The sequence below is a fragment of the Papio anubis genome, chromosome 7 (genome assembly GCF_008728515.1).
Source record: "Papio anubis isolate 15944 chromosome 7, Panubis1.0, whole genome shotgun sequence".
NCBI classification, from domain to species: domain Eukaryota; kingdom Metazoa; phylum Chordata; class Mammalia; order Primates; family Cercopithecidae; genus Papio; species Papio anubis.
The window spans coordinates 20,025,426-20,097,514 of NC_044982.1; the positions used below are offsets into that span (position 1 = coordinate 20,025,426).

The window sequence follows — 72,089 nt, forward strand, 5'->3', positions numbered from 1 at the left end:
TCAACAATGCCTTAAGGAATGAGTTTCTCCACTCCCTGTTTAAATAAAGTCAGTCCTTTTAGCCAGTGTCCTGGAGCTCCTTATTCCTAAAGACAGGGTTTCAACTTGGGGAAAATCCTTGGGCCACTGCTTAAAGCTGGGGCTGGAAACTTTTTTTGAAGTGAAATCCTTGCTCCATGTTGGGCACATAGTGGAAGGAATGTCTGCCTCTCGCATATGGAATCTCTACCCTAAAGGTTGGCCTGAGTGTGGATGATCAGAGACTCAGTATTACTGGCCTGCTGTCCATGGAGTAAAGTTCTCACCCCGTGACTGGAGACTGGGGAGAGAGGGGGGTGATGAGAAACAACAGTCTGCCTCTCCTGGTGTGAAACTATAATCTCAGACTCGAAGCTGGGAGAATGAGGACCTCCATGCCTTCCTGGCTGTACATGCTTTGAGTGGAGCTTCTGTAACACAGAGCTGGGCTGGAGAACAAGTTAGGAAGCAGGTTACCAAGATTTAGTAGATTGTTTTTAAAAGAATATTTCTCCATTTAGACAATTTGTACTTTACAAGATGGTGTATTAGTTAGTTTTCATGCTGTTGATAAAGACATACCAGAGACTGGGCAATTTACAAAAGAAAGAGGTTTATTGAACTGACAGTTCCACATGACTGGGGAGGCCTCACAATCATGAAGGGAAGACAAACAGGAGCAAGTCACATCTTACATGAATGGCAGCAGCAAAGAGAGAGCTTGTGCAGAGAAGCTCCCGTTTTTGAAACCATCAGATCTCATTAGACCCATTCGCTATCAAAAGAACAGCATGGGAAAGACCTGCCCCCATGATTCAATCATCTCTTCATCTGCCATCAAGTTGCTCCCACAACACTGGGAATTATGGGAGCTACAAGATGAGATTTGGGTGGGGACACAGAGCCAAACCATATCAGATTTTTTTTTGAATCTTCGTTATTTGAATTGGCATTTTGGTGGGTAGAGGATATTCCAAGCTCCATACTTACAATTCCTACTTTCTGAATATCTTTTAAAAAAAACTGCATTGAAAAAGACACTCAACTGGTCATTTCAGTTTTCTCTATTGTTATCCCAACTACACCCCCTCAAACCAACACCACCATTTCACTACTGTAAGCCATGTACCACTCTCTCCATAAGCTTCATTGGCAAGCTGAATCTTTACTACACACGCAATATCCAATATAAGGCCTAAGCCCATCACTTATGATCCAGAGCAATATCTGTCCTTTTCCTGGGCTTTAACTGCTGCATGCTTCAATCAACCCAACACCACTGTGTGGCCTGCACAACTTCTACCATTTTCTTGATTAGCCTTTGCTTTAGGAATAGCAATGAAAATCATTACATTAAAGATTCCAATGGCATAACTCTTTAAACAAGTCTACCACTTTCCCCAAATAGTCTAACCTAAAAAAATAAGCATCACTATTCAAAGTCTTTGAGTTCCTCTATCCATCTGCTTCCCTCCCATGCTTAAACTGCCACAATACTATGAATTGCTCACTTAAAATAAACCCTTCACATATTTTTTTCTGTCTTCTATCTGTCAGCATTTAGAAGGTTAATGGCATATTTTTCTTCCTTCAGAAGAGTATTATATACTGATTCTCTCCATGAATCCCTCCAGATACATCTTCATTTGACTATTCTCATTTCAGCAGCCTCTCCTGTGTATGTTCATATCTCTGTAAGTAGTTGAGTACATTTAATATATTTACTATCTTTAATTTTTGTGCTGTAATGAACAAATCTACTTTTTTTCTGTAGGACTTTGACACTCTAGGAATATGATTGTACCTATGCATTTTTGTGTCTAATGCACAATTAGCAGCATTATGATATATCTTAAGTTGATTGTTTAATATTTGAATATCTAGGTAGAACACATTGGAGAAAAGAATAGAAAATTTTGCTGTGCTATTTCTCGGAAGTAATTTGGTTTCTAATCTTTGGAAACATCAGTATATAAAAGAAAGGTGGTATGCTGTTAAACTCTAGTCTCGGCAGAATTTATATCAAGTTCATATTAATGACATTTTATGGATGATTTATACATATATTACATCTAGTTGTCTGACTTTGGGAAAGTTATTTAATAGTATTAGCCTGTATTTTCACATCTGTAAAATAAAATTCTGAACACAGTGTTTCTAAAGGCCCCCTCTGTGCTAAAATTGTCTCCTTTCTGTACTTTAGAAAGTCACCAATTTTGGTTGGCCATAATTAACTTGCTGATGTCAGAACCTGGCATGGTTGATAGTGGGATTTTGTCACCGCCAAGTTCCATCCCTGTGGTTATGTGTCCTCAGGACCAGACCGTATTTGGAGGTTTTCAGTATAGCTTGTTCATAAGTGGCTACCCTATCTCTTAGGGCAGGCAAGACCTCTCTGTCAACAACTCCCACTTCTCTTAATATGTAAACTGGTTTCAGGGTCCAAAAATTCTGGAAAAAATAAATAAAAAATAAAAATAGAAAAATCTAAAGATCAGGCATATTCTACCCTATTCAAAGACAGTTTGTTTCATACATTAAAACTTTTAACACGTAACGATTTTCTTATCTAACCTCACCCACCCCACATACAAATTTTCCACCACATAAAATTTTTTCAGGATATTCAAGGCTGCTATTATCCAGCTTGAAATTAGGAGTGGAGGGGGAGATCAAGAAGACTGAAGCCAAGAGCAACACTGAAACTAATAAGGAATCTCAATTTGTCAAGTCAGTATAACGGTTTGCCAAACAAAGTTTTAAATGATTTAAATACCCCAGTGTGTATTATAGACCAGTTCCTGAGTTATGTTAACCTACACGTTGACAACTTTTGTGGATTTTCACATACTAATTTTCAAATTCATTAAAGAGAACTAAAAATATCTATAGGTATCTTTTCATTCTTTACAGGCAAGTTACAGAATTATTTTCCTGATAACACATATGACTTGGTAACCACATCAAGCCAAAACATATCTACCATATTAGTGTCCCTATTGGGTTACGCTGAAAATGTTCTGCTTATAACACTCAATAAACAATCTCATATGTGTACCATAAACCTTTGTTATATGTGCCAGGCTGAGAAAGAGCAGAGGAGCTCTGTGGAAGGTCTTTGAGTTCCAAGTCATTTGCTCACAGTTCAGTGGGAGGATGAACAAGACTGTTGGGGGGAGGGGATTAATGACTTCAACAATGTTACTTGCCCCAGAGACTCATAGTGCTATGTGCCAGTTTGAGCTACAAGGTGAGAGACTAGAAATTACAGCAGGCAGCCACATTCAAGCAGGTAATGAGTGCGTTGCATATGGTCCATCACTCACTATGATAGCGCATTGTTATGATTTGTAAGCTGCTTTATTAGGTGTCAATCTTATAGTACTTAAAGACACATTTTTTAAAAAGGTCTTTATTTTGATTCATCCTGCACTTATTGATAAATACTGGGAATAACAATTATTTAGCTTTGGAACGAGACCCCTACTCAATGCAGAAAGGGTTTTGCATACTGAGGTTGAATTACTTGGGAGTTAAGAACTTCTAGATCAATTTGGCACATCATGTGGAAGTATGGTGATACTCACAGAACACTTAATCCTTAATCCTTAAGGGTTCTGTGAGTATGACCATTTTGTCATTTTTCCACTTAATAAAGTGGAGAAATGAGATACTTCCAAGGGTTTGTATTGGGATAATAAAATCTGAGACATAGTTTGTTTTCAGTAAATTTGTAAATAGTCAAGGGCATAGTCTACCTCCATTCTACACATATTTGTAAGCACCAATTATCTAGAAGTCATTCCAATTGCTATGAACTACTCATGATTTTGCTATTAAAAAGGAACCACAATTTATTTTAGACTTACTATGAGCAAGAAACCTTTCTTACCAAGTTACAAGTATAATCTCTTACTAACCCTATGAGATAAATGCTATAATATTTTCTCTTTAACAGGTAAGTGAGTTGAGACACAGAGGATTTAATTAATATATTTTTCAACATGCAACTAATATATACTGGAAAATAGCTTTCATATCTCTGAAATATATGGGATTGCATATATGCAATAATACATGATGTATATTATATGGGGGATATAGACCATGATATATTAAATATACATTAGATATATTATATGTGATATAAAATATTTATCATATTTAATGATGTAATTATGTTACATATATTATACATAAAATAATGTATTTATGTTTTTACATATGTAATATACACAGAAATATATAAATATTCGAGTATATACATATACGTGTATGTGTAGGTATATATGTATGTGTATGCATGAATACATGTGTATATGTTTGTGTGTGTATATCCACACACAAACACACACACATATATATATAGAGAGAGAGATATGGAGAGTAAGCAAGAGATAATCACTTCATTTATGGAGACAAAATACTGACATTTGGATGTATAAAATTGGGATGGGCATTAAAAGGAATAACATGGAGGAGACATTAGATAAGCAGAGAAAAATTCAAATGTGGTCAGGTTGTAAGAAAAATAAAATCAACATGGTATGGTAGTGGAAGAGAAAAAGCGCCTCAAGTTAGGCAAAAAAAAGTGATCACCTAAACAGGTTACTGAGTTTTCCAGCCTCCTAGAGGCATACAGTGCCTCTCAAAATCTTCTCTAGTTTACCAACCACCCAGTAAAAGACACTTGATTAAATTTTTATTTGCCAACTTATAATGAAGAAATTTGAGTTTTTACATGTCTCAGAGGCATCCAGTCTGCAATATCTCCAAAGAAATAAATTAATTGATTTATTCAACTGTTTTGTGAGTATCAAAACACAAAATACATATAGGGAATTCTAAAATAAAGACATGCTCTAGTTTTTTATATCTTATGGTAATTATATTTACACAAAGAAAATAACAGTCATAAAAGCTGAGATAATGTTGAGTAAGAGTCCAGAATGTGGCATGGAGGACCTGGCATCTGAGTGAGATGTCAATGACCCTTCAGATACTAGAGCATAGTGAAGAACATAGGAAAAGAAGAGGGCTTGACCCCTGTGGTACGTGTCACACAATAATGGTCATAGCACCGGGCGCGGTTGCTCAAGCCTGTAATCCCAGCATTTTGGGAGGACAAGGTGGGCGGATCACAAGGTCAGGAGTTTGAGACCAGATGGATCAATTTGATGAAACCCCATCTCTCCTAAAAATACAAAAATTAGCCAAGCATGGTGGTGCTCACCTGTAGTCCCAGCTGCTCGGGAGGCTGAGGCAGAAGAATTACTTGAAACCTGGAGGCGGAGGTTGCAGTGAGCTGAGATTGCGCCACTGCATTCCACTCCAGTCTGGCGACAGAGTCAGACTCCATCTAAACAACAAAACAAAACAAAACAAAACAAAACAAAACAAAATTGGTCATAGCAGGGGAGGTGAAAGTACAGTAACAAGGACAAGACATGGCCCAGGGAAGTTTACCTGACATGTAGGCATACAGAATTTCTGGAGGAGAATTCATTGAAATTGCTATAATTAGCAATAATTTCTTCTGGTATTAAATGGGAATCTTCCTCTATGAAATATACCTATGAATCTTTACTATGATCTCTGGAATTATACTGGATAAATAAATGCCCTTTCCAAATATTTATGAAGAGCTATCACAGTGTGTTGCAATCTGAAATCCAGGAAGCTCCCCTTCAATTTCTCATCTCTTTTTTGCTTCTCTCATTCCCTAGTCTAAATGATCTCTTACACTCCGGCAAGCATTCATGTATCCCATTTCTCCTGATTTCTGAATTCATTTTCTCCTCACAATAGAAAAATATTTATTATTAATTATATTCACAACAAAACTCAGTTGCAATTGCACAGGAATTTTAAGGAAATAATAACGCAGGCCCCTATCTTCTTCACATACTTTAGCTTTATGTCACTTCAAGGTGTTAACACAATGTGAAACTCTAAATTTCTTGTAAATATTTCCATTTTGTGAGTTTAACTCTATCTCCAACAGTGGAACATCAGAATTGGATGGGAGTTTATGTTAAAAAAACAAAAACAAAAACAGGAAACTTCATCACAAAAATTGTATTAGTCAGAGTAGGTTAACTATTCAACAAACATTTTCCAAATATTAATAGTGTGAGAAAATAAAAGTTTATTTCTCATTCAAGTCAGAATCCAATATAGTTGGCTGGGGAGACAAGATTCTAGTGGGTATACAGGAACCCAAGATTTTTCAATATTTTGCTCTCTATTATCTTCTAGTGCTTTAGAATTATTTGCATGTTTCTCTGTATCCAAGCTGGAAACAGTTTTTTTGGGTAGCATCCATCATTTCCATTCATATTCCATTACCAAGAACTCAGTCACACATTCTCATTTATCCAGAAAAAAAGAGATCAGGAAACCATTTGGCTGTATGCCCAGGAAAGAGAGAAATAAGTTTGGAATCTTTGTCCCAGAAGCTTAGGTAATACTAGGCAGACATATATAGGTAAAATCAAATAAAGGCTACGTATATAGGGTTCCTGATCCAGAATCAGTGACACATGTATAAGAGTACCATATATGTTACTGACTCTGATAGTGCTGAAATATAAAGAAGTAAGACTTATCATTCATAACATTGTGACAGAAAAGCCGCCTTGTTTAGAACTGCCTCCTTAGCATCTGTGTCTACTTTGGTACATTGTGGAATCTCAATGAGTTTGCCAAATTAACTTGTGTACAATATAGAGCTAACAAAATTAAAACATGGATCTATACGGGCTGGCTATGACACGATAAAATCTTTTGATATTCATGCTTATTATATACCTTTATGGCTAATTATGATATAGGCTATAAAGTTGAAGAAGAATCTTAAATACTGCATAAATTAACATTCTGTAAGGTTTATTTGATTGCAACAATAAACTGTAAAAATGTGCTAAGTCTTTCTAGTTTGATTGCCTGTAGACTACTCTCGGTTGGACAGTGCAGTAGATAAAACCTAGCAAAGTCAACAGACATTTAATTAAGTCCAGTGTACTATACAGAAAGTGCTTTTGAACTGATTGCTTTGCACCTACCAGTCACAGATACTATGTGAGAAGAAACAAAAAGGAAGAAAATTGCTAAACATTTTCAGCTACCCACATTTTGCTTAAGGATGGTCTAGGTGGCTCTTTCTCAGATTCTCTTCATATATTGGTCAAAACTTGATGTCAATATAGTCCCACAAAAATTGGCAAAATTTTGTTTCCATAGAATAAAAAAAATTCTGAAAGGTGAGAGTCCTTCCTATAGGAAAAATATTCTGGAATGTTACCAACTTCATATGTTTCTCTCAAAAATACAACATGTTTTTATTCTGGTTAAATCAAATAGTTTGAATAATGGTTTTGTTTTTCCTTTTCAAGAGAGTTACTGTCACATTTCCTAATGAGGAAATTTGCTATGCATGAGGAAGGTAAATTATGAAATAGTGTATATGTGTCTAATGTTATGTTTTGTGAACATGCAAAATATTCTTTATCACAATACAATATGTCACACAATAGCACATAGAATATTATATTTTATAAATATTCAAATATAAATATGTAATTATGAAGTTGAACCATGTGAAACTGATGACTTTTTTAACCTATGAAATTGATAAGTTCATATGATTCAACGACACACACATGCACATACACACACATACACACAGAAACACACATGCAGATCCAATTTATTATCTCACAACATATCTTTTCATCAGAAATATCCCAGCCAGAGGGATTCATTAAACTCAAATTAGTAGTAAGGAAAGACAGACTCTTAAAATTAGATTAATGTTATGCTGACAGGGCTCTTTTGAAGCAGCTCTTTTTCCACTGAACTTGTGCGAGGGCCAAATTCACCGTCAATAAGCTATTTCTAACCGATTATGTGTTTTTAAAATTTCTTTTAACTTTCTGTGTCATTACTAGCTGACTCAGAAATACCACTAATGGTACAGTAAATTTATCCAAACATTTCCATAATAACTGCTATTTGGTCAGAGATTTGTGACAGATTTTCAGGGGGAAAATCCTTTAGAGTTATTAAGTAATGCCACAATCATTCTGAGTAATTTCAGAGACCTTTTAGTCACACCTACCAGTTAGACTGTGAGATAGGGAAAAAGGAAATTGGCTAAACTAATTCTCAACTACCAGAGACAATGCTGTTTCCCAGACTTGAAGACGCTGATGAATTGCTTCTGAAGGAAAAGTTTTAGAGAAGAGCTTCCTTAACAAAATGTCACACAGGATTTCTAGGGCTGATAGAATACACATTTTAAAACAAGCGATATGTTTAATATCTTCTTTGTTCCCCTGATTTATCATTTGTGAAAAATATTCCTTCAAATTTTATTTACTCTCAGCTGCCTAATCTCATGGGCAGTGAGGGATAATTTGAGCAAACCTAGGACATGAATCATGGAATGGAATCTGCGGATCACTGACTGATCTCTTTCCCTCAGGACTGATTGTGCCGTCCTCATTATGCTCCTTTGTTGTACAGCAAGGTATACTGTGAGTAACGGATTCCATCAAAGGCCCAGACAGAAAAAGAAATCCACACATTCTCAGAATTGCAGTCTAAATGCTTCCTTTTTTAGCTTATTTTCTTTGCTAAATGTCTTTACCAAGACTTTTTTCCCACTGTATTTACTTGCAAAATGTGGAGTTTAGCTGTCCATGCACACTGTGATCTGTGGTTTGACTGCAGTCATTGCCCGTACTTTTGTTTCTATTCTGTATTTTCCTGTTTCAACCCATAGTATATTTTAAAGTTGGATTTTGTAGTAGATCTGGCATCTCAGAGGAATCTTGAAAAACTGAGCATTCCGTAGGATAGATCAACCAGTAGATTCCATGCTCCAGCCCTTTAAATATTTCTTGCATGAACACTTAACTTTCCTATCCCTTTCCCACTTTATCATGTTTTCCAGCCAACATGACTATCCTGATTACATCAAGTCTCTGTTTACTTTGTGCCCACACCTATGTAACTGATAGGAATTGGAGAAAAACTTTATTTTAAAATTATGACTACAACTCTCAACTGGGCCTTCTACAATATCAAACAATCCTACTAACGTTCCCTGATCAAATGGCCCTTCTCGTCACTGAGATAATTATTTTGCATTTTCTCTTATTTCCTCTTCTCAAATATTTTTCTATTTATTTCATTCTTGAGAGAATAGAAGCCCCAGAGAGAAGTATCTCATACCCCCTTCACTAAATCTACTTAGCGGATAGTTATCTATCTTGGGGCAGTCTGTTTATTTTCCATCACAATAGACGAACTTTTTTACTTCTATTAAAACCATTCAGCATTGAAATTCATTACGTATATTCTCTTGCTCTTTCCAGGAATTTGTTACTAAAAGTATATTATTTCTCCATTGTGTCTTAAGTCTTTACTCTTGCTTGGATCATTCTCTCCAGTCTAAAATCTCTTTAAGCAAACAGACAAACAAACAAAAATGATTGTCTCCTTGTTTTTATGTTTTCTGGCGTGTTGACCCTTTCCCTTTTCCTCTTTAGGGTAAAAGTGACTGAAAAATTTGCCTAGCACCACTATTTCTACTTTCCTTTCCGCTTTTGGGCTTTAACATGCCAACATGCTCTCCGACTAAATGCCACCGTGCCAAAACCAATAGGCAAGTTGAAGCCTTTATCCCAGTCTCATCTTCAGTTGCACCAACTCTTACTTACCCAGTTTCTAATTGATACAGCCAGGTAATATAAAATTGATGATGCAGTTTTAATTTAAAAATAATTTTTAAAATTGTACTGTTGTTAAATTTACTTGAAAATACTTTTTATTCCATTGGTGGACCAATAATGAATTTCTTGGCATCAAACAAATTAGACAGTTTAGTCAACAGTGGGTGCTGGATTCCAGTTTTTACCTTGAGTGGGTCTTTTACTTCTGGAAGAAATGCATTTTTAGACAGGAATTAATTACCGTCTACTTATGGATTCTTGATAAGAAGACCTCGAGAATATCTAAACGTTTGGGAAGAAAAGTGTCTTTACTAGTAATGTGAAAGATGAATAATTTCCCTGAAAATGTCACTCATTTTAGGTATAGGAAAGTGCCATTTTACTTGTGTATAATTTCTTAGTCAAAATATTTCTTAGTCAAATAATTTATTTTGGTATTTACAACTACAATTAGCAAAAACTGAACAAACTAGTAACAAAGCTTGGTGTCACAGAATTTTGAACTTAATTCTAGAGTCTCTTGAGTCTTGAACAATGTGAATAAAGTTATTAATGTTAAAGGAATAAAAATTGGAATTCAACATTGCCAATTTAGATTCTAATTCTCAGTTATTTAAATTATGTTGCATATTTGCGTATTTTATTTTGTTTAGAATTTTCTAAATGAACTCATTCTATAACTTACTTTTTTCTTAAATCAACTTAGGGTTTGAGGGTTTTTATTTATTTATTTTTAAATTTTGAAAATACATGCACAACAATTGATATTTTAAACACCCATCTTACCACTACACAAAGTTAAAATGATACTACCATTTTATCATATTAAGGCATTTTTTAAATAAAATGATTATGTGCCCATAAAATGTAAGGTTTTTATCCTCTCAACAAGTGAGAAGCTCATATTCACTATATTTAATACTTAAAAGAAGTTTAGTAATTTACATAAAATGTATATGGTATATCTTACCATATATACATTACAGTGCAACTTTCAGTAAAAAATATTTTTTAGTTCTTATCATGTTACTTCATTTAGTCCTTTTGTAGTACTGCACTATATAAAAATTAATATTTATTGCTCTTGTCATTTACAACTACCTCATTTCCAGTGTTCCACTATCTCAATGTTCTATTCATCTTAGAGACCACAGATTGTACTACAAAGAGGTTATAATAAATAAGAGAAAAAAACCTTGAAACAATAAAAATGATTGAAATAAAATGATAGAAGATGATCCACTAGGCAACTACGGACGAAAAGAACAGTAGGATTGCATTCTGAAAATCTGCCAAAGCAAAATTTGAAGGAAAAATATGACACAGAAGAAAAAGAAAAGTAATATATAATGTTACAAGAAATACTATGACAAGAGGACATATCTATCATTGATAACCTTTTACAATATATCATACAACAGGAAATATATAAGTAGTCAGATTTAGTTGATGAGTCAAGTACACAAATATAAACAGAAATATTGAAGATCTAAAAAGAGAACTGATGAATTCAAGATATCACACATAAAAACCAGAATTGTTCTTTTCAAGTGCACGTGGACTATTAAGGAAACTATGTTTAAGGTGACAAAAACAGCCTCAATGGACATTATAAAATCAATTTCATAGAAATGGCATATATGAAGTATATTACAATAAAAGAGTCAATGTAATTTTAATATATAATGAAACTATATTACAAATGTTTGAAAAGACATGGAAAGCAAAAAAAAATTCAAAATAATAGAGGTCAAAAACAACAAATAAATTTAATAGAATTGAAAGTTGGTTCCTATAAAGTATATACATATGCTTAATCATACCTCTAATAAAACTGATCAAGAAAAAAAGAAGATAATGTATAGATTTTAAATGGATAATAACTGTAAACACAATAAACACTGAGCATTATAAAATACTTAAATGTGCTTCAGAATGTAGTGAAATAGCTAAATTTATAGAAAATATTAAATTTGTCAGAAGAAATAAATAATGTAATAACAAAAGACTATAAAAACTTTTAAATGTGTCAAAAATACCCAGTTCCAAAGGATATTGAAGTTGAGTTCTATTATACTTTTAAAGAACACTTTATTCCTGCAACAAACAAGTTGTTACAATAAAAAAGTTAGAAACAGCAAAAGCCACTCAGTTTATTTTGTGAAGGCAATGGAATGATACCTTCTAAGTTAGAAAACTCCCATTTTACTTTTGAACAAATTAGTTAAATGGCAAAATTCATAAACACAATATTAAATATTCAAATCCAATTATACATCATGATCAAATAGGCTTATGCAAGAAATTCAAGAATGTGCCAAACAGAAGTGCTGTCAATGTAATTCAGTGCATTAACTAATGGAAAAAGGTCATAATTTTCAAAACCAATGAATAAATTCATTCAACCAAATTTAACCATTATTTATTTAAAAAGACCTTAGTACACTAGAAGTAGAAGGGATTTTTAAAATATATATTATAAATTAAAACCTGTAAAATATTTTACATAATGGGGGAACCTTCAGATGCCTAACTTCATTCTCAAGAATGGAGAAGAATGCCCAGCATCAGTGCTGTTAGTTAATACTAGACATGCTAGACAATGCTACTATAAAGAAAAAGAAATGCTAGTAACAGGTATAAGTGCTGAATGGAAAGAGAAAAAATGGCATAATATACAAATATCTTATTATCATCTACTTTTAAAAATGAGTATAATTAAAAATTTATTGTAACTCATAAGATAGTTCAGCAATTTGATCACTCAACTTACAGAGTGTCAATAGTGACATCATCGAATGCCAATGGAGAAATACACAGACAAGATGGCATTTACAATTAGTCCAAACCAATGAAAGTAATTAATGATTAACTAAATATGCATTAATCTCTATAGAGAAAAACTTTAAGTCCCAAATAAAGGGCAAAGTAAATGAATAAATGGAAAGAACCTGCTTGCTCATAGATAAGACAACTCAATTAAAACAGAGGCCAATTCTCCCCATGCTAATGTATAAATATAAACTGATTCAACCAAAATATCAGTTGAAAGTTTAATTAATAGATATAATTATACTAAAATGTAAAATGTAATAAAAGTCAACAAATAATTGAATAAACTCAAAAGAAAAGACATAAATGGAGCTTGCCCTGCCAGATAATGATATTTCAATGTTGTCAAAAATTACATCCAATGACTGGGCGTGATGACTCATGTCCGTAATCCCTGCATTTTGAGAGGCAAAGGCGGGAAGACTGTTTGAAGCCAGGGGTTCAAGAAGTTTAGGTTATGTTAAATTACCAAACCTAAGAATAATGGGTACTCCCAAGGAAGAAGAAAAATCTAAAAGTTTGGAAAACTTGTTTGAGGGAATAATTTCATTAGTAAATCAAATGTGCTCTAAAAGGAGTATCTAGGGATACCTAATTCCTTCAGGACCTAAGTAATTGTGATAGAGATTCCTGTTGGCCACTTAATATACCAGTCAGGAGCACAGGTTCCTGCATGTTGGCTTGTGAGATCCACAAAGCCATCAGGCATTGCTGTTTGGGTCAACAGAACCATGAAAAATTGTAAGTAGGTTGTATATAAAATACATATGTGAAATGAAACCCGACTAATCCCCACCATAGACCATATAAAGAGTAGTCTGCAGGCCTTTCCTGCAGTGGTGGCTTCATTTATTGTAATGCAAACATCAAAAACCACTTTGTAAACCTGTTTGGTAATGCTTTTTAGGCTTTGGAATAAATATTTTAGCAGGAATTAGCTCTAAAAATAACGCTTGTATTTAATTAAAAAAAAATAAGTACTTAATGCTAGCCTCTCAAGAAAGTTAACAGTGAGTATACAGCTTGCACAAATATTTGTTGACATTTATCATTCACCATAGAAACGACTTGCTATGTCACTGATTACATGAAGACTAGTAGGTAGTAATCTGCAGAAGAAACATTAGACTCTATTGCAAAAGCTAGTAGTTGATATAAGAATACTGAACCCAGAGACACATATGAGTACAGAAAGTGCAGGCACTTTTCACTCTATAAAACATGACATTTCGTTTAGATCTAATTGTGTTTTCATTCACAGATTTCATTCACTTTATAATTTAAGTTTATGTGTGAAAAATGAAGAAATAGCTACTATGGTGCTGTGTCCATTGACAGAAAAATATTTTAGAAGATCTAATTTATTCCATATTTACATCTGTGTAATAGATGCTTTAAAGAGAAAGTCAGTTAATTCCAAAAAGTTTTATTTTAATTTTTTTCAGTTAAAGATATCAAAGCAAACCTTTTATAGTTTATTCTGTCAAAACTAAATTAACTGACATTACTTTGAATGTTATAAACTTAGTTCGGAAGTTAAAATATTAAGAAATTTATTTATGAACTTGGAGAAATAAAAAAAGTTAAATACATTCAGATAAAATGAAAACATAAGCATAGCAAAATATTTTATTAAAAATATTTAAAAATTAAGACCAGGCATGGTGGTTCATGCCTGTAATCCCAGTATTTTGGGAGACTGAGACGGGCGGATCACGTGAGATCAGGAGTTCAAGACCAGCCTGGCCAACATGGTGAAACCCCGTCTCAACTAAAAACACAAAAATTAGCTCAGCAGGGTGGTGGAGGCCTGTAATCCCAGCTACTAGGGAGGCTGAGGTAGGAGAATCGCTTGAACCTGGAAGGTGGAGGTTGTAGTGAGCCAAGATAGTGCCATTGCACTACAGCCTGGACAACAAGAGCAAAATTTCATCTAATAAATAAATAAATAAATAATAACAATTGAAAAATAATTTAAAATGTTTAAAGAATACATTTCAAACTGTATCAATGTATTTGGGATGCAAATAACAGAAAAAAACCATAGTATTTGGAGTCCATATAAAATATTTATGGATCTTTAAGATAAAAACACAAAACAAAGTATAACAATGGGCATTTTATAATAAAGGAAAAAGGCATGGCTTATAGAATAGGAAAACACAACCTTGTACACAGTCAATTATTTACAAATTGAATCACAATGAAACTTTATTTTATTCCTACCATATTAAAATAAATGAAAAAGGCTGAAACATCAAGAGTTAGTTAGGCCATGGAGAAATTTTTGACAATATGTACCAGTTGGAATATATAAAAATATTTAGAATTGACATTTTTTTTTTTTTTTTTTGGAGACGGAGTCTGGCTTTGTCACCCAGGCTGGAGTGCAGTGGCGCAATCTCTGCTCACGCAAGCTCCGCCGCCTCCCGGGTTAACGTCATTCACCTGCCTCAGCCTCCCTAGAAGCTGGGACTACAGGTGCCCGCCACCACGCCCGGCTAATTTTTTTGTATTTTCAGTGGAGGCGGGGTTTCACCGTGTTTGCCAGGATGGTCTCCATCTCCTGACCTCGTGATCCGCCCGGCTCGGCCTCCCGAAGTGCTGGGATTACAGGCGTGAGCCACCGCGCCCGGCCAAGAATTGAGTTGTTTTTATGAAAAGGTTCTGTGGTCTATCAATCGAAGAACAGATAAACAAATTGTAGTGAATTAATAAAATACTATAAAGTTTTGAAAATAAATAAATTAAAACCATATATAGCAACATACATTTCACCAGTGTAATGTTTAGCAAAATAAACAAGTCATGGAAGGACACATAAGCAAGTTATAGAAGGATATATTTTAAATATATATAATGAGACATTGTAGTAAATATTTGTACAAAGAAAAAAACAAGCAACAGAATGCAAGCACAAAATTCATAATGGTGGATTCGTCTGCCGTGACTACAAGAGATGACATCAAGGAGATACGTGGATGAAACCTTAATAGATATGGCACCATTCTATATTCAAAATTAGACATATAAGTATTACTATAATACTCTTTATGTATTTTATGAGATATTATACATCATCTCTTTAATATTTTAAATATTTCTTAAAAGTTTTATTGTACAAATAAGAATTTGGGTACATGTACAAATTCAACATAAGTGATAATCCTTGCATTGACATAAAACTATCTCCCAACTGCCAAAGTAAGAAGCATGTCAACATTTTGAGCCTGAAAAAGACAATAAATAAAGAATACAAAAGACCAGAATATATACAGATGAAATGTCAATTCATGTCAATTAGTGAGCAAGAACATTTTGCAGAGGAATTATCTGTGGTCAACCAATGATGAGATATAATGAGAAAAAATAAGATATAGGAAGGGCGTATATAAATAAGTAAAAACATGCACATAATGAGTCTCAAAAAGAAAAAAAAACATATATAATATACATGTGCATATAAAGACATAAAATATTTGAATGAATTATAACTAAATTTCTCTTAAAATCAAATAAAGAATACTTAGCAATTAGCATTTCCCATGTACCAGGCACTGAGACCTTTTCCCAAGTGAATTGATTTGACACTCAGAAATTCATATGAGAAAACTATTATTATTGACTACGTTTTACATAAGAGGCAAGGGAAGAAGACAGAAAGTCATACATTGGGTCGTGATTGCACCACAGTTTGAACTAAGGCAGTCTACTTTGAGCCAGTTCTGTTAACCATGGTAAATTCTCTAAAAATACATCGCCAATCTCCTAAGAAATAAGAATCGATGCATATTTGCATATTTTTTAACTTGATGAACGTTGTTGAACAAAATATACAGCAAATATAAAATTTTCTGTAGAAACTTTAGATGTATTTTCTTTAAGATTAGTGGCAAGACAAGTTGACTTGTATCACCAGTTTTTTAATATTTTACTGGAACTCCCCCAATACAATAACACAAGAAAGAGAAAAAGAAAAGAGGTGTAAAGATTGGAAAGGGAGATATAAAATTATCAATATGGGCAGACAGTGATTCTTTACACAGAAAAAAACACCAGAAATCAGAAATCATTCCAAGTATATGATATTTCAACAAGATCCTCAGATTCATGTACAGCTTTGAAAAAGAGTTATAATTCTCTATAATCACAATAATCATCTTATAAATACATAATATATAATTTAGAGTTGGAACAAAAAACATCAAATGTATCATAATTGACATATAATGCATAGTGTATATGTGGGGAATAAAAATTAACACAAAAATTATGTACAAATGAAGATACACATGTTTATGAATGCAGAAAATTAATTGTGTGAAGCTGTCAATTCCCCCACAATAAATGTATGAATTCACATTGTCAGCAATATTCTGCCTAGTTTTTATAAATTGAATAAAATCATTTTAAATATATACAAAAGAATCAAGATTTTGAATAGCACAGATACATATCATAATATGCCAAAAACACATTATAAAAAATGTAAAGTACTCCTGAAGGAGCTGAAAAATAGAACCAGAAAATGATTAAAGATCTCTTAGGATTATGTATAATGGTAAATTGATACCTGATAAGGCAGCACCACAGTAAAGGGAGATAAAGTATAAACTGTTAGGAAACAAATGTTATTGGGAAAACTGGCTCAAAATATAAAAAATAAAATCAAACTACATACTTATCTTGTTATCTATCATCATGCACTCTATTTGGATTCAACTTAAACATGGATGTTATAGCGACAAAATTAATATAAGTAATATATGTGTATGTATATATATGCATTTTTTAATAGAAGAAAATGTATGTGTATATTGTTGTGACCCTTGGGTATAGAGAATTTCTTCAAAAAATCTAAAAGGCATAAATCATAAAGAAAAAATTTGATGTGTATATGATTCTATCCAAAATAAGAATTTCTATTCACATATGGTTAATATAGACCTTAATGTAGCATGAGACCCCAAATATCCTTTTAACAATAAATATTGTGTAAGGCTCTCCTTTCTATGCTTACAAAAATGGATACTATAACTCCATATCAAATATAATTTTTAAAAGTATATTACTGTAATATAAGGTGAAGTAAAATAATTTAAATTTATCATGTTCTGTTCAGTATTTGAAATGGTAAATTGTTTGTCAAGGCTATATTAGCATCTATATATAGAATTACTATGACTTCAAAGCTACAAATGTTAATTTATGAAGGGAAGTTTCAATGTATATTCAAATACCAAGAGGTTCATCAGTGTCCATGATTTGATTTTCAAAAATGATCAACAATTTTTGGTAAGGTTCCCCACAATGCCTTCATAAATTTGTATTGTAGGTACATTTCTGGGGAAAACAGTATATATGAAAAACTATTCAAATTTACTTTGTGGTATATTTAAAATGGAATTGAGTTTTAGGATCAAATAATTCTAAGTATTTTATAGTCAAATAATTACTTAGTAAGGCATATCAAAGTTTTGTAGAAAATCTAGTTTCCCTGGTTCTAACGCACAACATGCCAAGATAAATCCCCTCAATCACCGAGATAACACAAAATGTCTCCCTATATTTCCAAAATCCCGAGGGGAAAAATCCCCCTCCTTTGGGAATCACTACCTTAGACTGAGTTAACTAACAAACGATAGATTGGAAAATGCCATCTCCCACCTTAAAACTCACATATATTTTATATTTAAGGCTATATGAAACCTTCCTGAAAATGAATAATAAATTTTAAGAAACCAAAAACAATGTGCGAAAATTAAAAACATTCCTTTATACCAATAATAGGCAAGCAGACAGCCAAATCATTAATGGACTCTCATTCACAATCACTAAAACATGACTAAAATACCTAGGAATACAGCTAACAAGGGATGTGAAGGAACTCTTCAAGAACCACATTCCACAGCTCAAGGAAATAAGAGATGACACAAACAAATGGAAAACCATTCCATCCTCGTGGATAGGAAGAATCAATATCATTAAAATGACCATACTACCCGAAGTAATTTATAGATTCAATGCTATTCCCATCAAACTACCATTGACATTCTTCACAGAATTAGAACAAAACTATTTTAAATTTCATATGGAATCAGAAAAGATCCTGTACAACCAACACAATTCTAAGCAAAAAGAATAAAGCTGGATGTGTCACGCTAACTGGCTTCAAACTATACTACAAGGATATAGTAACCAAAACAGCATGGTAATGGTACCAAAACAGACATGACCAATGGAGCAGAACAGAGACCTCAGAAATAACACCACACATCTAAAGCCATCTGATCTTCGACAAATCTGACAAAAGCAAGCAATGGGGAAAGGATCTCCCATCCAGTAAATGGTGCTGGGAAAACTGGCTAGCCATATGCAGAAAACTGAAACTAGACCCCTATCTTATACTTTATACAAAAATTAACTCAAAACGGATTAAAGACTTAAATGTAAAACCCAAAAACGTAATAACCCTAGAAGAAAACCTAGGCAATACCGTTCAGGACATAGGCATAGGCAAAGACTTCATAACTAAAATGCCAAAAGCAATGGGAACAAAAGCCAAAATTGACAAATGGGATCTAAGTAAACAGCTTCTGCACAGCAAAAGAAACTATCATCACAGTGAACAGGCAACCTACAGAATGGGAGAAAATTTTTGCAATCTACCCATCTGACAAAGGTCTAATATCCAGAATTTACAAGGGAGTTAAACGTATTTACAAGAAAAAAACAACCCCATCAAAAAGTGAGCAAAGAATATGAACACACACTTCTCAAAAGAAGACATTTATGAGGCCAACAAACATATGAAAAATGCTCAGCATCACTGATCATCAGAGAAATGCAAATCAAAACCACAATGAGTTACCACCTCATGCCAATCAGAATGGGGATTATCAAACAGTCAGGAAACAATAGATGCTGGTGAGGCTGTGGAGAAATAGGAAAACTTTTACACTGTTGGTGGGAATGTAAATTAGTTCAACCATTATGGAAGACAGTATGGCGATTCCCCATGGATCTAGAAGCAGAAATATCATATGATCCAGCAATCCCATTACTGGGTATATACCCAAAATAATATAAATCATTCTACTCTAAAGACACATGCACACGTATGTTTCTTCCAGCCTATTTACAATAGCAAAAATGTGGAACCAACACAAATGCCCACCAATGATAGACTTGATAAATAAAATGTGGTACATATACACATGTAAAACTATGCAGCCATAAAAAGGAATGAGGTCATGTCCTTTGCATGGACATGGATGAAGCTGGAAGCCATCATTCTTAGCAAACTAACACAAGAACAGAATACCGAACACCACATGTTCTCACTCATAAGTGGGAGTTGAACTTTGAGAACAGATGGACACGGAGAGGGGAACAACACACACCAGAGCCTGTTGCGGTGCAGGGTTGGGGGTGGCGAAGGGAAGGAAGTTAGAGGAGGGGTCAATAGATGCAGCAAACCACCATGGCACACGTATACCTATGTAACAAACCTGCACCTTCTGCACATGTATCCAGTTTTTCTTTTTTTTAAGAAATAAAGAAAACAGTACATATTCTAATTTCTCAGAAGGTGAAAACTGAATGGATAAGAGGATAAGAAATGTCAAACTCATTAGTGATCAGAAAAATGCAAATGAAAGTCAACAACGAAAGCTAGCCTTGCACATCTGATTGGTGTAAAGTAAAAATTAGATTAGCTAACTGTTGAGAAAAGTATACATAAGCAGGGAATATTGAGCTCTGCTAGTTGACTGTAACTTAGTACAGATCTTCTAAAGAGCTATGTGTCAGTAATTAGCCAAATTAACTATGAACTTGCTCTATGATTCAAAAATTATAGTCCCTAAAGGGACAGAAAGAACAAACATGTCACAAGATCCATGTTTCCTGTTTGATGGCATTGGATTTTCCTAGGACATAGGAGGCAAAGACCTTTTCTAAATGGGAGGTGACAATATATTTGAGGCATGTTGAGGAAGTATAAATAATCACAGTCATTGTGGCCAGTGAGAAGGATTTTATTCAGAAAAACAGACAGATTTCTTTCAGAGGAATCATTTTTCCCGATTCCATTCTTTATTTTATCTAGCAGATTGGCACATTTGGTGTACTTCAGATTGTCTGAGATGGCAGAATATTTAAGACTACCAGCTAAGGTCTGATATGTGAAAATAATTTGAAATCTGGAAATAGTACAGGGAGGAAATAAATTCCTGGAAGGCAGATCAGGGAGAGCTTAAGAGAGGAGATAATGTCTGCCCTCACAGTTGATTAGGCATATAAGAAGGAAAGACAATTCAGTACAAGGAAGGAGGAGAAGCAAAGACTGGAAAATGAAAAACAGCATAAAATGTTCATGAAATCTGCTGTTTAATGTAACTAGAGCACGAAATGCTAGATTTGGGAACACAAGGGTAACAAAAAAGAAGAGAAAATCGGTGCTTTCTCAGGCAGATTGTATGCTGTAACTCTAACTACGTAAGTGTCTGCATCATTATGAGTCCATAGAGTTATGTATATCTGTCTGACCATCTATCTTTCTATCTAGCTGTCTATTTCTTAATGACAATTTATCTCCATGACACTGTGTTTTAAATAAATAACATTACCTTGAAATTTGTTTGTTTTAGTATTCCTAAAAACAAAATAATCCAAATTATTAGGATGTAAATTACAAATTAAATGCAAGAAAAGATTTAGTATGGAATCAGAGAACAGAGAAGGACAATGTTGCTCTAGAAATAGAGTCTCTTAAACGTTGTTTTTCAATATTTACAAAAGCCTCTGTTTCGCAATCCTTTTGTGCTCTTGAAATATGCTGAATCCTATTAAAAATGCATATATATTGATGCATTTTATTTTCCACTGCCACTTATATGACCCCATTCATTGTAATTTATAAATTTTGCAAAGGAATGATATGCCAAAATGCATAAAGTGAGCTAAATTGTATCTTTACCCAAACTGCAATTTATTTTACCAATTAAATAATTTTATTGGACAAAATACATGGAATAATTTATAAGCCAATAAAATTATGAGAATACAAAATGTGATCAGCGTAATTATATAACTTCATTGGAATATAGTTTCTAATATTTTCTAATCCACTGAGAATTACTGGCTTTTATTTTCAGTTATAAACATTAATGTTTTAAATTTGCCAGTATGTTATGTGAATGCTATTTAATACTTGGCTAACGTAAAAGCCATACCAAAATTTGTTTCATTGGAGATTGTTAATGAAGACCACCAAACTACAGAGAAACAAATACGCTGACATTCTTCTAGGAATAAACTTTCCTCAAGAGTTCTGTTTCATATTAGCTTCAGTACCATCATGAAAATGGACTTACTTCTAATTACAAGGAAAAGGTTGGGAAGGGAACATTTTTCACCCATCGAATTAAGTACCAGAAGAAAAGCAAAGTCTTTCTCTCAAATATTATAGGTAAACATTTTAACTGCTTTTAATTTAATCTCATATGTCAAATAAACTTTGAGATTTCCATCTAGGAATGTGCATTGCCTATGGAGTTGGCCACGAGGTGGTGGTGAGGAGGAGCTCAGCAAAGAGAGTCTGTAAACCCAGGTTTCTCCCCCCAGGTCTGTCTCTGATGTGTTTTAAAGTCATTTTTACTGCTCTGTCGCCTCAGTATTGTCACATAGGAGTTAAAATAGTTCTGTGGATTTCACCCTGATTTAATCAGAAATGCTCTTTATGCATTTTATGTACAGACTTCTCTCTAAAATGTTGTTTTGAAATAGAGCTCCCCTAAAAAAGAAAAAGGTGAGAGGAAAATAGGTTCTATGAGGGGTTTCCTGTTCTAGTATCATTAGAACTTCTGAATACTACAGCTTTCCTTATGCTCGATTTTGATTGGTTCTATTCTCTGTTAAATTCCTTATCATGAAACAGAAATACAGTGATTTGTTCTGTGACCTAGCTGTGGAAGTACAGGCAACCATGGGGATATAGTGGTAGGTTCGTGTGGTTGTTTGGGCAGATAAAATCTTCAATACCAATCTGTAGGGAAGCTAGGCATGCTTAGTAAGACAAAAAACCAAAACAAACTATTTTTGAAGATCCAGATGGCTAGATAAATTTTCAGATCTTAAAAGTCAATAGGTCCCAGTGACCAGGTCAAAACTCTCTAACAAAGGATATTGACATGAAAATGTGGGTCCAAGTTCTGGAGAAACTAGGCAAGTTAATAATATAATAACTCAAGGACATAAAGATGGAGCAAGTACAGAGTTTTAAATTTGTGCCACATTCCAGGTTTATTATAACACAAAGAAAAATGAGATTCAAAGTTCCTATTGTTGGGTTGCAACACAAAACTAACTATGTAATTCTATTCCTATAGAATAAGGAGGCAAAAAATATTGGGAAACAGTTACTGGTCTCTGCCAGAGTTCCTGTGATGGTTAATTTTATGTGTTGACTTGACTGGGCTAAGGGACACCCAGGCTGGCATAACATTGTTGCTAGTTGTGTCTGCAAGATTGATATTTGAATTAGTAGACAGAGCAAAGAAGATGCAACCTCATTAATGTGAGTGGACATCATGCAATACCTTGGGGCTATAAACAGAGCAAAAAAGGTTTGGAAAGAATACATTTGCTTGCTGTTTGACTTGGGACTTTTTTTTTTTCTTGCCATCAGGCATCACACTCCTGGTTTTCAAACCTTTAGACACAAACTGAATTACCTCACTGGCTTTCCTGTTCTTCAGTTTGCAGACACCAAGCACATAGTGGGACTTCTTAATCACCATACTTGTGTGAGCCAATTTCGATCAAGTCCTATAATAATTTCCTTGTATTTATGTTTTTATGTGAGAAGACTTATATTGGGTATATATTCTGTTTCTCTGAGAACCCCTGACTAATATAGATACTGTATGTAGTTGCAGGTCAGTGTTTTCAGACCTAGAAAAGAGTTGTGCAACGTGTGGGAACAGGAACAGTGCAAACACACTTGACCAACAGCAAGGATGTATCTCATCTTCCTCACCTTATGAAAAATCCAATGCAACATTCATCTTGACTTTTTGTATGTTCTTCCAGTAAGCATAATTATTTATACAACACAGTGGATGTAAGCATGCATGTTCATGTATGTGTCTGTCGAAGTTTCTCTGAGAATATACTACCAGGGTAATAATTCTCATATGTAAAAACAAAACCAAAAAAACTGTGATCTAAGGCAAAATAGCAGCCACATAGTTTTTCACTAATAGCAAGATTAGTAATGACTTTCTTAAAGTCTCACTTTTCACTACAGAACAAATAGAATTATAAACACCCATTCAGAACCTGATGTGTATATGATAAAGGATTTTTATATCTCCAAAGGAATCACACCCATACACAATGTGAACACAGGTGCATGCATATATTTAGAAAAAAAACTTCAGTTTTCTATAAAACCATTCCTTTGTATTCTTGACATCGAGAATAATTTTGAAAAGAATACATTATTTATCAGTAGAATCACCAGTTATTTCCATCAGAAATGAAACATTATTTCTATCATGTGCCATTCAACATCAAGATCACTTATTTTCTATGCATCTACAAAATTACCCATACGTTTTCCTCTACCTATAGTTAAACTAGGGTTCCATAAGCGTAGTGCTCAGGACTCTGGCAACCACTTGGGCATCCAAATCTTGACTCTATCTCAATCTCCAATTCGAATTTTCTGGAAAAATTTGAAATTTAAACACTTGAAATTTGAAAACTTGAAATTTGAAAATCTGAAATTTGCAATGGTGTGCTTTGCCACACACCCATAAACACTACTTAGCAAAATGTCTCCATAATTGTCTTCCCGCCAAGGCCTGTTGCCTGGATTTATTTGCCAATACAGAATTCTTTCCAAATAAACGCTTTGCATATATAAGCATGAATAATTATTTATTGTAACTATTCTTCATGAATAATATAAAGGGGTGGGGAGATGAGAAGCAGAGTGATAACTTCCAATTAACAGAAAAAGGTAAGCGAATCTAAAAACTAATTAGCAGCACAGATGACTCTCACAGAAAGAAGAGACTTGTAGAAAAACTGCATAATGAAGGTCACTAAAGGAAGTGCACTAAAAGTTGACTTCCAGCTTTCCAGTATTTCCATAATCAAATGAACATCTTCTTTCTCAGTGTGTTTTGCTGTCAAGAAGTCAAAAACTTAGAATAATTTTTATGTGCCTTTTTTAATCTTAGATTTTATTTTTAATTGGTACATAATAATTGTACATATTTATGGGTACGGTATGATGTCGATACATGTATACCTTGTGTAAAAATCAAATTAGGGTATTTTGCTTATCCATGACCTCAAATATTTATCATTATTTTGCGGTGAGAACTTTCACATTCTCTTCTAATATTGTTAACTATGTTCATCTGACTGTGCAATAGAACACCAGAGCTTATTTCTCTTATCTATCTGTAATTTTGTACCCATTGAACAATCTTTCCCCATTCCTTCCTACTCCCTACTCTTCTCAGCCACTGGTAAGCATTACTCTACTCTGTGATTCTATGAGATCAGCTTTTTAAAATTTCACGAATGAGTGACATCATGCTGTACTCGTTTTTCTGTTCTTGTATTTTCAGTTAACACAAGGTCATCAGAGTTTATCCATGTTACCATAAATGACAGGATTTCATTTATTTTTATTGCTCATTAGTATTTCTTTGTTATTTTATATATATATATATATATATATCACATTTTCTTTATCTGTTCATCTGTTGATAGACACTTGTGTTGATTTCATATCTTTGCTATGAAGAATAATGTTGCAATGAACATGAGGGCAGACATCTCTTTGACATACTGATTTCATTTCTTTTGGATACATACACAGTAGTGGGATTGCTGGCTCATGTGATAGTTCTATTTTCAACTTTTTGAGGGACCTCCATACTACTTTTCATAATGCCAACATTAATTTACATTCCCAACAGTGTATAAGGGTTCCTATTTCTCAACATCCATGCTAACATTTGTTTTTCTTTTTTAATATATGTATTTTTTGTAGTAGCCATTCTAACTAAGGTGAGATGATATTTCATTGTGGCTTTGATTTGCACTTCCCTGATTATTAATGATGTTCAGCATTTTTTATATACCTATTGGATTTTTGTATGTGTTTCTTGAAGAAATATTTATTCAGGTATTTTGCCTATTTAAAAATAAGATTGTTTTTTGCTATAGAAGTGTTTGAGTTCCTTATATGTTCTAGATGTTATCCTTGCCAGGTGCATAATTTGCAAGTATTTTCTCTGATTCTGCAAGTTGTCTGTTTAGACAAAGATTATTTTCCTTGTTGTGCGAAAGCTCTTTAGTTTGATTTGACCCCATTTTTCTTTTTTTGCTTTTGTTGCCTGTACTTTTGAGTTTTTATCCAAAGAATTATTGCCCAGGCCAATTTCATGAAGCATTTTCCTTATGTTTTCTTTTATTATTATTATTATTATTATTATACGTCAAGTTCTAGGGTACATGTGCACAACGTGCAGGTTTGTTACATGTGCATACATGTGCCATGTTGGTGTGCTGCACCCATTAACTCGTCATTTACATTAGATATATCTCCTAATGCTATCTATCCCTCCCCCCTCCCCCCTCCCCACAATAGGCCCCGGTGTGTGATGTTCCCCTTCCTGTGTCCAAGTGATCTCATTGTTCAATTCTCACCTATAAGTGAGAACATGCGGTGTTTGGTTTTCTGTTCTTGCAATAGTTTGCTGAGAATGATGGTTTCCAGCTGCATCCATGTCCCTAGAAAGGACACGAACTCATCCTTTTTTATGGCTGCATAGTATTCCATGGTGTATATGTGCCACACTTTCTTAATCCACTAGTTTTATAGATTCAGATCTTACATTTAAATCTTTAATCCATTTTGAGTTGACTTTTGTATTTGGTAAGAGACAATGATCTTTTATTCTTCTGCATGTTGATATCCAATTTTTACAGCACCATTTTTGAGGAGACTATTCTTTCCCCAATGTGTGTTCTTGGTATCTTTGTTAAAAATCAATTGGCTACAGTGACTTTATATCTGTGTCCTTTATTCTGTTACATTTTTCTGTGTCCATTTCTTATGCTAGTATCATGGTGTTTTGGTTACTAAAATAGAAATTCTTTCAAACCATTCTATGAGGCCGGTATCACCCTAATACCAAAATCAGAGAAAGACATAACAAAAAAGAAAATATAGGCCAATATCCCTGACAAACATTAATGCAAAAATCTTTGACAAAATGCTAGAAAAACTAATTCAATAGCACATTAGATGATCATTTACCATGATTGAGTGAGATTCGTCAAGGACGGATCAACATATGCAAATCAATAAACATGAAATATCATTTCAACAGAATCAACTACAAAAGCATATAATCTTTTCAATAAATGCAGGAAAAGCATTGATAAAATTCAACTTCACTTCATAATAAAAACTCTCAATAAATTAGCTGTAGAATTAACACACCTCAACACAATAAAAGCCATATATGACAAATTCACAGCTAACATCATACTGAATGGGAAATAGTTAAAAGCTTTCCTTTAAGATCTGGAACAATATAAGGATGGCTACTTTCACCTTTTTTTTTAACGTAGTTCTAGCCAGAGCAATTAGTCAAGAGAAAGAAATAAAGGGCATCCAAATTAGAAAGGAGGAAGTCAAATTATCCTTCTTTACTGATGACCTGATCTTATATATAGAAAATTCTAAAGAATCTAACAAAAAACTTTAGAACTAATGAATGAATTCAGTAAAGTTGTAGGATACAAAGCCTACATGCAAAAATCAGTAGTGTTTCTATATGCCAATAGCAAACTATATAAAAAATAAATCAAGAAAGTAAATCAACCCCATTTATAATAGCCCCCAAATAATACCTAGGAATAAATTTAGCCAAGGAGGTGAACGATCTCAATAATAAAATGTATAAAACATTGATGAAGAAATTGAAGAGGACATGAATAAATGGAAAGATATCCTATCTTCGTGGAATAGATGAACTGATATGGTTAAAAAGTCCATACTACGCAAAGCGATCTACAGATTTTATGTAATCCCTATCAAAATACTAATGACATTCTTCACGGAAATAGAAAAAATAATCCTAAAATTTATATGGAACTGCAAAAGATCTCCAATGGTCAAATACGTCCTGATCAAAATGAACAAAGCAACTTAGAGCCATTTTTAAAAGAAGTTTATGATGGAGAAATGCTAAGTCTTTCATACTTCCTTGTTAGGGAAAAATAGGCATGCACACATCACCCCCCACCGTCCCCCTACCACACACACACCACACTAGATGCTTGGCATTGTTTCTTAGTTGCTTTAACTATATGTTTCTGGGTAAGAAGGGTCTCTATCCTTGGGACATTTGAAATGTCCCTGTTTTCCAAATGTCCATAGACTTGCCTTGGGGATATGATTTGAAATCATTAGCCTCCATGACACACCTCTCATTTTTGTCTTTTTAAAAATCTTAATACACTCTAATTAACAACAGACTGTTCTAGTTAGTAACACAAATTGCATTCTGAGACTCAAAGAAAGGTTTTGTGTTTGTTTTGCTTTAAATTCTTAAGAATATTTAACATGGATTATGTAAATTAATAGCATACTAATTTGTATAGAAATTGTTGCTGCTGTTACTTAATGCTATGTTCTCAAGTATCATGGCAGTCCGTGTTACTGTCACTGCTTATTTAGAAATATTTTTTCCAAGGGAGACTGCAACCCAGTGAAGGCAGAATTGTGTCACTCATTCACTTCTTAGTGACAATGTCTAGCACAATGCCATTGTAGAGTCACAAAAATATTTGCTGAGTGAGGTATTAATTATGTGACATTGAAAAAGCATGAGAATACTGCACAAGCAAAGTACGTACAGAACAAAAGTTATACACAAAGTCTATAATTCTCTGCATAGGAATGAAGCAATTCCTAATAAGAAAAAGGAAATCATTGAGACTTCCAAATTTGGGGACCACCCTCATGACCTTTGACATTTACTGAAATGTATTGAGTCTGAAAATTATTGTGTTTTATTTTAGCGAAGATGGACAAGAGGTTCCTGCCTTTACTCCCACCTGCCAGTGCAAGATCCACAAATATCTGCTCCACATAATAACTCCGGTTATATTTGTTGAAAGAATGAAAATGCGTTCAGTTAATTTTTATTTAGTGAGTCTGAAATCATAAATTTAGAATGACTCCTCTGCAATAGTAATTCTTAAAATGTATTGTACAGAATGGTATTTCCTTGAGCTGCTTCTGAAACAAATTAACAAGGACAACAATAACAACAAAAGAGCTGAACTGGAGACCAAGTTTGGAGGATGTCATCTACTATGAATCCGCTCTAAGAGAGTCAATGTGAACATACATAAAAAAGTTGACATTTTCTGAATGCGTAATGTATACTAGGCACTCCTTTAAAGATTTTGTATGTTTCATCTGATTTAATCTTTACATTAATATTATATGTTCACATTTTATCAATAAGTCATCTGGAATACTGTGAGATAGAGTATCCCTGTCCAAACTGCCACACTACAGTGAATGCCACAGCTGGATTTAAGCCAGACTCATGTAAAGGAGGAGGTCTTTAACTTTTGCTCTGCTGTCTCCTACATAAAGCTATACAAGACTATGGAAATTGATTGCTTGACCCAGAATTTTCTTAGCTTTTTTTGACAGTAGGGTCCAACTAACTTTTCTTCTTCAAAAATGGCTTCTTTAACATTTTCAGTCACAGGAAATACATATCTCTTAAATAACCGTACTTACCTGTTTAAGTTCCTTTGTGAGATACATGAAAAGGAGCAGTTTGCATCAAAACCATTGAAAACCTATTATGTGAAATACCTATTATTTGAAATAAGTTATACCTTGCTTTGTAGCCTAGTATAGAATCAATTTTGTAAGTATCTAATGAATATGGAGAAAAATGTGTACTTCTAATTTTTGAATATCAAATCAAGGATACAGAATTATATGTATGTTAATTGGATTAAATATTAATGTTTCTGTCTTTTTATTTTTTATTTTTAAATTTATTTTTACTTTTAGTTCTGGGGCACACGTGCAGTGTGTGCAGGTTTGTTACACAGGTAATCATGTGCCATAGTGGGTTGCTACACCTATCAACCAAGCACCTATGTATTAAGCACAGTATGCATTAGCTATTTTTCTAATACTCTCCCTCCTCCTGCCACACCCTCCAACAGGACCCAGTGTGTGTTTTTCCCCTCCCTGTGCCCATGTGATGTCATTGTTCAGCTGTTTGGTTTTCTATTCCTGTGTTAGTTTGCTGAGAATAATGGCTTCTAACTTTATTTATATTACTGTAAAGGACATGATCTCATTCCTTTTTATGGCTGCATTGTATTCCATGGTGTATGTGTGCCACATTTTCTTTATCCAGTCTATCATTGATGGGACTACAAGCGCCCGCCACCACACCCGGCTAATTTTTTTGTATTTTTAGTAGAGATGGGATTTCACCTTGTTAACCAGAGGTCAGGAGTTTGAGATCAGCCTGGCTAACAAGGTAAAATGCCTTCTCTACCAAAAATATAAAAAATTAGCTAGGCGTGGTGGTGCATGACTGTAATCCCATCTACGCGGGATGCTGAGGCAGGAGAATCGCTTGAACCTGGGAGACAGAGGTTGCAATGAGCTGATATCACGCCACTGCGGTCCAAGCTGGGTGATAGAGTGAGACTCCACCAAAAAAAAAAGAAGAAAGAAAGAAAGAGAAATTTCTTTTTCATTCATTTATACTTCATACTTGTAATATAAGTCATTTAACATAGATTGCATTGATTAAGACTATTCATATTGACCAAAGTGGCTTGGATTGGAGTCTTCAATATACCTCAAAAGTAAAAATAGCTACTGTGAATATGATTTCAGTGAAACTCTTATCAGTAAATTTTTAATTAATAAAATATTATTAAAATTATCTGGATTAGAAAAGGTGTGAGAAAAGCATAGAAAATTTGGATATAGAAAAGTCATGATAGAGAGACTAATGAACTTTAGAATTTTTTAGCTTAAATTAATGAATCATCATTAAAAATTATTATACTCCATTCAAAATATATACAATGATGAAAAAATAATTTCATTAAAATTGAGTTAGTTTTATAAAATAACTAAATAGATGCAAGTGTTAGCCTAAATCAATAAGGAAGGCAAAGGCAAATTAATAAATAGAGCTTAACCAATTTCTTAATCATTTAGAAAAAAGTCAATGTAGATCTTCATCTTTCACTTTATGAAAGTAATATAGGCCAGGCGCAGTGGCTCATGCCTATAATCCTAGCACTTTGGGAGGCCAAGATAGGAGGATCACTTAAGCTCAGGAGTTCAAGACCAGTCTGACCAACATGGTGAAACCTCGTCTCTACTAAAAATACAAAAATTAGCTGGGCATGGTGGCACACATCTGTGATCCCAGTTACCTGGGAGGCTGAGGCAGGAGAATCGCTTGAATCCAGGAGGTGGAGGTTGCAGTGAGCTGAGATAGAACCACTGCACTCCAGCCTGGGCAACAAGAGCGAGACTCCATCTCAAAAAACAAAAAACAAAAACAACAACAACAACAAAAAAAAAACCAGAGAAATATAAACTACTACACATAAATCGACCATATGACATTAGATGAATTAAAAATTATCTCTAAATGTAAAAATATTAGAGGGATCACTGGTAAAGATTTTCTAATATTATACTTATTATCAGATGCATCAAATGATACATACAAAGATTTTAACAAACAAAAAGTTTTCAAGACTGTGCCCTTATAACATTATCAAACTTAAAATGAAAATACCAAGAAGTAAAGACAAATGTAATAAATTTTAAAATATATAAAGTATTATAAATAAAGCATTCTTATAAATTGATGTGAAGCATTATCATCTCAATAATATATGGGTAAAGTTTGAACAAACAACAAAAATTTGGATAAAGGTAATATAAATAGCTAATGTTAATAATTAGGATTATATATGAGTATAGGGTTATTAGCTAATGAATAGGTTCAATACATGTTGGGAAGCACAATAAAACTCATCGGTATATTTTGACAATACAAATGTCTATTTTGGTCTCTTAAATTATAAATGCTCAAAAATAATAATACTCGAAGAAAGTGCATGATATATTAATATGGGCAATTAAATGAGCATAAGACCATGTCTATATGCCTTGAAAATTGTTCATCCCATTTGTGTAAAAATTCTACTGCTATGAATCTAATCAAATAACATAATTTAAAATATAAAAAAATTGATTTACAAAAACATTTATTTTCATTATAATTATAAAAATTTGAACTAAAAATGATTTAGAATTATTAAATTATAGTATTGAATCCACAAAATGGAATATTAGGTAATCATTAAAATTGTAAGATTTTTCAAATTGCAGAATTTTAAAAAAATGCAACTGGGAAAAAAACGCTATAAGCCATTGTACCCACTGTGATTCTAATTTGAAAAATATTAACTATACACAGGAAACATGTAAAATGAAAACCGTTTAACTGAGGTTAATTGTTTTTTCATTATAAATTTTAATGTTGTTATACTTAGCAATTTACCGTTGTGTCTTTTCAATAGAAGACGTAACACTTTTCTAATCTTTAAGTGGAGCTGAGAATTAAGAGTAATATTTCAGACTTAGTTTTTGTAACATATTTAAGAGTGGTCATAAATTTGCTATCATTTTCATTTTCTCCATTATCCTCATAGTATAGCCTAAGAATATATTAGCTTATTTAAAATTGTTTAATCTTATACATATATCTTAGCTTGTAATAAATTGAACAGTGTCTTCTTGCCTTTTTGCTTTATTTTGCTTTGTGTCTACATTTTCTTCCAATGTTGTCAATTATTGAGTTGTAAGTAGTCTTTTTTTTTTTTTTTTTTTGGTACATACCTAATCACTAAGTGGGCCAGTGATTCCCCACTGCATTATTTCTAATATCGTGTCATAAGTGATATCAAGACAGAATAAAATTATTAGTTTTTCAGGAAGCTCAAAATCCATATAAAAAATGCTCTAGGAATTTGATCACAGTGTAGTGAACCATGAAAAGAGTAACTACATAGAAAGTCATGAGAGATTTAATTTAAACAGTGTGGACCATAAGTGATAAGAGAACTCCTTCGTCTATTTTCCCATCCAATCCAAAGATCCCGTTTATAATGGCCTTTCCAGATAGCATAAAAAATGTCATGTCTTCCACTGTAACATAAAGCAACTGATCTCATTGAAGGAAAGGTCTACAAAAAAGCTTATTCTCATGTCACTGATTTACCCCCAAGCACTCTTCCTTCTTAGATAAGACTTAACAATTTTTTAAAAAATGTTTGAGATACCATCTTCCACTGTGTCTATCCCTGCATCTTAACTTTCTGAGGTTATACAAAACGCCTAGAATTTCCCTAATTCCATCCTGCTTTGCTTTCCTTCTCTGGCAGCTTCTTTGCCCCCTCTCATTTTCTCAGGTCCCTATGACTGCCATTTCTTTCTTCAAATTTCACTCTGCATATAACCAGAGCTGCTGTTTCTGGAAAACCCAATTTTATTAATACAACACTTTTGCATGCACCTCATTTAGAGGTGGTTTTGAGATAATAGAGGGAATCCACATCCCAGTTAGGAGCAGGAAACAATTTAAAGTTGAATATTAGTTTACTTTTCCCTTAAAATTATCTTGCTACCTTGCTGTGACAAATTTGTCACTGGATTTTCCACTACAATCTCATGAGCATGTCTTTCTCTGGAAACCATTCTCACTTACTATGACTCCATAACTTTTCACCATCTGTCTTCTTCCCTCAGGTCCACGGATCTCCCAAAATTATATTTCATGATCCACCTGCAGAAAACAGCAATGCAAGAGTATCTTTCATGATGTTCTTAACAGATATCTTCCTTTTTCAAACACCAGCAGTGTCTAGAGGCAGAAATCTATTCTATTTCATTCCATAGGAAATGCTGATTATAACACTAATTTTCTTTCTAGTTAGACTTATATGGAATCTAACATGCTACCCTGTAACTTTCCCTATGATTCAAGCTGTATATTCTGGATAAGTATGGACTGTATTTGTTGTCTCTTCTATTCAAGACATATTTGGTTATGGAATGAAGTTTCTCCCCTATGTCTAGCCCTTAGATTTTTTTCAAACTAAATACTCCTTGAATGTCAAAGAACCTCCATTTTTTTTTCACTTATTTCATATTTTCTGGAATGCTCCACAGTTAGGCTTCATTAAACCACAATAAATACAAATAAAAGCAATAGTCAGATAAATGCTGCTGGCATGGACAAGAGTGGAACTATGTCTACAATTAAGGAATGTGTAGATTTAATTCGAATGAAACCAGAGAAAGTTCTAGACCTTTCATGTGTCTGTATGAGCACAATGAGTAGAATTGCTAGATTTAACAAATAAAAATAAAAGACATCCAATTAACTTTCAATTTCAGATAAACACTCAATTCCAGATAAATACTTAAACACAGGTAGTTTAAGTATGTCTCATGCCTATGTTTGACCTGGCAATCATAAATGTGAAAAGCCTGTCTTTTTAGTAACTAGGTAAGTCCAGATGAACTAGTATAGGCAGAAAAGATTATGGGTTTATATTATGGAGAGAAAAATTTTAACCAGTCATTTCTCAGAAGAGATTAATCATGAGATATTAGAAGTTTTAGAAAGCACAATTAATTCCTGCTCCTTAATTTGACATGAAAATAGTCAAGAAACCAAACTGAAATCAAAATAGGAGTTTGATAATGCAATTTACACCATTGTCAAATTGGACTAAAATTATATGGGCCTTTGAAGTAGACTTATGTTGGTCAAGAATCATCTGCTTATATACAGAAAAAATAAAAATAAAAACAAAAAGCCCTCAAATTAAATTAAATTGGTTTAAATAAAAAAAAGAATGCATTGACTCATTCTATTGAAAAGCATAAAGATAGCGTTTGTTAGTGCTTAGATATTATACTCCAATTTGAAACATCTCCTGTATCTGTTTTATGTGTTTCTTTGTTCATTAATCTCATTAAGCCAATATTTTTTGCCTGTGGTGAAAAAATAGCCAGCAGAAACTTCAAGCTTGTATTCTTTTCTTTAAGCAAGTTCAGCAGAAAAAGAGATTGATTCTTCTGCTTGTTTTTTCCAGGAAAATTCCAGAATTGAAATGTCATGGGTCCATAGTTTCTCTGACTGAAACTAGTGACTATCTCTAGGGAACGGAACAAGCTAATTAGCTAGGCCTAGCCCTGAAGCAAATTTGGAGATGGTCACACCTGAGCTCGTGGACTGAAACTGAGGAGGGGAGGACTCTAAGTATAAATTAGAGGAGGGATCGCAGATTCTGCAGCGACAAAAACAACAGATGTTTACTATTAGGAGCAACATGTTGCTACCAATCTTATAGATGTGGTGGCTTCAGGATGAAGAAGAAATCTTGTCCGTCCACTGTGCATCATGTATGGGGTGCCCTAAAAACCCAAACTTCCTCATTTGCATTAGGCATACATGAAAAAAACACTTCGTTTTTCAGTGGTTGGTGCAGCCCTTGAAAAAATCTATCCTATTAAAGAGCTTTAAAAAGAAAATGAATAAGAGGTCCAAATATAACATCTCAAAAATCAGATGAGACAGTGTTCTTTCAATGAGAAAGACCTAGTACCAGCTTGCAGGGGACGGGTAGCAGAGGGAGTTTCTCTGTTCACTCACACAAAAAAATTTAAAAGTCCCAGCTGAAGTTAAACATATATCAGTATCACTTCCTTCTGCTATATTTTATCCTAAGTAGAGCAAGACAGAAACTAGACTCTAAACTCAGGCCTGAGCCACAGACCCAGCAATCCTAGAAGAAGGCCTTGGGGACAAGAATGGCCAGGCCTACCTACCATGGGAAGCATGGAGTTATGTCTGGCTTGGCAAAGAGGTTAAATATAGCCAGAAGCAGCTTAAACACAGAGCACTGGGAGGGATCAAGTGACAGAGACCACAGGCATGAAGTGATTTGTTTCATGTTAAAAACCAGATGTTTAATTACTTGACATTTCCAGTCATTTACTTAATTTGAGTCTCTCATAAGTCTCTTAAGGTAAATGATGGAGACTAAAAGTCCACCTCTTTAAAATCAATGAGTAAAATCCTCATGTAGGGCTAGAATTAAGATCAGAGTTATTCATGGGGGTGATTCACCACTCTATAGAATATAGTAACTTCTGCAGGTTTTGGGGGGCATTCCTTAAGGACAAATTTTAACCATATTTAAAACAATCAAGGTACGTATTAGCTAGTATTTTCATCCCCTTCAAAACAATGTATCATCTATTGCAGCTTGGGAGTTTAATTGATTAACAATATTGGTGGGATTTTCATTGTTTTCTTTAAACATAGAACACCATGCTTTGGAGTACTTAAGATTTTTACCCCACCTTATTTTAAAATAATTAATGAGTAAGAGTTGCTGTAAAAACATAACCAAGAAAAGAAAGGGAGCAATTCTGTACTAAAATCATTAACACCATAGGAGATGGGGTAGAGAGTTGACTTGAAAAGGCTACTATGCGGCAAAGAAGAGTACTAAAAAAAATAGAGTGTAACATCTGGCTTTCCAATTTCTACCCTGCAATCTGGACAAGTTACTACTTTCCTGAGCTTCTATTTTTCTATTTGCGTGTTGAGGAGGATGATGCCATTATTTTTACAAGGATATGGTGATGTACACAAAATGTAATTATTAACTGTAATGCACTAATGATCCTTAGAAATCAGCAGAATTTGAATCTTCAACCTATTTGCCCAGGAAAAGTATTTTTCACTTTTTTTTATTTGCTCCATTATCATAATTGACTTAAACCCCCCTAGAATGGAGAAACAGTTTTGTCCGTTTGAATAGAAAATGCGTTCTTCCTCTCAGGGATGGATGTCATTTGGTCATGTTTTTGAAGACTGAGTCTTCTCTGAATTCAAGAATAGGAGAGGTAAATGTTCTGATGCTAATATATGCTCAAGATTTAATAAGACTTTGGGTTCTTCTTGTTGAATAGCCATGGAAGACTTCCAAATAACAAGTGAAACTCTCAGGCTGGAGGCATGAATAGATACATGCGTTAAGTCAGACAGGCTCGATAGAAAAGAAGGAAGAAAGATCAGGAAGCTGCAGAAACATGGGGAGCCTCATTCAGAAAATCGTTCTCAGAAGACAGCTGTCCAGGAGGAGCCTGGACACGCATCTGATCTTAATGGATCGTCCCGGCTCTGAGCCCCAGGGAGAATAGCCAAAAGAATCCTGGCCCAGAGAAAGTTTACTGCAAGGGTAATTTATTGTATTCTCAGTTTCGCTGCCTGGAGCCCTCACTAGCTGGCTGTGCTGTTTGTACATAAATAGAAAATTAACATCACCTGAACTAAGAACTTGGGTCAGTCAACCATCAAACCTTTACATGAATAAGGACTTCTATTTGCTTGCACTGAGCCTCTTCACTGTCAGCTGCTAAGTAGGAACCGTATGGCGAAAGCCAGACTTGCTACATTTGACAATTGCCAGCTACCCCATGAAGGAGCCTCCCTACGATGCTCCAGCATGACTATTAATGCACTACACTCGTTGCCCTGAGAGGTAGCTGAGTTGGGCAGAGGAAAGTAAACCTCTTTATTACCACAATAATTACAATTAACATTAGTTACTAAAGATGATGTGGGAAGTTTTACCAGAAACCCTGAGCTAAGAATACTAACAGCAAGTAAACTCAAAATTTAACAGTGGGCCTCCTAGTAAGCAAGGAAACAATTATTTTATACATCCCCTTTATATAATAATAATTACATAAAGTGAGATGATTTTCCTAGTGATTGTATAGATCTGCATATTAGAAGAATTTAATATCAAAGTGAACAATTTCTATGGGAATAGTTGCATAAAAGAAGCAGAATATTCTTCACGGAACACATTTAAAAATTCTCCATTCTTAATGAAAAGCTAAGATAAAAGCATCAGAAAATTATAGGTCCAGGGAAGTATTTATAAAAGGAACTGAAAAAAATTAAGGTATTGAAATATTTGATTTTTCAGAAATTTTTCAGACACAATCTTTATGTGTCTGGGTAAAATGGGCAAAAGAAAATAACATTACAGTATTAAAATACTTGATTTTTCAGAAAATTTTTTTAAGTCACAATCTTTATGTGTCTGGGTAAAATGGGTGTGTATGTAAAAATCATTCTCATCTGTGGAGAAGAAGAAAGTTCCTCCTACTCTTCTTTTGTTATTTTATATATAACTTGTCAATGTATCAAGTGTCCTTCAAGTCCCAAATATATTGAGTGCCAACAAAAATGAAGATGCCTTTTCACAGCTGAGGCTTTAAGTAAGCAAGAGCCAGTTAGAGGTACTTTGGGGACTTTCTAAGGCAGGTTTGTTCTTCATGAAACACTGGATACTGACATTTGAAATAAAGTGACATTTCTTCAGCTTTGTGGCATCAAATAAGTATGCATTGAGTTGAGCCTGCGTTCCCATAGCTTTCTTCACATTGCAAGCAGTAGGGAAACTGGAACTACAGAGAATTCATTTAAAGAAAAAGAAACCAGACAAATATTGCATATTCTTATACCTAAGAGGAGTTTCATTACTCTCCTCTACTCTCTACTACATAGTTGGAATCCAGCTGCTATTATAGACAGAAAAACACCACCCGTGGAAACAGAATAAAAAATGTGAGGCCCAACATCGCAAGTGCCCAGCCCTTCTACACTTGCAGGAAATTGATCATGATTACACGCATCTGATCTTAATGGATCGTCCCGGCTCTGAGCCCCAGGGAGAATAGCCAAAAGAGGAGAGGAAAAGGCAGCTCAAGATTTCTGCCAAAATGCCAAAATGCCCTGAGGAAGAAATTGTTTCCTCAAGTTAAATCTGCAGATGATTTTAGCCTTGTGTCATGTGCGAAAAATAAGTCCATAATGTTAATATCTAATTCCATGTATGCCTCTGGGTAGTGGTATTCTAACCAAAGCTAGTTCCCAAGTTTTCATTTCATATCCTCAGAAAGTTAACATTGTTTTAAATTCCATTTGGATGATTATGCAAAGGACAATGAAAAATCCATCAAGCATTCAAAAGAAAAAACAGGATCCATAAAAGCAGTTGTGAATCCAGGTTACATAAACTCATCAGCTAATTCCAAGAAATGTTAGATGCCATGAAAAAAGTTTGTATTTTTCAAGCCAAGGTTAATTTTACCAATTAAGTGATTGTCACTCTCTTAAGAAAGATGGATGTTTCCAGAATAAGGAGGACATGCATTGTGAATTCTTTCCGCATTATGAACTAAAATGGATTTGTTGTTGTTCTTTTATAGTATCTCTGTTCTTCATTTTGGCTTGGAGATAGAGGGCAACAATGTTCACATTATATATTCCTTCACTATTCCTTTCTCTGTATGGTATGAGTAGAGGCATATAAATTATATTAACACAGGCTCCAGTTTGAGCAATTTTGCCTGGGAACACTTAAAAGTAAAATAAAATAACATCCTTTTACAAAAAAGAACTACTCTTTTGCTAAAGAAAATAATTAGAAGTAATGGCTGTACAAGAAAATGCCTTTGGTTATAACCCAGATGGAAAAAGTGGTTCAAAGTTCTTTTGTGTTCTGCATATGACAGTAATAGGAATTTGGACTTCTTTCCTGATTCTGAGAAAAGTGTGTTGGAAACCGGAAAGAAAAAATGAGGGAAAGGATCTTGAGTTATAATGGGGTATGAATGTTCTAGTGGCAGCTGGGGCTAGAGAAGGACAAGACTGTAAGAAGTTTCTTGTGGTGGGAACTAAATCAAAGTTTCTCTAAGAGCAAATATTTTTGTGATATTTACCTTAAAGTTTTAGGTTGTTTATGCTCTATTCTCCATTGTCTCCAAATGTTCATTAAATATCAGTCGTAAATTATGGACTGTGTCCTGGAGCTTTGTGAGCTAAGGGAAAAGGACAAGACATTTTGGCTCTAGAGGCGACTAGCAGCAAAGTTGGGGGAGGCAGCGAAGGGATAAAGTAGTAGCTATTATTTCTACAGTGAATTTGTTTGATGTGGATATATATTATGTACTGTTCTTCAAATGAGACGCATAGAGTCACAAGACAAGGTCAGACTGCAGGGTAAATATACAGGCAGTAAGCTAGAGAGATAATTTCCAGCTTGATATTCTCCCCTAAATCATGAAGAGCCAGCCCTTCAGATAATATTCTCGGGGAAAATCTAATTCCCTCCCATGTACTTTCCTAAACTTAAAGCACAAAGAATTGTATCTCTCAAATCACTGGTTCAAACATAGGCCAGGCTACTAAAAGTATGCTTTGAAAGAGATCCTATTTTCTGATTTAGTCTTAGTGGAAGAGTGTGCATATCCCATCCGAATTCATCATCTGACTCCCTTGCTTAAGGAACAGTTACTATGGTCAGTAACTCTAGAGTTTTCTACCAGGGAAAAGAGTCTCAGTTCATGGGATTAAGATCATTGTCGAAGATTATATGAACAGAGTGATATGTTTTTATTGATGCGGGTTATATACATGTAAACTACATTTGGCTCTTCATTAGTATTCATTTTGTAGGTATTCTTACTTATTCTATTTCCACAAATTTCTGATATCAACAAAAATATGCAGATATTGTATCAATATAAATAAATACGTAATTATTTTCAGCAGACTGAAACATTTCCAAATAGAATTTAGGGAATTTATAGAAGGAAGGCTGATAGATTTACAATATTTTAATATTTCAGGTAGTACAGTACGTTTTAAATAGACATTAAGATATATAGGAAAAACAGCAGATCAGATCGATGTATTGTGGTACTTGATATGGTAATTCTTTGAATTTTGCTTTTAGAAACAAATAGGGTCTAATAGTAGACATTAATATTATTAACCACCAACGTTAGATAGTATTTATGTAGATTCATCCTGTCTGGCAATTCCACCATAGGCTTTCTGAAGCTATGGTGATTCATTGTTATATGAATATATATGAAAAAGAAATCTCTTTAATATTTTGTGACAGACTATATTGCAGAATGTAGTATTTACATTTGTAGTAGCATCTTTATTGAGCTTGCAGTAATTCTCTTAATTGTACCAACCCGCAATAGCAGTGACTTCTGGAAGTCTTGTTTATGCAATTATTTCAACCTTTCCAGCCACAGTTACAGAGACCTTGAAATATGCTCCTCACTTTTGCTTAAACTGGTTCAAGTTTGCTAACATTGAACATTTTCACTAATTGGCAGCAGGTGTGGAATCATTTATAGCAACTCAATTTCTAAGGCTTACAAAAGAATAATGCATTTAGATTAAGAAAACAGGCATTCAATGAGAAAAAAAAATATTTGCAACAAAACTGGCCTCTAAAAGAAGATACAGAGGGAAATTAAGGGGAACTCATATGAGATCATTTCTATATTTGAGTGAATGTGAAAGCAACACATCTTCTATTTCATCTTATTCAAAGACATAATCCAGCTTGGACCTGCATTAAACATGTATATGAACTGAAGCAGGTCCAAGAGAGGATGGACGGATGGAGACCTTTGTTGTCTCTTCTGAAGAGCCTGGAAAATCTGAACCGTATATAAGACTAACCTTTTATCCAACTATTTGCAATGTTCTTTCTGATCATTTCAGGAGTCCTTAACCTGAAGCCACATAGCAAAGTCTATATTCAAGGCAAATATAATATCTGACAGTTCTGAAATGTTCTTTCTTCTCTCCAGGATTTGCATGGGTATTTTCTATGCCTAGAGTATTTTCCTCCCAATTGCCTCACCTCTTTACCTAGCTAACCCTATTTTTGCTGGGCACAGAGTAGGCCTACCATTAATACACAAAAAAATTAAGAAGCTCCATTTAGAAATACATCACTAGTTGTCTTTAGCCTTGCCTGTCACAATGGCTCATTCACTGTCCTCAGCTAGTCATTTCTGCAGAAAATTCTGTTTCTCAACAGAATTCAGTTTAATCGCTATCTTTTTTTTTTTTTTTTTTTTGGTAATTACAGCTATCACTTGGCTACAGTAGTTCTTTTTTTCTTTTTTTTTTGACGGAGTCTTGCACTGTCGCCTGGGCTGGAGTGCAACGACACGATCTCGGCTCACTGCAACCTCCCGAGTTCAAGTGATTCTCCTGCCTCAGCCTGCCAAGTAGCTGAGATTGCAGGTGTGTACCCCACATCTAGCTAATTTTTTGTATTTTTAGTAGTAAAGGGGTTTCACCGTGTTAACCAGGATGGTCTTCATCTCCTGACCTGGTGATCTGCCCGCCTCGGCCTTCCAAAGCGCTGGGATTATAGGCGTGAGCCACTGCACCCAGCCTCACTTGGCTATAGTTCTTAAATCTCAGTTGTGATGCTTATTATAATTGTTTATCAACATGGCTTTCTTTCTTTTTAGCTCCTGTAAGGTAAGTTTTTGTATCCTATCACCCAGCAAGATGTTATACACACACACACACACACATATATATTTATAATAACCTAAAACACATATATATAACACATGCATATATGATGGTGACACTCATATATATAACATATTTATACAAAACATATACATAAAACACACGTTAGAGAAAAAACATGTGTGAGTGTGTGTCAGGTAGTTGTATTCAACATACTCAACATTTGTTAATTGAATTGATGCTAAGAAATTATATTAGCTTATTTTTTATTGGCAAAATATTGCTGTTAGTTATCTTTTCCTGAGTAACAAATTACTTGAAACATACCAGCTTAAAACAATAAATGTTAATTATATGAAACAGTTTCCTTGTATCAGGAATTCTGCATTCGTTTAGCAGAATGGTTCTGGTTCAGTTTCTCATGAAATTGTATTAAAGATGCCTGTTAAGAAAGCAGACATTTGAAGGTTTGACTAGGGTAGAAGATCTTCCAGGATAGCTTCCTTACCAGGTTAGCAAGTTGGCATTGGCTACTGGTGGGAGGCCTCAGTTCCTTCTCATGGCGGCTTCTCCATACAATGACTTGTGAGTGTTCAGGGCCCAGTAGCCAGCTTTGATGCTAGCCTCCTTTAAAAATGAATGATACTAGGGAAAACAAAGGAGATGTCACAATATCTATGACCTAGCCTAGGAAGTCACACACCATAATTTCTGCAATATTTTATTAGTTACACAGGTCAGTCCTATTCATGGTGAAAGGGACCAACCACGTCATGGTACGGATAGCCAGGTGGCAACTGCTGTGGATCATCTTGGAGCTTGACCATCACAATACGTTCCCACGGTAAGTTGTGGGGAGAATGTTTTTAAAAAATACCCTCCCAACTCAATTAATAGTCACTGTTGTTAAATATTCAGAACCTATTGTCCAGTTTTCTGATTGTAATAAGACAATACTGAAAACAATACATGTAAAGAGTACTGCCTTAGGACAAAATATTTGGTCAGCAGGTTATTAACTGTGTGTGTATGTGTGTATGTGTCCACATGCTCAGATACCTCTGCTACACAATGGAAACTATCCCACTCTGTAACCAATCATTTTCTCTTGACTTTTCAAAAGATGTATAACTAAATGGATTTATAGCCCCTTCCTCCCAAACAAACTCTTCACATATATAAAGAGAGGTTATTAAGTATATTTGATACTTTTTAATTGATTTGTTTTATATATAAAATGCAACACACAGACACACACACACATATATATATAATAATAATAATCTCTTTTTATCTTATGTAGGCCATACAAGAAAGAGGCTACTCTAGTACTGGGAATAAAAGAAAAAAACTAAGAAACAATTTTATCGGTTTAATGTTTAGCTTTATATTTAATAGGAAAAAATAGATATCTCTTTATTTTTAGCAGGAAGTAGGTTACTGAAAGGAACATTTGGCTTGAAACCAGAAACATATGCCTGTTTATTATTCCTAACTTACCACTAGTTATATTTTGTGGGTACTTTTTAAAAAATATTTCTGTGTGCAGTTTTTCACTATCTTCATAATCCTGGGAAAATATCCCTTGTCTGGGTTAGCAAATTTGACTCCTCTATGATTGTACTGGAGTTTTGAGGAATAAACTATGGCCATTGCTATGTGGTTTAAAGTATCAATACATCTTAATTCTAACAACGAAATGACAAAATAAAAATACCGTCAACTACAAATTTCAGGTACAATTAGAAAATTAAGTAAATAAAGTAATAATTAAAAATACCTTTGTAATTTCATGAAATTTCTATGAAAACGTTTTAAAGCTAAGGCTCTTTACCACACAAACTTATGCTATTTTTAAAAAAAGAAGTTTCAAAACCATGATATAAACAGCACATGCAAATAACTCTGCTTTAAAAATGCATGTTTTTGCAATTTGCTAAGGAAAGTTTTTTAAAGTGTCTGAAAGTAATATACTGCATGAGCACTAACTTTTAAACTTGAAGAGTGAATCACACTGAATTACAATGGATGGTGCTTTTTTGGATACAATTTAGAATAAACATAGATGATAGATTTTCATAAAAGTTATGTTTATAGCCTTTGGATCAGTAATCAGATGGAACAATTCTCATTCTTACGAAATAGCGATCACTTTGGTGATAGAGAGCAAAATTAACATCATGTACTCTGTTTTTTGATTAAAAATAAAGTCTCTTTCTTCTCTCACATTTAAAAAGAGAAAAATTAAACCTCACAATTACTTCCTAGGGTGTTATCAGTATATGGTAAAGTGAAACAATTACAAGCAATAGTAATATATAATGTTAAATGCAAGTGCAAACAAAATCTTGGTGCATACTGGACAACTAATAAACATTTGTTGAAAAAAATCAATAACATTTTTTTCGAAAGCCATTTGGCAAGAAGTTAACACCTGATGTTTTATTTGCAACTTTAAAATAACTTATAAATTCAATGTTTAATAAGAACAAATATTAACTGCTTTGATAATAGTATATAATTATTTTGCAAATTAAGCCTTAGAGAGCAATTTAAGTTGTTGTTTGATTGTTTGTTGATGAATGACATACTTACTTTCTTTCATTTTGTTCCTCTGAGAAGAGGATGGTAGAGAATTGAAGAGAATGTAGTAATGAGTGACAGCTCATTATCAAGCCTGTTCTTTTCTTACTGGCCCCGAAGTTGGACTTTTGCAAACTCCCTTGCAATTAGGTGTGATCATGTATCTGAGCCCAGCCAAGGAAACGTTAGAGGTTAGTTCATTGTCTGCTGTGCCTAGGACTGACTCAAAACATCTTTCACAGTCCCTCCTACATGCCCTATCTGTCTTCACAAGTTTAGTCATCTTAGAAACCACATGTTGAGGAAGACAAAACCAAAGGTGAGATCTGGCCTTGGAATCTCCACTTGAAGGAGTGGGTACCCACCAACCAAAAGTGCAATTTTAGATTTCATTTGGGTGAGGTGAGAAATAAACATATTGTGTTAAGCCTGTAAGATTTAGGGTTTGATTTGTTAGAGCAATGAGAGCAATGAGCAATTCCCTGACCAAATGGTGTGAGTTATTTTATTTTAGATCTAAAAGTAAGTTAGTACAAATCCACAATCATGCTTTGAGTTATTCTGAACAAGATTTTTTTTTTTTTTTTTTTGCCTAATTCAAATTAAGCTTATGAAGATCTGTAAAGTTTAGTGACGGGTGGATATTGGTTGGAATGAAACAGAATGGGAAAACATGACCTTGCTGTTATGATCACATACGGGTTAATACGAATATTTTGAAATATGACAGAAACTCATGTTTACAGCATTTTCTCCTCTTTAAATGAGACCAAAAATAATATGGAAGTGGGAGACTCACTGTCCTTTTTAGCATCCTCAAAATATCAGACGCCCTTTAATTTTATACATACTTTTGTTCTGTATGTTGAGAGGCTTAAACATGTAGATGGGAAAAAATGATGAAGGCCTGTGTGTACATGGAGTACCTGCCGCAAGAAAGAAAAGTGACAGAAGGAAAGTGACCTAAAATATCTCAAAAATGTGGATATTTTCTCCTGTATTTTGAGAACATTGTGAAAATCATAGCTTATTACACTGCAACTAACTCAGCGATGCATACACCTACTCAGGTTATATATATACATACAAGAATGAAAGCACCGAACTGAGGTAAGAGTGTTTGTATCTACAACATCTTCCAGTTATTTTTTTCTTTTATATTTTGTAAGAGACTAGGCTGCTGCTTCCACAAACCTTCTTTATTCCCCGTGTCTTCTGTGTTATCAAACTTCAGTTTTGTTCATATATTAAGTGAAAAGTTCTTGATCTGATGGAGAATAGGCCCATTCCTTTTTTCTATCAGACCAATGAGGTATTAAGAAGTCAGCTGGGGGGATTCTGGGGAAGATTTTCCCCTTCTGATGAAAGGATAACTCGTGCCGAGAAAACCTCTGCTGAACATCCTTCCTCTTTCTTCTTTGATTGAAGTGAAAAGAACACAAGGTTTGGAGCTGTTACAGCCAACTAGGAAGCATGATAGAAAGGTCAAGAGAACATGTCAGTGCTGTGTCTATTTGGAAATAATGCTAGCAATGGCTAATCTTAGGATTTCCGGTATTTTGAGAGAAACCCTGTATTTTAACACCACTGCAGTAGATGTGATGGGTGCCCTTCCATGCTCTCTACCACTATGCAGTATCCTGTTCTACTTTCCAACTGACAACACATATTTATTTCCCTAAGTCATTTCTCAGTCCTCTAGATACCCAGTTAGCACAAATGCCACCCAGTTAGCACAAATGCCCAGGGAACATTGTCATCCCTGCCTCTAAGGACAGGCCTAATGACAGAAAGCAGTTGGTATATAAATACTTCAGCTCCATCCCTGGAGTGGAATATCATGGTTTGCACTAGTGCCTAGAGTTTCTCAGCACGGCTAAGCTCCAGATAGCTGCAGTGGTATTATTGCCTGATAACAACCCGTACTGGCTGACTTCCCATCCTGGTCTCACTTCCTCACTCTTTTATTGGTGTTTTCTGGGATCACTCCAAAATAAACTAACTGTATTCTAACCCTTGCTTCAGGGTTTGCTTCTGAGAAAATCCAAAGGAAGGCAGCCTTTATGAATTTTCTGTTACTGGGAAAAGATACACATTTCCAATATGATTTTCTTCTTGAAGATATAAAGGATCATTCTAACAATTGATATTATCAATTATAATGCAGGGTGTTAGATTTTCTTTTCCTCATGTCCTTTCAATGTGATTTGATCTTAATTGTATCTTTGATGTATAATTATGTACACATCTGTTTATGAATATAAGTAAACATTTTGTTTAAAATGGTATTTGGCTAGCATCCCCAGTGAAAACTTCCTTATTGTCCACTAAAATACCTTTGAAAGAAAAAAAAATCAACAAAAAATAGGGAAATTAGGAAAAAAAAGAAAATAACATTAGGGTTTAGTACTGACAGCTTAACACCTAACTCTTGAAAGAATTGTCACTTACTACATAGTAGATGAAAATAAATTTTAAAAAATGAAATTAATGGAAAGTGTTGCCTAGGGCTGCCATAACAAATAACCACAAATTTACCAGTTGAAAGCAACGTAAGTTTATTCCCTCGCAGTTTGGGAGGTTAGAAGCCCTAAATCAAGGTGCTGGGAGTGTTGGGTCTTTTTTGGAGGCTCTGCAGGAGAATCTGTGCTCTGTCCTTCTCCTATCTTCCAGTGGTTGCCAGAGATCCTTGGTGTTCCTTGCTTTACATTTCTACCTCTTTCTTTGCACAGTCTTCTGCTGTGTGTCACTGTGTCTCAAATCTCACTCTCCTTACTTTTCAGAACATACCAGTAATTGGATTTGGGCCCAGCCCTAAATTCAGAATAATGTCATCTTGAAATTTTCAACTTTATTACAGCTGCAAAGATTCTTTCCAAATAAGGTCTTATTCAGCAGTACTGGGAGTTAGGACTTGGACTTAACCTTTTTGGGTAGACAACTCAACCCACCACAATGATTAAGAGCAAAGAGAGATACATGGAAAAACTAAACATCCAGTAGCAGAACCTAAAGGTGAATCCAAGGCAGAAAACAGCTAAATAAGATAGGTTGGGAGATGACATCAGTGAGTATGATGAATAGGAGAAGTGCTCCCAAAGGAAGGGAAAAGGATAGAGTTCAGACGTGATAAAGAAATAATGGAAAGCCAATCTTCGAATTATAAGAGGATCTGAAGAAGCTCAAGGAGAATACAACTTTTAAAACAGAAACAATACTCAAGGACATAACCGAAGAAGAATTTTCAGAATAGACGAAAAATATATCTAACTGAAACTACACTAATTGAAATGCTTCATTAAGATTCAGAAAAAAAAAAATCTTGAGATACCCCTATGTCCTTTCATTAGAAGTGAGAAGAAAATCTTCTCTAAATGTCTGTTCACATTCACAAAAACAAAACACTAAAAGCAGAATACAATTCAAGCCGGCCTTGTGTTTTTTTCTCTAACGTATGAATTGCTACTAAAAGACAATTTCAATATGTGAGGGACAAATCATGTAAGTCAGTGGTCCTGGCCTTTTTGGCACCAGGGACCTCTTTTTGGGGAAGATAATTTTTCCATGGACCAGGGGTGTTGGGGATGATGGTTTCCGAATGACACTGTCCCACTTCAGATCATCAGGCATTAGTTATATTGTCATAAGGAGCATACAACCTAGATCCCTCACATGCGCATTTCGCAATAGGGTTCACGCTTTTATGAGAATCTAATGCTGCCGCTGATCTGACAGGAGGCAGTGCTCACGCGGTAATGTGAGTGATGGGGAGAGGCTGTAAATACAGATGAAGTTTCCGTTGTCTACCACTCACCTCCTGCTGTGTGGCCCAGTTCCTAATAGACCAGAGACCTGTACCAGTCCACATCCTGGGGATTGGAGACTCCTTCTACAACCAAATACTTTTCCTGCCATCCGAGTTGCATACTTACTGTAAAGAAATTAAAAGAACCTCATGATAATGATAATAATTAAATAGTGTCAAACATGGCGATCACCTGGTAATCACCATGTGTTAAACACATATAGGCTCTCTAATAGCACAAAATTAAAGAGATTAAGTAGTTAAATATAAAAGGATTTTAAAAAGTAAAAATAAAACCGAGGAAAATATAGCATAAAATGTATTTAATCTCATACAGAAAACTTCTACAGATTAAGTATAATTGAAGAAATCAAAAGAAACGTTAAAGCCGACCACCATCAAAAAATTAGAGTATTTATCAAAAATCATATAAACAAAAGTGAAAGATAAATTGGAGAATAAGTTTTCTACTCACTAAAACAAGTGATTAAAAACCAAAATTAAAAATAAGTATATGTAAATTATAAAAAATTAAACTCCGTCAGAAAACACTTACTTCAGCCTAAAGTAATTCAAATAAATAGAAATAAAATCAAAGTGGCCTGAATTATTATTCAGATGTAATGTTTTAAAAAACAGCATAAGGGTACAATTTTATCAAATGGAAAATAGTTAAGAGACAATAGGGTGAGATCATCTAGGAATTATCATATTGCTGTAGTGTAAATTGATAAAGATTTTCCATAAAGGGATATAGTAACATACAGAAAAACATACAGAAAAATACTTTAAATATTGACATTAAAAAATGACTCAATTTTATGTCTAGGAATTTATTCTGTGGACATAAGCAGAAACAGATGAAGACTAGTTGCTGAGATGTTCATTGCCACACATTTTTGTAATAGCAAACTACTTGAAAAAAAAAAAAAAAAGAAATCTGTGGTGTATAAAATGAAGAGTTTTCTTCTTGTCTTTATATTTTTATGTATTTTTCTTGTTTCCAAACAGTGGCTATCATCATTTTAATAGGATGAATATAAAGTGTGTTTTCTTTATCCTGTTGTTGAAAGTTAATATAGGAAAACTGATATATTTTATCTATTTTAATCATATATTAGTTATTATCCTCACCACGTGACGTATATTATCTGAATTAATCATCACAATAACATAATGTTAAGATACTCATTGGAAGAACAAAATATAGGTCAGAATATTGAAGTCTTTGAACCTGATTTTGCATCTGAATCTGTATGATTCCACATTTCCAGGCAGTTTCCCACTGAATCCTGGAATGAATGTTGGCAAAAGGAAGGCACTTGCACCTATTTAATCTCGCCCACCTCCTCCAACCTATTCCAGGGAAATTCTCGGGGAAGGTGGTAGGGACCTTGAGCTACATGCCTGACAGGATGCTTAGTACTGCTCATTTCTCAGAGAAAAAGCTTTCAGGTGTTAAAAATGACCCCCTTTGCTACTCCAGATGGCATTGTTCAATTGCAGCCAATCTATATTTAAAGAAAAGTAAGGGGCACCTGTAGGCTAACCAAAATGTTTTATAGCATTCATGGAAAGCCAACAACCCTATGAATATCCGGAAAAAAAAATAGTAGCCAATGACCGAGAGAATACTTAAACATGAGAAATGATCATCTCTTCTTATGTAATCCCTAAAATATTTTCTTCAGTTATAGTTCCATATTTGATTATAATAGATCCTATATGATTCACAATATTCCACCCAGATGCACTCTACTCTCCTCCTCCTTTACAGAGAAAAATATATGGCAATGAAAACACGTGTTGACAAGTCATTCGAATTTATATCATCAAAAGTGGCTCCTAGACTATGTTCATGAGGCAGGGATCATTTGCTACACTATTTACTGAAATGTCTTAATTGTTTAGAAAGGATCTTAGGACACACTAAGTGCTTGCTAAATATTGGTTGAATAAAGGAGTGACAGTAAGAAAGAGAAACAAAATAGTGGATAAAAGGACATTAGAAAAATGTATGTGCATTCATGTATTCACCAAATATTCGTTAATTGCATAACATATGTGGGACAATCAAGAATGCATGAACTAGGGGAACCTATGAGAAATAATACTCCCACGTGAGGGAATGAATATTCTAGTATTTATTTTCATTGCTACTGATGAAACATGGAAAGAGACATTATTAAATAGATTATTAAACTTCCTTGACACTTCCCTGATACATGAGAATATTTTTAAAATACACCTCAAAGTTAAGCCTCAATATTTTAAAGACATAATTTTTAGGAAATTCATGGGACAAATAATTCATGTGTTTTGTGCAAACTAGCTGAAATTTTTACTCTTGTATTAATAGTTTCATAATTATTTCCTCCAGTAAGTTCTTAATTGAGACTGTTTTTCAAACAGTAACATTTATTAATTATAGGAGAAATTTAGAGTATCAGGACTTTTAATAGACCTTTCTACAGTAAAAGTCAATTTTTTTCCCAGCTATAAAATATTTCACTTTAATGTTGACTGTTATAACCCTACAATGAAGGTAGTTATAACTCCATGTTCAGGACTTGTCAATCTACTAAAAATCCAGGCTATATTTAATGTGGTCATCTCACTACAAGAACAAGAAGATTGGATTGACAAGGAAAAGACACCACTTTCAAACAATGTGAAATGGATTCCACCCTCCTTGTCTTGTGAATGAGTGGACAGAGTTGTCTTAGTCAAAAAGGGCGGGCTTTGTCCCCATTTCATCTTTGACAGTGAAGAAAAGTGACAAGAAAAGTGATGCAAAACACATGAAAAGTAAATGGCCATAAATTGGAGTCTCCTTGAATGGAAAGTTTCCTGTAATAAGAATGTCTACTTGGAATAATAAGCTATTGAACCTGGAAGGGGAAGAAGACAGCATGGCACTTTTGGGAACAAGTCAACTAAATGTAATCCACTGAACCAAAAGATAGACATTTCCAGCAGGGACTTATCCAGACCTGCTGTTTGTCTCTCTAGGTGATGACTGTCATTGATGTCACAGGATGAATATTTCTGTTGTCTTAACCTGAAGGCTATCTTCATAATACCATTGGAAAGATACAGTCAGGGAATGTGTATGTGTGTGTGTGTATATGTGTGTATACACACACACACATATACATATATATAAGTACCATTGGAAAGATACAGCCAGGGAATGTATATGTGTGTGTGGTGTGTGTGTGTGTGTGTGTGTGTGTGTATATATATTCCATATATATATATGGAACCAGTTGCCACAGCCTGTAACCAGCAAAATGGCACAAATGATGAACAAGTCTGTTGCTTCAACTTCCTTTAACCATGAGCCCTATTTTATTACCTGTGACATATCATTTTTTTGGGGGGGCTGACAAGGTTATACATAAAGGCAAGTTCACTAGTTTCACATTTCCTGAAGAGAGTCCTCAAAGCATAGTTTTTAAAAAATGGCAGAAGTTGATAGTTTGGGTAAGTGACTACATTAAGCACAGCATCAGTAACGGTGAGGGAATGAAATTGGTGTGGTGTGGTGCTGTGCTGTACCATTTGTCTAACTTGAAAGGCACCTTTCAGATATAAATACTCTGGTCAAAACTGGCCTACAGAGTCAGGAAGATGATGCATATTACTGCAATATTTTTCTACATAAACCAACTAGCAATCTTGTTTACGGGGGATATAATTCTTTGACTTTTTCATACCGATCTTTTAAAGTCCTGATAGCATGCACTTTTCTAGAATATATCCTATTACACATACAAACTTTCTATTTAGAAAAGCTTACAAAGAAATGCTTATGACTTTCAATCATTTACTGTCATTTTTAGGGTTGGAAGAATTAATATCAAATAGAAGTACCTTCAACATATCCAATGAGATACACCAAGTTGGAAAAATAATGAATGAGGCAAGCTATTTAAACTATAATGTGACCCTGGAGGGCATAAGCTACTCTCTGGTAATAGTTAACACAATTATATTAGGTAGAAATGCATACATTTATAGTCTTTGAAATAGTAGTAAATCTTAGCTGTGAAAAAGGAAAGCTCAAGGATTATTATATTTATAGGTGATGAATCTTGCTAAAAAAAATGGACCTCCAAAGAATCACCTTATTGAATTGTAGAAATTAATTTGCTGTTTTGTATGCTATGGCCAAAGGAGTCTGACAAAGATACAGCCATTTTATTAGCGGTTAATGTAGGGAAGGAGATGGAGAGGAGAATAAGGTATTTGATATATAGTAGAGAATGTTCTTTGTAGTATAATGTCCAAAAAATCATTTGGAAGAAGGTAACTACAATTGTTTATATCTGCTTTTTCCTCTATGGATAAAGGTTAGCAAGCAATCCACACAGATTTGTTAAACAAACATATTTATCCACGTATTTATTTAAAACTCATGAAATATCTATATGTGTCATTCACTGTTCCAGGCACTACAGATATAGCATGAACAAAAGGAGGAAGTCTCTGTCCTCATGTAGGTGTCATTCTAGAACAAAGAGACAGATATTTTAAAAACAAGCAAAATAGAATCCATCAGCATAGCAATGAGTGCTGTAGAGAAAAATATTAAGCAAGAAAGGGGATACAGAGAGCAGTGCTGGGGAAGAGTAATATTTTTAGTCTTTAGTATAGTCCTCACAGATAAGGTAACATTCCTGCAGTGACACAAATAAATCAATGAGATGCCAAAAGCCACGTGGCTCCCTGGGCCATTCCATTGAACTATGAAGGAAACCAGTCTGTTACAGTCTCCAAAGAGACTTTCATTTTAACTTGATGTATGTGGCTCGACTTATAGTGATAATGACCCTGCCATGCTGGGGGGAGACAACTGAGGATTTGTGTTCTCTGTCAAGGAAGAATAACCTGGTATCACGATCACACGTGATATGTTACGCCAGCATCACTTGTCTCAAAGATTTTGCCTACAAAAATGAAGGATGTTTTGTCTTCTGAGGTGATTGCAGTAAACGTCATCAAAGCTTGTAATCTAAATCATCACCTTTCCTGAGTTTTTTTTTTTTTTTTGGAAGAAAAAGTACCAAGTACAGTTATTTGTTTATTTATTTATTTGAGATGGAGGCTCTCTCTGTTGCCAGACTGGAGTGCAGTGGTGCGATCTCGACTCACTACAACCTCCGCCTCCCGGGTTCAAGTGATTCTCCTGCCTCAGCCTCCCGAGTAGCTGGGATTACAGGCATGCACCACCCACATCCAGCTAATTTTTATATTGTTAGTAGAGACAGGGTTTCTCCACATTGGCCAGGATGGTCTTGATCTGTTGACCTCTTGATCTGCCTGCCTCGACTTCCCAAAGTGCTGGGATTATAGGCATGAGCCACCATGCCCAGCCATAGTGTTCTCTCTCTCTCTCTCTCTTTTTTTTTTTTTAAATAGAAGGTAGCTTGTTTTTGAGACTAGATACTGCTGCCTTTCTAAAATATGTTTTAAAAAGCGTCACTTTCTTCACAATCAGAACAGATAATTTAGTTATGAGAAGAAAATAGTGAGTTTATCATATAACTCAAAGTTTGACAGATATATTCACACAGCACAATGTATGTGATAAGCCAGGGAGAATTTGAGGGCTTTTCTTAAGAAACATTTGGTTTGTATAAAGAAAGTTGAGAAAAAAAATTACTAGCTTTATTCTCCTTGAATAAATATTTCTTTACTGAATATAAAGGAACAGTCATTGAAATTGAAGTGACAGCAATTTTATACAGTTAGGTGAGCTTTATCAGAGATTTTTTCCAGTGGAAATCTTGATGCGGCAAAGACATGAATGTCGTATCCAGTAATGTTCACTGCAAATTCTACTAATGATAGTGATTTTCGTAAAATGTGATTTCACTGATTGGTTCAAAAGGATTCAGAGTGGAATGTGTGAATTTCTAATGTAGTTAATTAGTAGTTTGGACAATAGTGAACATAAAAATGTAGATCCTTGGGCAGGTTCTATATATAATAGAAGTTGCATGCATTTTGTGCATTAGACCACCACCAGGATCAACATAAATGTAAATGATAATATGAATATGACTATTTAATATATATGGTTATTTCTATAAGCTCCTTGAACTAAAGCTATTCCATGAAAATAACTTAGCTGGTAAACTTTGTAAAAATGTATAATTCTTGTGTAACATTAGGATGACTACAAAATTAATATTAATTGTAATTACATTTTTCCTATTCTATATTTGTTAGCAAAATTGAATTTCAGTGGCTCACTTATTCAACAATTTTGTGTTTTGAGGATATTGGTTGAAGAAAGATGAATAGATGTTGCAATATACTTAATTTAGGTCCTGTAGAAACATTCTCTGAGATTGAGAGCTGTATATGGGAATTTTACTGGGAGGTGCTTTCAGGAGAGAGCTAAAACATGGAGAAACAGTAATTCCATAGTGGAAAAACCTGGCAGATACTAGTTTCAGCAAATGACCAAGGTCAATGTCACCACTGGTAAGTTCTGCAGATATCATGTACCCCTCAGAAGATCCAGCGAGAAGAGCACTTCCCCTCGGAGGTAATTTTGTTCCATTGATTAACCCCAGACTGATTATGAGGAAATATTAAACACAAATTGAGAAAAGTACTACAAAATACTCGGCCATAGCTCTTTAAAATTGTTGAGTTCATTAAAAACAAAGAAAACCTGAGAAATCATCACAGATTAGAGGAGACTAAAGAGACAGGATGACTAAATGCAATGTGATATCCTAGATTAGATCTTGGAAGAACAAAGTAACACCAGTGAGAAACACTGAAATCTAAATAAAGTCTTTAGGTCCATTTAACCATGCTATACATTGGTTAAGATAAAGACACATAAATGATGTTCAATGGGTATGAAGTTTCATCTCTAGAATAAATTCTAGAGATCTGCTGTACAACATAGTACCTGTCATGAACAAGGTGATATGGTACATTTCAAAATTTGTGAGGTGGATAGATCGTCTGCTACATATTCTTATCAACCTCCCTCCTCCCCATCCACCCGAAAATAAACAACACAAACAACACAAGGGAACTTTGGGAGGTGTTGGATATATCTGTTTCCTTGATTGAGAGGATGGTATCATGGGTGTGTGCATATGTTCAAAGTCATCAAACTGCACACATTAAACAGGTGCAGTTATCTGTACATCAATTATACCTTTAAAAAGCTGTTAAAAAACAGTTATATAAATGTCAATTGTATATAAATCCCCCCAAAGGTGAGAGAAATTGGGTTGGACCATGGAAAGCAAACAAATTCCAATTGAAGTTGAGGCTTCAGCTGATTCTATGGGCAGCTCTCGGGCTGAGTGACCCTTTGGAGTTATTACAAAAAGAGGGAGGGGGTCTGGGCCTTTATGTCCTTGCCTCAGTCAATCATTTGCCAAAGCTGACCCCTGGGATGCGCCATCATCTTGGACAACTCAACACATGACTCAACTATCAACATTCAGCAGCTGACATGCTCATCAGCTTAAGGAAGGAACTAGTCTTGAAAAGAGAACCTGGACAGGGGAAACACCCTCATCTGACAATACTCATTTCTTGGTCTTGAGTTGCTACCAAATAACCGTCATTAACATTTGACTTCTCTTTGCCTAGGTGTCTGTCTGTAAAAAAAAGGTCCTATCTGGAAAAAAACAGACTCTATCTTTCTCTTAAAACACCAAGCTGATTTACATATTCAAGAACTTTTTCTCTTCTCCAAGTCTCTATGGAGCAAAATGAAATGTCCAGAGAATTAAATGATAAATAGTATGATGAAACTGAATGGTAATATCAATAAAAATGTGTGTATATGTGTATGTGTGTGTACACATATGCATAAAATAAGTCAGATTCCAAGGTTAAATAGATGTTCTGTAAACTCTACAGTTCCTTTGGGGATAGTGGAGAATGCTCATAGAGAAGTTTTAGGAAAGTTGCTAAGGGCATTTATCTCTAACTAGCATAAAGGAAGACAGTTGAATGCAGTGAAGAAAGCAGAATAAAGATATTATTTTTAAAATTTGCACTGGGATTATGGAAATATTTATATTCGAGTATCAACTTGTGATTCACATTATTTTTGAAAGTCCTATCAATGGAGTTTTAAAAATTCTTTTAGATATTTTGTTTTTTTAATAGTTGACAGTACTTTATCTTTTTCATACAAATACTAAACTTAAATGTGAATACATCAACTGTTTTAAAATAATTGCTCCTTTTGTAATACTGAGAATATTTTCAGTTATTAATTTTAATTAAAGAAAGGATTTTAGAATTGTGCAGCTTTGTGTTTACACTATGTGATGATATATCAAAACATTAGGAAACAGCATCCCTAGGTTTCTTTGGTGGAAATTAATATTCTTGTCTCCACAGACATATTCCACCAATTCTAAAAGTTCCTTAATCATTTTACAAACCAACTAGTAGATTGGAAGGGAACAATAGCCTTTCGAACATAGGATTATAAATAGATGGCTGCATTTCTCAGACTTGAATCACTGCCAAACAATCTTTCATCTACATTTGGTGTTCCTATCAGCAAAACATAGATTCTATCTTTCTCCTAAAGAATCAAGCTAAGGTAGTTGAGAGATTTGAGAATTTCCTTTAGCTCCTAGGATAAAACATTTTAGAAATAACTTGTCATCGACTTCTACATCAGTGATTATTAAACTAGGGCTCATGGATCTGAGTGCCTTAGTAGCGTGTCAGGGTAACGTCTGAACCCCCTGAATAATGCATTTTGTGTGAATGGAAACAGTTGCCTGGGGGTAGGAATCAATAGTTTTTACTAAATTCTTAACGTGATTTCTGCCCCTCAAATTTTAAGGCCACTGTCCTCTACACAGTATTTTTTTCAGATATTCCAAACCAGATGCTCCTTGTCTGAAATGCTGTCTTTGGCAAGGAATCTGCAGAAGAATCAAAGGTCACACATAAGACAAATTTTACTCCTTGAGTTTGATGGAATACACTTCTTCTTAGCCAAGTCTTCTTCTCCCTGGAGTCTTGTTACCCTCCGAGGAAGAACCTTCAAATGGAAACAAAAGTCTTTTTTTCTGAGGTCATCTTTTGTTCTTCACTTACGGTTCTGCCCTTGTACGAATGTAAAGACATTTTGATTCTATGTCTCTGCTGTTTGCACCCTACTCTTAATTATTTCACGACTTAAATAAAGGTCCGTGTTCACACCATAGCAGTCCTTTCTTTCTTTCCCAGTTCACATCTGGGCAGCATTTGAGTTTAGAGCAGCATTCATTTTCAAGAGGGCCCCAAACGTATCTACTTACGGCGATTATCAAAGCATCATTTGGGACTCACCTCTCCCACACCTCTGAACACTGCCCTGAATTTTTACTAGACTATGACGAGTCCCTAATCTTATCAGTGACCCCTGTCTACACCCAGGTGGCCTCTTTTTAGATGGAACTTCCAGCCATAATTAGACACAGCTGTGTGGTGCCTGTGTCTGCCCTGTAAGATAAGCCTCACGGGAAGGGCAGTGTCTCCACACCACTGTCATCCCTAAAGGGTGAAGTGCATGTCTACCCCAGCAGCCTTTAGGAACACAAAGGGTAAAGAAACTCCTGATATGAAGGAAAGGTTTGCTATGATATTTGTTTTTCTCTCCTAATTTATCGCTCAGCCTTGGGCCAGACAGCAGTTTAAAGAATGCAGGTTGGTGGAGAACTTTATGAAGGCTAAGAGCACGCATTACAATCACAAAATTTTCAAGGCTCACAAAGCTTGCATAATTATACTGGCTGCTGAGGCCTTCCGGCACTTTTCAGCTATAATGGCAATCTGGCTAATTTCCCACTGGCTTAATCTATAACTTCAAAGACTCCTAAAGCAGTTACAATTATTCTGTTTGCTTTTCAGGTGACCTACACCATTGGTATTGAGCGGCCAAGTTCTCAGGTTGATTAATTAGAAGAGTTCAGTTTTAATTTAGGAATTTTTTTCTAAATATTTTTCTTTCTAAAAATAATCTCTAGTTGATACAGTAGCAAAACACTTCTCAAGAGTCACTTTTGCAAGGTAGAGGACAGTTGAAGACCAACTGTTGTTTAATTTTATTTTAACTGCAACTTCTTCTTGAGATGCCAAATAATATATGTTCAGAATATAAAGCTTGGAAAATACACAAAGAACATAAAGAAGAAATATGAAGTCATCAACTACTCCACTGCTCAGCCATAACCACTATTAATATTTTCTTGTATTCAATAATTAATTCAGTAGATGCCAAGTAGGCGACCAGGCACTGTGACAGACTAGGTGTTGAGGATCACTTAGTGATTTTTTTTTAAGTACATTTTTGGCCAGGCACAGTGGCTCATTCCTGTAATCACAGCACTTTGGGAAGCTGGGTTGGGTGGATCACCTGAGGTCAGGAGTTCAAGACCAGCCTTGCCAACATGGATAAACTCTGTCTCTACTAAAAATACAAAAATTAGCCAGGCGTGGTGGTGCGTGCCTGTAATCCCAGCTACTCGGGAGGCTGAGGCAAGACAATTGCTTGAAGCCGGGAGGCAGAGGTTGCAGTGAGCCGAGATCGTGCCATTGCACCCCAGCCTGGGTAGCACAGTGAGACTAAGTTTAAAAAAAAAAAAAAAAACCACTATATTTTTACATATACATAAATATATTACATATCCATTTTCTTCATATTCTTTTCCTCTTTTAAAAAGTCAAGTTAGAATCGTGGGTGTCTTTTATATCCTGCCATTGTTTTTTGTTCGTTTGTTTGTTTGTTTTTCTCTACTTTATTCCGTGACGTTCCCCATGCAGTTGCACATTCTTTAAAAGCATTATTTGAATGACTGTGTAATATCTCATCCTATGGGTTATTATAATTTAGAAAATTCCTCATTCTTGGGCCTTTACTTTATACATGAAATGAAATGAAATGAAATGAAATGAAATGAAATGAAATGAACCCTGGTCATCTTTCTCCTCCTGTATTTTAACCCTTTCCTCACTTTGAAACTTCTCATGTTTACCTCCTCTGAAATTTTGATTCTCAACTTCTTTTCCACGTTTTCTGCCTATGCTTTCCTTTTTCAAAAAAAATAAAAAAAAAATTTTTTTGACTCCTCTTAAGGCATTAGGGGGAAAAAGTAGAAAAATACTGGAGAGCTTTCCTTCGAATGCGAAGTGGAAGGTGATAATTTGATTTTGCTTAATATAACGCCTATAAACTATAATAGATTTTTCAAAATAAAGTATGTCGTGTTCAGTACATCATAGCTATTTATTAAATGGTTAATATTGCCAATAAAGATAAATTATACCAAGTCCCTAACATAAAACACAAATATGAATTAATGTGTGAGTTTAGTAGTACATATCCATACTGACATAAATAAATGATTGAGTAAATGAAGGGTTAATAAATAAGGGAAAAGGAACAAATCTTTTTTACAAAAGAACTGCAAATAATACATGTGAAATGGAAGTGAAAAATAGAGTATCATCATTAAACCAGCATGTAATAATTCTTCCAGGCAATTGATGTATGATAAAAATCAGTGGGCAAAGGTTAAAGAGTAACAGGATATTTACCTAGCCTCAATGCATTTTATCCAAAATATTTATTACTTACTCTGGTGGTTTTAACATTTGACTATGGATTCTTTCACACTCCTCCTTCCAGAAGGAGAAACTTAACTCCTCTGCCCTTGAGTATAGACTAGATTTAAAAACTGAAATCTAAGGAATAGATTATGGAAAGAGAAACTTAGTGACTGTTTAGGATACCATCAGACAGCACATTATCCAAGTGATCAAGGTTAACCTCAATAATAAGTCATATTGTTGTCACCTTCCGGCTGATACGTGATGAGAGAGGCAACTTACTCTCAGCGAAATAGTGTCCCTCAAAACGTATAATCCTTGTCCAATCATGAAAACACATCAGACAAACCAAAATTAAGAGACAGTGTATAAAATAAAGGACTAAGGCTCTTCAAAAGTGTCAAGGTCATGAAAGAGCAAACAAACAAACAAACAAAAAAGAGCACGAAATTCTCAGTTTGGTGGAGATTGAGGAAACACATTGTGACAAAGTGTTATGCTAGATTGCATCATGGACAAGAAAAAAGACATTAGTGCAAAATCTGATGAATTCTGAAATAAACCTGTAGTTTAGTTAATAAACATTCTATCATTGCTGATTTCTTAGGTTTCATGAATGTGTCATGATTATGTAAAATGATAGTATTAGCTGTAGCTGGGTGAAGACAGAAACGAACTCTGTATTACTGTTGTGATTCTTCTTGTCAATCTAAAATTATTTCAAAATATAAATGTTTTCAATAGTATTCTCATTGTTTATTAAAATTTGTTCATAAAGCTGTCAAGTATGTTTAAATACTGTAGAGAGTTTGTTAACAATTCAATGAGGTTGAGCATATGTAAGAGATTATAATTATCAACATATTGTCCTGCCATCTGATTGAACTAAGCTGGAGCATCGTGCCTCCTAATCTGCTCCGTTATGATTTAGGGATTGTCTTCTGCTTTTCTTACTTTTGGTTTGTTTTTGTAGGTTAGGGAAATACAACCATTGAGTCCTCTCAAGTAATTCGTTCTAATAAGCTCTTTGATCCTGTCATATTAAAGCCTACAAGCAAAGTTGATGCTTAGTGCTATGTCCCAGAGGACTTACTTCAAACGACTCAGAACAACAAAGGAACAGATTATTTTACTTTTTTCCCTTTTTGGTATAGTCAGGCTGTTAGTACTATGTCTTGCAAGTTTCAGCAAGTAGATTTTTGAGAGTGGAACTCCAAAAGTCAGAGTATAAGAAATGAGAATTACTCATTGCTACTGTTCAATAACTTGATACAGTTTCTTATAAAAATGAGTTATTTATATATTTCCTAATTTTGCAACATGTTAACAGTAAAGAGACGTAAATAGAAGGTGTTACGTAAAACTAATTAGCATTTTTGAGATTATATCGAGCATCAAAATTGACTTTCTCATTCTCAGATCCTTCTCTGTGAAATGGATAAGTAATTTTGAGTGTGGCTTACTTAATCTTTAATTACAATGAGAAATAAGAAGAGGACATTTTCAATCTTAAATTGGGAAGAATCGCAGAAATCTCTAACATCTTTCTACTAGTTTTGATATTTGACCAAAAGGAAAAATTTATTTGCTTTTAACTATAAGGAAGTATCACTGAAAAGTGTTCAGAACCTTGTCAAGACTTCTTTTAGCCATTTGTTTATTTTATTTATAAGCATTATTTTTATGAAATGTTAATTTTATTTATATATGTGTGTGTGTGTGTGTGTGTGTGTGTGTGTATATATATATATATATTTTTTTTTTTTTTTTTTTGAGACAGAGTTTCGCTCTTGTTGCCCAGGCTGGAGTGCAGTGGCGCGATCTCAGTTCACTGCAACTTCTGCCTTATGGGTTCAAGCGATTCTCCTGCCTCAGACTCCCGAGTAGCTGGGATTACAGGTGCCTGCCACCACGCCCTGCCAATTTTTTGTATTTTTAGTAGAGACGGGGTTTCACCATGTTGGCCAGGATGGTCTCAATCTCTTGACCTTGTGATCCGCCCGCCTCGGCCTCCCAAAGTGCTGGAATTACAGGCATGAGCCACTGTGCCCGGACAAAATGTTAATTTTAAAACAGAACAAATGTTATCATTTTGGTTTTGCCACGTACTATATATAAGTTCCTGGAGGAATTTACATAACCACCTCATGCCTCAATTTTCTTGCTCCTGAAATATAAACTATGCAATTTTCAGTCACAGAGGATTATTGGAATAAAACATGTAAATGATAAGTAGCTGCTTAATAAATATCAGTATGCATACTCCCTAAGGACTAATTATTTTCTATATATTCCTTTCAAGTTAAAATGTGGAAAACAATAATTTGTAATTCTATAAAAATAACATTTAATACAAATAATATATTAGAGAAAAAACGTATTGTTTTAAATATCTAGTGTTATCAACAAATGTATGTACATACTCTAGTGTGAGATTTGCTTCAGACTCCCAGGCTGAAAGTTTACATGGCTACATTTCAACTTTATATTTAACAACAGAGAAATTCCTCTCCATGTCTGGGCAGTTACCCTCATTTTAAGCCTTCTCAAGGTATGCTTGGATGTTGAAGATTGAAGACCCTATATGGGCAAGACCACCAGCTCTGAAGCCAGCCAAAAATGAAACCACATTGTTGCTTCACCTCTCCTTTGAGAAAGTTACTAAGCCTTTGGTAGAGTAGTTCTTGTTCGCAAAACAAGCCCTTAGGGTACTGCTGTGATGTGTAATGAAATTAAATTATGTGAAATAACTAGTGTAAACTATGTATCATTGTAAACACTTAACAACTGTTAGTTCTCCTGCACTCATTCATTTATGAAACAAATGTTCACTTAAAGTGTTTTAGTATCCATATAACCCATTAGATGAATTTCTGGGACAACTCCCACATATAATAGAATAAGTCTCTGTGTCCTTGGGCCATGCTGAGGTAGGCTTATTAAAATAGGTGTTTATTAAATATTTTAGAAAATCAAGGCAGGGAAGACGTACAATAATAAAGGAATTAAATAGTGTCAATATATGAAATCAAAGCAGAAATAATTTATACTAGTTCATTCTCACATTGCTATAAAGAACTACCTGGGGCTTGGTAATTTATGGAGAAAAGAGTTTTAACTGACTAACAGTTCTGCAGGTTGTAAAGGAGGCATGGCTGGAGAAGACTCAGGAAACTTACAATCATGGAGGAAGGCAAAGAAAGGCACAATCTTCACATGGCGAGCTAGAGCAGGAGGAAGAGAGAGGGCAAAGGGGGAAGCACACACACTTTCGAACAACCAGATCTCCTGCTAACCCTATCACAAGAACCACCAGGAGGAAGTTTGCCCCTGTGATTCAATGACCTCCGACCAGGTCCCTCCTTCAAAGCCAGAAATTATAATTTGACGTGAGATTTGGGTAGAGACTCAGAGGCAACCATATCAGTATTGCTTAGTAAGCAAGGAAGAACTATAGTTGTAAGGCATACTATCTCTGAACAAAGAAAATGATGATTTTATACAGTGTTTGGGGAAGTACAGAGTTCAAGGATCTGCAGGCTTTTAGAAGCAGTAGTGTTGAGAGACTGGTTGACCTTTCAGACCCTCACAAGCATGGCCACTGGAGCCAGGGGGTTGCTGATTTGCTGTCTGATTAAGGAAGACAAGTTGTTACTGAAAGGCTGAGAAGGTTTAAAAGCAGTTCTGATGAAGACTTGGATTCACGACCAAAGAAAAGGTAATCTATCTTACTTCTTTCTTGAACTTGGAGGATAGAAATTGCTTATTCTTAATAAGAGAGTTCTTCAAGATTTGCAAATACTTTAAATTCATCTGTCAACTGAACATCTCCTGCTACTTGTCCATATGTACATCATGCCTTTTAGCCACATCGACTGAGACTTTTCCTAAAATCATGCCCTTATGTGTATGCACATTCCAGGTACCCATTCGTTATCATCCTTCCTCCATGTGATAAATTGCCAATCATTGTTTACAACTCAGTTCAAATGTCATGACATTTGTGAAGCTTCCCCCAGCCACACATACTTGCTAATTGAAGTATTCTCTGATCATTCCTCCACCCACTTCCCAGCCTAGACAGTGATTAAACCTTCTTTCCTTGAGTTCACATACAACCTTGAAACAACTCTAGTCAATCATTTCTCACTGCATATTGTAGTTATGTTATTATGTATGTATTTGTCTTCCTCTCTGCATGCTAATTACCTCGAAGGCAGGCTCTGTTTTGCACATTAAAAAAAATCTATTGCCTTGTTTCCTGTCTGTAGGTAGGTACTCAGTAAATGTCTACATGGATAATAAATGTATCATTTCACTTCTGGGCAGTAATTCAGTGATTTATTTTCATCTTTATTTCATTTCTATTTAGTGAGAGAAGGATGAGATTAAATGATTTTCTCAAGTTTACACTTTTAGAAGTGGCAAAGCTCGCAAATCCAAATTGCAAGTGTCATTATCTTTCTTTTGTTTCCCCAATATAAAGTGAAATCATGGAATAATATAGAGCAGCTTCTCTCGATAGAAGACTCAAGACAACCACTAAGAATCTTTCCCACAAGCAGTGAGGAAAATGCAGCAGTACAAGCAGTATATTCTGTCAGTGTCAATGGCCATAAGAAAGCCTTAACACCATGGTCAGAAGGAGATATTTTCAGACAGAGGGAGGTTTCCAACATGCATAAACTATAGCAAGTTGCATAGTTGACAACATTTCTCCTCCATGAGACTACTACCCTCCTAGGGTAAGGTAAACTGAGAGGCTTCAACAACAGACCTTTGTTATTATTATGAATGTATTATTAATAAAGTTCCACAACCCTGGTGACTGCCAGAAATCTGAAATTAAGGTATTGAGGAGTTTGAGTCCCTTTGAGGGCTGTGAGGGTGAATCTGTTCCACGCCTTTTACTTAGCTTTTGGTCGTTTCTGGCTTCTTTGGGATTCCTTGACTATGGCAGCCTAACTACAGTCTTCACATGGTATTCTTCCTGTGTGTCCAAATGTCCCCCTTGTATGAAGTCACCAGTCACATTTGGTTTGGAGTCCAGATGACTCCAGTAGGGACTCATCCTAACTTAACCAGTTCCATCTATTATAATACAACAATTCTATTTGCAAATAAAGTGACATTCTGCAGTACTGGAGATTAGAACGTCAATGTATGAATTTGAGGAAGACCTAATTCAACTCAACAGAAGCCAGAGCTCTTCAAGGAAGACCAGACGGTCTCCAAAAGAGAGATTTTGCAAAGAAGCAGAAGAATATAGTGTATGTTAGAAGGTAGGCAATGAGAGTGGAGGGATTTGTGTCAATCACCTTTGCTATAAATGTAGTCTCTTGGTGTGAGAGGAAACTAGACTGGGGTGGAAACCAGGAGACCTCAAATAATTTCTGTAACTGCTTTGAGTCTCTATGCAAGCACCTGAGGCATTCATCAGGGTTGTGGAAACTACATTAATAACACATTAATTATAATAACAAACATTACATACAGCTTGCCAAACATCGTTTTAAACACATTGTTTATTTCAATGTTTAGAATTCTTAATACAACTTTATGAAGTAGCTGTTGTGTTTGATCTGTATTGCAAGTGATTAAAGTGGCTCATCAACAGATTAAATAGTTTGCCCTGGATCACACAGTTTGTAAAACCCAGATCATAATTTGAATTCAGGCAACTGGGATTCAGTATATGTGCCATATTGCCTAATACTTAGACATACATCATTTACTTCCTTTTCCTTTCTTCCCTTTTCTTCCTGTCTCTTCCTTTGATTTTAATTATTTTCCTTTCTCTTCTCTTTCCTCCCTTTTCCCTCCCTCTCTCCCTTCCTTCCTTCCTTTCTTCCTCCCTCCCTTCCCTTCCTGCCTTCCTCCCTCCCTCCCTCCCTCCCTTTCTTCCTTCCTTCCTTCCTTCCTTCCCTCCTTCCTTCCTTCCTTCCTTCCTTCCTCCCTCCCTCCCTCCCTCCCTCCCTCCCTCCTTCCCTTCCTTCCTTCCTTCCTTCCTTTCCTGTCTTCCTTCTTTCCTTTCCTGTCTTCCTGCCTTTTTCTGCCTGCCTGCCTGTTGGCCTTACTATAAATTTGCAAGGAGTGAAACCAAAAATTAAAAATAAATATTGAGCTTTGTTTCCTTTATATTTCCTTTATCACCAAAAAACTTATTTTTTTTTCTTGCTCATGCACATTCAAGTTAACTATTCAATAAATGTAAAGTGGATTATTGGTGTATTTCCAAGAATGGAGGTAGGGTATGTTTGATTTCATATACTGGCCTGTTCTGACTCTATCAAGTTCTTTGACCTGTCAAACTCTACCCTTAACCCCTAGGGGTAAGTGGGAAACCAAATTTATACTTTCTACTTCAATATCCAAATCCATGGTCCTTCCTGCCACATGACTGTCAGAGCAAAAGCATCAGGAAATTCTAAATCTAGTTTGTCTCCACAGCTTATATGCAGCTGTCATTATAAATAAAGTCTAGTGTCACTCTCATCGAACTTGAAATTTAACACGTGCTTTTGCCAGTCAATGAGGGATTTCCTCTAACACACTTACTACGTAAATCTACTGTTCTCCAGTGGTTTTACTTTGGTATTATACTACTATAAAAGCACATTTGGGGACAAAGTATTAACGATATAAAAGAGTAATAATGAGCCTTAAAAATAAGGCCGAAAATTCCACAGAAACAGGATCGTTTTTTATGACACTTGCCATTTTTATCTCCCAAACCAGAATTATTACTCAAAAATTAAACATCTAGATGAAAAATATCTGGAATGGAAAAATAAGATAAAGTTAACTGTTTGAGGCCTAAAATTTATTTCAAAGCCTTTGTTAATAAAGATGAAGATTTTTGTAAAGATAACATTTATGTAATATATTCCTTTTTACATTTTGTGATATGCTCTTTTTATAAGACTTCCCAATTAATTTGCAATTTAAAATGACATGCAGACATATTTTAGTAGCAGAAAGTTCCCCTATCTGGGATAAATAAGAAAGACATAAATAGATTTGTTTATTTCATATTTCATGCATCATAGTCATCAAATATGTGCATGAAAAACTTTTAATGTCTTCTCCCCCTTTAATTTTTACCGTATTCAGCCAATATTAAGTGCTAATTTGAACTACTTTATATATATAGATCTATCTATCTAGTGCATATATAAACATTATATATACCATATATATATGGCATCAATATTGCAGTGTTTAGCATATGAACCTCGCATCATCGTTCCAGGAGATGTTTAAGAAGTGTATCTATTTATCTTCAGTGTTTTCAGTCAAAATTTAATTTCATATCTAAAAAAATTAAGTTCTTTTATTGGAATCTAAAATCACAGGCACTAGCATCGAGCTAGAGTCTTCATAATCCATGAGTATTCAAGACTGCAAAAAACCATAGATTAGTCACATTCTTGATGGCAAGCCACAGGAACTGAATACTGATTTCTCAGACAACCAGGGAATGTATTAGAATATCAGGTAATCATTTAATTGATAGGACAATGGAAGGGTAAGCTTGGTAAAATGACAAAAGGCAAGATTTTGCACTAGAAGTTAGGTAGTAAGAACAATGGCCAAGGTCATGTTTTAAAAAGACTCTGGTCCTTCTTTTGCTCCTTGAGGATTCACTATCCTTAGAGAAAATGCGTGATTGCCTAAGCCCAAGTTAAAAAAAAAAAAAAGAATAAATTGACCTACAGAGTTTTTGTAGTGGGAATAGGTACTTCCCCACCTAAAATAGTCACAATAATAAATTATTCTTCAAGAAAGAACAAAATGAATTAAGAAAGTGTGAATAAGAAGGACAATTCAAAAGTGACTAATATCCAATATGATATAATGCATGTGTGTGTGTGTGTGTGATGGTCTTCTCTGCTAATAAAAATAATATCAGCCTGCTCATATAAAAAGTATAACTATATAAATGCTTTAAAATCCAATCTCTAAAGACTCAAAGGCATCAAAATGCCACATAAAGTGTGTGTTTAGACTCAGGAGATGAAAATTGGACTATACCACCTCTAACCTATTACACAGAGCATGTGATTTTGCTGCTTGATCTTTAGTTCCTTTTGTTGGAAAATGAGATTTCTATGAAACTGACAACATAAAATGTTGTGAGATGAGAATATTTTATATAAAAGTCATTTCCAAAATACAGAACACCACACATAAAGTTAGTTTCTCATTATTCAGATTCCTTTGGGTCTAACGAGGGAACCTGATTTTTCCTTTTTTTTTCTTTTAAGAATAGATCTTCTGTGCTTGCTCATTTCACACCAGAAAAACTCCCGAACAGGCCTCTGAAGACTATGAAACATTTTCCTTTGGCTAAGAGAGAAGTGTCAGTAGAACTGAAGAAGCAGTCATAAAATTATTTTTTTAAGTGGAAACAATTATCTTAACTAGTGAAGAAAGTCAGCTTCATGATTCTAACCCTAAGCAAAGGTATGGCTCAGTCATTTTTATTTACGTCTTTAAAAAGCCTCCTCATTTTGTCCTTTTTGTGACTTTTTTTCAATTAGCTTGGATAGATTTTATACCGCCCTGCAAGGAATTTTATAAATTGTGTATTATTTTTCTTTTTCAAATAAAAGGGTTTATAAGCCCCAGATTTCTCCCACTCCATGTGGCCATTATTAGTCTTCCCCGGGGGCTTTTTTACCCTCTGCCCTCCAACGTGAGGCTTAACGGGGATGGTTCTTGCAGTCATAATTGAAAATTAACGATGAGAAGCAGTCCCAAACCACACCATTCCCTTTCTCCCTCCTCAGTCCAAAAAGTGTACAATGCAGATTTTATTTCAGGGACTGGAGAGGTGATTAATCGTCATGGGGTCTTGACACTGGCTTCAGATAAGTGGCGCAGTCTGGCAGTAACACAAATATGTGGACACCATTCCCATTAATCTCTGAACACCACATGGAAAGGCAAAAGTCTTTGTGAGGCCTCCATAAAGGGAGTTATTATTACGAGGCCAAATTTTCTAAAAAGAAAGACTAATTTGTAGCCTCTGAGAACCTATCCAAGAGCAGAGGAATTCCTACACTCTACTTATTATAAGGGGACTTTTTCTCCAAATAAGAAGATGTAAATGGAGTGTGAGGGTGAAAATCAGAAAACAGAAGTATGAGGGAACTGACAATGAAATGCACAGAATCATTACTACCGGTCTGTGAGAACTATGAGGCTGGCCAGGAACGTGTTTTTGGATTGCTACAGCTGAAGCACACAAATGGCCCCTAATGTATGCTGAGTGAATAGAGAAATGGAACATTGGCATTTTGTTAGGATGCAATACTCACTTTTAGTCGTTTATAACTGCAAATAAGATAAATGAAATAATATTAATGTTATCATTGATATTCTGATCTTTATACTCTTGTTACACAATTTCTGCTATCTATAATGTTATGATGATGATAATAATGTTAAACAATGCCCTGTTCATCCACCTGGAAACTCCAAATGCATTGTCTTTCAGGTTGACTCATAATTCCCTTTCTAAATGAAGTCTCTTACCTCTTATTTATTGTTGTTACTGCATGGAGTTGTTCTTCATTTATTTACAGATGTTGCAATTATATTTTTAGATACTTTGATTACCCTAAGAGTTTCTTGAGACACAAATCATGAAAAGTTTTTTTTTGTTGTTTGTTTGTTTGTTTTTACCATCAGTGGTGTCGCATCTATCAGGTGCTCAATAAATGTTTGTTGAATGTTTCCTTGTTCCTCTGACTTAGTTCTCTGTCTGTAGGAGAAAGTGTCTCCAAATTGTTAAATATATAGTCTTTGTGATCTTTTCTGGATAAGACATTTCTATTCCTTCGTGAGAGGTAGATGCTTGTCTCGGGGACTATATAAATGTTGTCATTCCCTTTTATCCTTGTGTAAACATGACACCCTCTCTCACAGTAGCGCATGTCGGCTTTGTTGAGTTTGAGATGGCATAAAATTATTCTTGTTTAACTCTGATTGCTCAAAGAGGATAACTAGACACAGTCTCATCATTTCATAGGCAAGCAGTATTTAATCTGTTTTTTAAAATATCTTTATTTCTAAATACTATTCATATTTATTTATATTATGAAAAGACATTATTTTACTAACTATTCAGTAATCTAAACCTTCTATGTTCCTTAAATAAACTTTGAAAATTAACAGCAAGTGGTATTATTCTATTTTATAAACTTTGTTCTTTGAAATATTTCAAATGAAATATATTCTAATGAATATAGAAGAGTCATAAAACATATATTTTAAATATATTAATAAAATAAAAGTCTCCTAAGCATCAACCAAGGTAAGCATATGAGTTATGTTCTTGGTTCTGAACCCTTCTTTCCCAGTAAGAGTAATCATTGCCTTGACTTTTGTGATAATCATTACTTTGATTTATTTTATAATGTTATCACCTCTACATATATCCATATACTATGTATTATTTTTAATAGCTAGGTTTGGGGCCTCATATAAATACAGACAGTTGTGTGCATTCTCATGTTACTTATTTCTTTTCCTCATCAATATAAATTCAATCTATGTTGGCAGCTGTAGCTTAATTCAGCCATTTTAATTGTTATTTATAATTGTATTACCAGACTATGTTTTATTTATCTATTTTATTTTATTTCACATTTAAGTTATTTATTTTGGGCTATTTCAAGCAATGGTCTTCTAAAAATCCTTTTAAATGTCTGCTGACATATATACAGTTGCTTTTTTTTTCTTAAAGGCATATATGGAGGGATGAAAAGCATATATTTAGCTTTCTTAGGTCAAGTTAAAAATGTTTTTCCAAAGTAGTTTTTCTAATTAACTTCCTTCCAGCAGTCTATGAGTGTTTCCATTATTTAAGCTCTTCACCAACACTTTAAACTACCACAATTTATGTTTTTGCATATTAATAGCCATATAATAATATAATAAAGGTCTTAAACTGTAGTTTCATGATTATTGAGTTTTATTATATTTATGTTTATTTTTGCTATTTAGTTTTTCATTTTAGTGAAGCATCTTTTAAAATATTTTGCTTATGTTTCTCTGATAAATCAAGTTGTATTTTAAATTCAACTTTTAGTTCTTGATCTTATGCATAAATATCATTAATTTTTGTGTATTGACTTTGTATAATACCTCCTTGTTATAGTAACTTACAAATTCTAAAAGTTTTCAGTTTTTGTTAGATTCCCTATAATAGAGCTAAGATATTCTACATTTGCAGACAGCAGGGTGGCAGTGTCTTTATCGTTTTACTTTCCAATCATGTGTCTTATATGTTTTATATAGCCTTATTGAAATGGCTAGGTCCTCCAGGACAATGTTGAATATCACCAATAAGTATTACCTTCGTCATAAAATGTATTAGATGTCCTTTATCAGTTTTAGGAAGTTCCATTTTATTTCTAATTTGATGAGAGTTTTTTATGAAGAATAGGTTTTGAATTTTTCCAAGTGATTTTTTGTAAGTATTAGCATGACTGTATTTCTCTTTTTTCTTAAAATTACAATTACATTATTGATTTTAGAGAAAAACAACATTGCACACCTTAGATATCGTCATAGTGCCATTTATTGCTTCTGAATTAATGGATTCAATTTGCTCATATTTCATGAAAGATTTTCTTCTTTATTTAGGAGGAATATGGTTTAGAAGTTGCTTTTGTTTTTCAAGACAATGTTGTGTTTGGATTTGGTGTCAGGACAGTGCTATCTGGGAAGTGTTTCTTCCTATTCTATTTCCTAGAAGACATTGTGTAGAATTGGTGTTATTTCTTCTTTAAATAACCAGTATATTCACCAATAAAACTTTCTGTCCTGGAGACTTCTCTATCAGGAGCCTTTAAACTACAAATTAAATTTATTTAATAGTCATAGAACTATTCAGGATATGCCATCTTGCACACATTTTGGTAGTTTATGTGT

At 34.5% G+C, this 72,089-nt stretch overlaps 1 long non-coding RNA gene across 1 annotated transcript; it reads left to right on the plus strand.

Moving 5' to 3' along the window:
* The first annotated feature begins 744 nt into the window (after positions 1-744).
* LOC110743817 lies at positions 745-58,917 on the plus strand. The gene is made up of 3 exons (XR_002523450.2): positions 745-1,712; positions 42,886-43,001; positions 57,416-58,917. It is a non-coding gene; the product is annotated as an uncharacterized LOC110743817 (long non-coding RNA).
* The last annotated feature ends 13,172 nt before the right edge of the window (positions 58,918-72,089 follow it).